This window comes from Lampetra planeri, chromosome 63 (genome assembly GCF_965212315.1).
Source record: "Lampetra planeri chromosome 63, kcLamPlan1.2.h2, whole genome shotgun sequence".
Taxonomy (NCBI): Eukaryota; Metazoa; Chordata; class Hyperoartia; order Petromyzontiformes; family Petromyzontidae; genus Lampetra; species Lampetra planeri.
In genome coordinates, this window is record NC_136169.1 from 4,133,165 (window position 1) to 4,203,931 (window position 70,767).

General features: G+C 52.3%; 3 protein-coding genes and 2 non-coding genes across 7 annotated transcripts in view; 2 read left to right on the forward strand and 3 right to left on the reverse strand.

Moving 5' to 3' along the window:
- INTS10 (integrator complex subunit 10) overlaps positions 1-4,333 on the reverse strand; it is a 15,320-nt gene extending 10,987 nt beyond the window's left edge. Inside the window, exons 1-6 of the mRNA XM_078619627.1 lie at positions 4,145-4,333; positions 3,446-3,513; positions 2,855-2,958; positions 2,157-2,296; positions 770-851; positions 295-435 (exon numbers count right to left, since the gene is read on the reverse strand). Coding sequence (XP_078475753.1) covers positions 295-435; positions 770-851; positions 2,157-2,296; positions 2,855-2,958; positions 3,446-3,513; positions 4,145-4,273 — 664 coding nt within the window. The 5' untranslated portion in view covers positions 4,274-4,333. The remainder of the gene's footprint in view (positions 1-294; positions 436-769; positions 852-2,156; positions 2,297-2,854; positions 2,959-3,445; positions 3,514-4,144) is intronic.
- A 1,831-nt stretch (positions 4,334-6,164) lies between these two features.
- Positions 6,165-29,039, forward strand: PNKP (polynucleotide kinase 3'-phosphatase). Its single transcript, XM_078619632.1, has 19 exons — positions 6,165-6,380; positions 10,074-10,202; positions 11,041-11,087; positions 11,347-11,568; positions 12,009-12,300; positions 13,717-13,820; positions 14,864-14,943; positions 15,732-15,789; positions 16,955-17,062; positions 17,674-17,745; positions 18,161-18,209; positions 19,452-19,522; positions 20,707-20,799; positions 21,237-21,333; positions 21,593-21,654; positions 21,918-22,027; positions 23,095-23,182; positions 23,749-23,810; positions 25,025-29,039. Exons 2-19 carry the CDS (start codon positions 10,076-10,078, stop codon positions 25,143-25,145), a joined length of 1,863 nt encoding a protein of 620 aa, XP_078475758.1. The 5' UTR covers positions 6,165-6,380; positions 10,074-10,075; the 3' UTR covers positions 25,146-29,039.
- Positions 29,040-33,620: 4,581 nt separating this feature from the next.
- Positions 33,621-33,692, reverse strand: TRNAE-UUC (transfer RNA glutamic acid (anticodon UUC)). The gene has a single exon. It is a non-coding gene; the product is annotated as a tRNA-Glu (tRNA).
- Positions 33,693-33,819: 127 nt separating this feature from the next.
- TRNAE-UUC (transfer RNA glutamic acid (anticodon UUC)) lies at positions 33,820-33,891 on the forward strand. The gene has a single exon. It is a non-coding gene; the product is annotated as a tRNA-Glu (tRNA).
- Positions 33,892-35,515: 1,624 nt separating this feature from the next.
- Positions 35,516-45,340, reverse strand: MTHFSD (methenyltetrahydrofolate synthetase domain containing). 3 transcript variants are annotated; one of them, XM_078619637.1, is made up of 8 exons: positions 44,930-45,340; positions 43,218-43,327; positions 40,879-40,992; positions 40,061-40,174; positions 39,580-39,670; positions 38,626-38,738; positions 37,504-37,629; positions 35,516-36,609 (listed from the first exon to the last, which is right to left on the reverse strand). In XM_078619637.1, exons 1-8 carry the CDS (start codon positions 44,973-44,975, stop codon positions 36,235-36,237), a joined length of 1,089 nt encoding a protein of 362 aa, XP_078475763.1. In that variant the 5' UTR covers positions 44,976-45,340; the 3' UTR covers positions 35,516-36,234. The 3 variants fall into 3 exon arrangements, with proteins under 3 accessions (XP_078475763.1, XP_078475764.1, XP_078475762.1); XM_078619638.1 differs by lacking the exon at positions 40,879-40,992 and adding an exon at positions 40,671-40,784 and having other exon boundaries at positions 44,912-45,336; XM_078619636.1 differs by lacking the exon at positions 40,879-40,992 and adding an exon at positions 40,671-40,784 and having other exon boundaries at positions 44,930-45,334.
- Positions 45,341-70,767: the final 25,427 nt, after the last annotated feature.

The following is a 70,767-nucleotide window of genomic DNA, read 5'->3' on the forward strand; positions in this document are numbered from 1 at the left end:
GCAGCGGTAGTAGTAATATCAACCTCATCATCAGCATCAATGGAATCGCTATCGTCACAAGAACTAACGTTCACATCGTCACTAGCAGCAGGCAGCTTCCCGACAACGATGGCCGGTGGTCGAGACGCATGACAGAGTGGCAGGCAAAGGAAGGGGAAGGCACTTGACAGCTGTGTGGGTACGTCCACCACGGAGATGGAGCGACGAACTCGACTCAACGGATTGCCGCATCGCAAGAATCGCGACGGCTCGGGGAGGCATTCGTCCAGCAGTGGGTAGACCGTGGCTGCTTACCGGGGTGCGGGGAGTCGCCCAGGTTGGTGCGCGTCGTGGTGGTGATGTAGAACTCTGCTGCCTTGAGCAGGTACTTGTAGAGCAGCGGGCGAGGGAGGCACACGTCCGGGTTGCCCAAGATCACGGGCAACAGCTCGCACACTGCACGCGGCAAAAACAACAACAAGTTGAGCGAACTCCAGCGTGGACCGCAAGTCACTTGAAAGAGATCTCGTGAGTGGGTCTGTGATGTTCCGCCTCCACGAGCCCCTTTTGTCGAACACACGCACAGGCCGACGCATCCAAGAATCGGGAGTCTTTGATCTCGACCGGAGGTGTCGGGACGAGCCACCAAGCTCCCTTTCACAGATGCCCACCGCCTACCCTCCACGAGACTCCCCAACGGAGACTCTAATCCGGGGACCCGCCGCGGAGAGCGCAAACCGAATAAAGTTCGGGAAAAATGAGAAATGTAGAAAATGTTGACGGCGGTTACCGAAGAGCTTTCGGAAACAGCCGGTGGGCGAGTTTTGCCCTTCCTGCTTCTCGGAGTCCAGCAGCGTCTCGGCGAGTTTCACCTGGAGGCACAAAGACAAGACAAAGATTCCCCGTGTAGACTTAACAGACTGTCGGGGCAAGTGCTGTTAGCGAGCAGCACCTATGAATGCTGGCACGGCACACGAGGGGGTGGGTGGCCAACACCACGCCCGGCCGCCTTTGTCTCCCCAGTGGCGATGTTTACACATCGCACCAGGTACTCATTTGAGGCTGAGTCGACCGAAGGGAGGCCCAGGATCGGTTCAGATAATCGTCACCGGTGTTGTTTATTATCCTAACCCTCCACATTGGACACCCATAGACTCGCACAAACACCCATAGACTCGCACAGAGACCCATAGACTCAGGCAGAGACACAAACTCACGAAGAGACCCATAGACTCGGGCAGAGTCACATAGACTCACACAGAGACCCATAGACTCAGGCAGAGGCCCATAGACTCTAGAATTTTAAACGATTTTGTATGCCCCGTGTAGTGTTCTATATTCACTACTCCCACCCCTACAGTATCGCTAGAAATGTTATGGCTTGCGAACCTCTTCCACCGTTTCAATTCAACTCGGTGTTTATTTGCTACGAGGAAAATCCCACATAGCCAGTTACCCAGCTAGTTTCGGTAGCAACAGCCCGCAGCAGCCACTAACAATAACAACAGAGTTACTGTTGGGGTGCAGAGGAGCCCAGCCAGTAGCCAGCCAGGAAACTCGAGGGATAGAATATTTTCCGTAGCAGTATGACTGATAATTGGACTCTTCTTCAGGAGGGTGCTGCCAAGATTTCGCAGCCGGGGGGCGAGAGTTTGCTACGAGCAATCTGCGGTGTTCACTTTTTCAATTTTGGCAAATGTGGATTCGTGACGCCCGGCACACGATGACCTGCTCCTGCCAACGACATCACGGGATCTCTACCGTACACCGTCGCAGTATTTTCTGGGATTAATACAGCCGTCATGTTAGTCTGGGCCACCTGCCGTATTACCGCTTGCGTGGCATTCAGCTTCCCGATGGCTGGGTGGTGGCCAACCCTTTATTTGTGTAGAACTTCTTTCGCACCTTACGTAGTGAACCGTGCAAATTGGAGGTGTGGGGTAAATCAATAAGTACATATACTATGTAAATGTACGTATGTAACAAAGCCAGGCGGCCGGGCGTGGTGCTGGCCACCCACCCCCTCGTGTGCCACAGCGCCACCCTTCACAGGTGCTGCTACTCGCTAACAGCACTTGCCCCAACAGGCTGTTGAGGCTATACGGGGGGAGGAGGATCTTTGTCTCTGTATGCAACGAGCCCCCTCCGGAGCGATCGGCGCCGCCGCCGAGACTGACCCCGTGCTGCACGACGGCGTCGGGGAAGCGTCGCAGCAGCAGCATCACCGCTTCGGCCTGCTGCAGCGCGCCGTACTGCTGCTCCGCCGACTTGTACAGCACGTCGCACTGCACGGGGGCGGGCAGGCACTCGAACACACCTGCCCGGAGCGCGCACACGACACGGCCATTATCTAGCCACTGCTGCATGAAGGCCGCGTCACACTGGTGCCATTAGACACTCAAAACACGGCTGCTCACAGCGCTAATACAAGAGCCATGTTACATTCACTGCTCCTCCGCCGACTGTGAGTGCATGTTGCACTCCTGGTACTGCTACTGCTGTTGCTACTGCTGCTGTCACCAGCGCTGTTGATGTTGCTGCCGATGGCGATGTCGATTCTGATACTGCTGCCGATGCAGCTGCTACTACTGCTGTTACCACTGTTGCTGCTGCTACTCCTGCTGTTACCACTGTTGCTGCTGCTACTCCTGCTGTTACCACTGCTTCTCCCAACTGCCACTGGTGTTGTTGCCTTGCTACTCATACTGCCGCTGCTACCACTGCTGCATAGTCCGCCCCTGGGAACCGTCCACGCTGATGCCAACCACGGTGGAATCTGTGAATGATGACTCCCAGGAGCTGCTGCTGCTGCCTGTGTTGATGCAGCGGTGTGCCGAGTGGCTGTGCGCGTGTGACGAGCAGTGCGTGAACTCACAGCGCAGGAACTGTGTTTGAGCGTCGGGATTTTCCGCACGCAGAGCGGAGGTGATGCAGTTGATTTCTCTCCACAGTGGAGGCTTTTCTGGGAACTGCACAAACCTGCAAAGACAAAGATGCACCGGATAGCCTTATAAAGTCTGTGGGGTCAAGTGCTGTTTAGCGAGCACCTAAGAAGGCCGGCAAGGCACACGAAGGGGTGGGTGGCCAGCACCACGCCCGGCCGCCTTTGTCTCTCGTGGCGATGTTTACACACTGCACCAGGTACTCATTTGAGGCCGAGTCGACCTAGGGGAGACCCAGGACTGGTTTAGATAATCATCACAACTCGGGTCGCCGCTGCACTACTGCGACCCTAAACCCCACAAACTCACTCACTCACACTCTGCACGGACAGGGATCATATAAACTCCAAATATACAGCAGGCATCGACTTCCTGTGCACCAGGCGAGGTAGTCAACATCTCCCAGCCACCGTGATGATGATGAGAGAGACATTATAGAGCAGCAGGCGTCAGAGTCAGGATGTGACCCACGACCTCCTGTGCACCAGGCGAGGTAGTCAACATCTCCTACCCACCGTACTCACATCTCGCACAGCAGCCGCGCCGCGTCCGTCGCTCGCTGAGCATTCTTCTCCAGAAGATACATTTCAAACTAGAGGTGGGGGGATGGGGAGCGTGGTGGTGGGGGGGGGTAAGGCCACAAAACAGCAAGTAGGTTACTAACCGAGGCTTATTTTCCTCACTAAATATTTCAATGGATCGCTGCGAACCTGGAGGTGGTGGCACGTGAGCACGTGGCAGAGCCCACGGTGAGATACTGGATGTGGTGTGTCCGGGTAATGGACTGGAGTCAGAATATTTATTTATTTACACTGCACGAGGAATCCGATGAGCAATAAAGCTCTTTAGTTTCTCACAGATGTCCAGTAGGGGGCACGGGTTCCAGAACGTCCCAACAACAAACAATACAAACATGTAACAGCAGTGCCGCAGCGTACAAGCAAGATAAACAAATCACCAAAACATCAACAAACACGACCCAGGCCAAGCGCACCGTGCACACAACACCCGCCGCAGCTCTCAGGACGAACACGGCCCAATGAGCGACTTAGCTCGCGGCTGACTCGGTAACTGACTGAACGAATGAGTGAAGTCGTGAACGACAGAGCGGGCGAGCGAGCGAGTGAATGAATGAATGGAGGCCTGCGTGTCAACACTGCGGCAAGGCCTGCCCTCCCCCTGAGCTCTCTCTATCTCTCTCTCGCTGCCCCCCCGCCCCGCACCTGAATGGCGAAGTCCCCGGGGTAGATGGTTCTCGCCGTTAGCAGCCACGCCTTGGCCGCCCACGGGTCGCGGCCCGCGAGGCCGTGCGCCTTGCGCACCACGAAGTCGAGCTCAGGGGCCGCCGCCATCCTCGATACCACTCCGCTCTTGACCCCCCACCCCTCCTCCTCCTCTTTGACGTGATGACGTCACCGCGTCGTCGGCTTGCCCCTGCGCGGTGACGTCACCGCGTCGTCGGCTTGTCCTCGGCCGGCCCTGCGCGGTGACGTCACCGCGTCGTCGGCCGCCCGACGCGTTGACGCCACCACGCTCAAAACGTCGTGACGTTGTCCCCCCCCCCTGGCAACGCGACGGCGCGGTGACGTCATTGCGATTGTCAACTCACTAAAGTAATGTACCCAATGACGTCATGGCTGCCCTCGCGTTGTTTGCTAAACGTCGTGACGCCCCCGCGCGATTATCAACCTCCCGACTCTTCATCAACCTCCCATTAAATATTTTGAACGCAGAGCGATGACGTCACTAAAAGGGAATTTAATATCAACACATTCCTGCGGAAGGAGCTGGTAGGAACGTTGGGTTGCTCGGTCAATGGCCAGGGTCAACGGCGGCGTGGTGTATTCCGCAAATATGCCCGACTGTGAGGGCGGGCACAAGCCGGCGTGAGTAGGTTAAACGTTGAGTTTTATAAGGGCACCACGGGGTGACCAGCCCCTCCCCTCCCCACCCAGCCGCACCCCCCACCCAGCCCCACCCCTCCCCACCCAGCCCCTCCCCACACACCCCTCCCCACCCAGACCCTCCCCACCCTCCCCACCCAGCCCCTCCCCACCCAGCCCCTCCCCACCCAGCCCCACCCCTCTCACTCCTCACCCAGCCCCTCCCCACCCTCCCCTCTCCACCCAGCCCCACCCCTCCCATTTCTGGATCCACGACGGACGGACGGACACAATAATCCCCTGTGGGCTGGTGTAACCAGGAGGTTCCTACCAGTATTATTAATAATATAAAACGCCCAACTGTTATCTGTGGATGAATATGATGAACGCCTTCCGTCGTTTTCCTGCAGGGGGCGCTGCAAACCTCCACGTGCCCCCTGCATGAACGACGGAGGGGCGCAGGGACAGACGATCGATCACGTTGGAATCGATCAGCAGACAGCGGCGGTCTTCTGGCACGACCAACAGCTCCGTGTCGCCTTATCTCGACCCCACAATCCCAAACAGGTGGAAGTGGGCATCGAACGGAGCCCCCAGCAAGGACGAGGGACAATCACACGAAATGTCGTCTTCAATGAAGTCTTCCAGATGTAAAATGATATTTGTATCTAAACAACTTTCTCTATCTGTCTATGATGAATGCGAGGTTGTTGGGGGCAGATTTCCCTCTTTATCGCCTGAAGATGATGATTGCTTGTGTTGCGATCGAAACGCCGTGATTTTGATTTTTGTTATTTTTTTCTATATCCGTGGATTTACCGAAAGACCCAAAGAATTTCGATTTAAAGCTTTCGTGACTGCAGGGATTCATCTTCTTGGTTCTTTCGGTAAAGTCACGTAGAAGGGAAGTAATAAAATAATAAAAATAAAACATAATATTTTATTACGTTTTATTTTTATTATGTTTTATTTTCATTATTATAAAATAATAACAATAATAAAAATAAAACATAATATTTTATTATGTTTTATTTTTATTATTTTATTACTTCCCTTTTACGTGACTTTACCGAAAGAACCAAGAAGATGGACCCAAAGAATATTCAGATTTTGGTTGATGCCGTTACTAATACGGTCTATGAAATCCAGTGTAAACAATGCCCCCGTGCGTATACGTTGTACGGAATCCGTCCCGCGCGTCATCGCCTTTTCCATTGCGAGGCGCGCTGCGACGATGCAACTTTTCAATAAGTAAAATGCCCCTGGGGCCCCTTTGACGCGCTGGTGGGAGGGGGGTGACCGCGGCGCCGTTGAAGGCTGCGCCCCGAGGGCATCTTGCGTCTCCAAATGTCTCCGTCCTCTGTCGTGTCTGAGCGCAGAGTGTAGGGGGAGGTTGAATCGAGGAGGCTTCAACGTTTGGTGTGGAGGGAGCTCTGTTGTTGATTTGTTGTTTATTGCTGTTGTTCTGTTGTCGTTATAATAGCGATTTAAATATAATTTAGCGGCATCCAAGTGCACGCTTTTGAGCCGTTCGTCCGCCGGCCTGCAAGTTGGAATCGATCAACTTTGAAGCGCGGTGAGATGTCCGTTCCCGTGTGGTGCGAGTGACGGTGGTGGTGGTGATGATGATGATGGTGGTGATGGGGGTGATGATGGTGGTGATGATGGTGGTGATGGTGATGATGATAATGGTGGTGGTGATGATTGGGGTAGTGATGATGGTGGTGGTGATGATGATGATGGGGGTGATGGTGATGATGGGGGTGATGGTGATGATGGGGGTGATGGTGATGATGATGGGGGTGATGATGATGATGGTGGTGGTGGTGAGGATGGGGGTGATGATGATGGGGGTGATGATGATGGGGGTGGTGATGTTGGTGGTGGTGGTGGTGATGATAGTGATGATGATGGTGGTGATGGTGGTGGTTATGATGATGATGGGGGTGGTTATGATGATGATGGGGGTGATGATGATGATGGTTATGATGATGGTTATGATGATGATGGGGGTGATGATGGTTATGATGATGGGGGTGGTGATGGTTATGATGATGGGGGTGGTGATGATGGTTATGATGATGGGGGTGGTGATGATGGTTATGTAGATGGGGGTGGTGATGATGGTTATGATGATGGGGTTGATGATGATGATGGGGGTGATGATGGTGGGGGTGATGATGATGGTGGGGGTGATGATGATGATGGGGGTGATGATGATGGGGGTGATGATGATGGGGGTGATGATGATGGGGGTGATGATGATGGGGTGATGATGATGGTAGTGGTTGATGATTATGGGGGTGATGATGGTAGTGGTGGTTGATGATTATGGGGGTGATGATGGTAGTGGTTGATGATTATGGGGGTGATGATGGTAGTGGTGGTTGATGATTATGGGGGTGATGATGGTAGTGGTTGATGATTATGGGGGTGATGATGGTAGTGGTGGTTGATGAGTATGGGGGTGATGATGGTAGTGGTTGATGATTATGGGGGTGATGATGGTAGTGGTGGTTGATGATTATGGGGGTGATGATGGTAGTGGTTGATGATTATGGGGGTGATGATGGTAGTGGTGGTTGATGAGTATGGGGGTGATGATGGTAGTGGTTGATGATGATGGGGGTGATGATGGTAGTGGTGGTTGATGATTATGGGGGTGATGATGGTAGTGGTTGATGATTATGGGGGTGATGATGGTAGTGGTGGTTGATGAGTATGGGGGTGATGATGGTAGTGGTTGATGATTATGGGGGTGATGATGGTAGTGGTGGTTGATGATTATGGGGGTGATGATGGTAGTGGTTGATGATTATGGGGGTGATGATGGTAGTGGTGGTTGATGAGTATGGGGGTGATGATGGTAGTGGTTGATGATGATGGGGGTGATGATGGTAGTGGTGGTTGATGATTATGGGGGTGATGATGGTAGTGGTTGATGATTATGGGGGTGATGATGGTAGTGGTGGTTGATGAGTATGGGGGTGATGATGGTAGTGGTTGATGATGATGGGGGTGATGATGGTAGTGGTTGATGATTATGGGGGTGATGATGGTAGTGGTGGTTGATGATTATGGGGGTGATAATGGTTATAATGATGATGACGGTGGTGATGATGATGGGGGTGATGATGGTGGTTGATGATGATGGTTCACTGTTGTCCGTGTGCTAGCGACTGTTTGCAAGGCCTCCGCCTCGGTCGGCTCGGCCTTAAATGCGAACTTGCCGCGGTGTATAAAACCTTCGGCATTGGGGAGACAAAGGCGGCCGGGCGTGGTGCCAGTGCCACTGCCACCCAGCCCAGGGCGCCGTGCCGGCCTTGAATCTGTGCTCGCACACAGCACTTACGATCTTAGGATGCCGCTTGAGCTACTGCGCACACACAGATTGAAAACTCGTTTCTTCAGTAGACTCAACACTGCCCATAGACTAACACTACCCATAGACTCAACACTACCCATAGACTCAACACTGCCCATAGACTCAACACTGCCCATAGACTAACACTACCCATAGACTAACACTGCCCATAGACTCAACACTACCCATAGACTAACACTACCCATAGACTCAACACTGCCCATAGACTAACACTACCCATAGACTAACACTGCCCATAGACTCAACACTACCCATAGACTAACACTACCCATAGACTAGCACTGCCCATAGACTCAACACTACCCATAGACTAACACTGCCCATAGACTCAACACTACCCATAGACTAACACTACCCATAGACTAACACTGCCCATAGACTAACACTACCCATAGACTAACACTGCCCATAGACTAACACTACCCATAGACTAACACTACCCATAGACTAACACTACCCATAGACTAACACTACCCATAGACTAACACTACCCATAGACTAACACTACCCATAGACTCAACACTGCCCATAGACTAACACTACCCATAGACTAACACTGCCCATAGACTCAACACTGCCCATAGACTAACACTACCCATAGACTCAACACTGCCCATAGACTAACACTACCCATAGACTAACACTGCCCATAGACTAACACTACCCATAGACTCAACACTGCCCATAGACTAACACTACCCATAGACTCAACACTGCCCATAGACTAACACTACCCATAGACTCAACACTGCCCATAGACTAACACTACCCATAGACTCAACACTGCCCATAGACTAACACTACCCATAGACTCAACACTGCCCATAGACTAACACTGCCCATAGACTCAACACTGCCCATAGACTCAACACTGCCCATAGACTAACACTACCCATAGACTCAACACTGCCCATAGACTCAACACTACCCATAGACTCAACACTACCCATAGACTAACACTACCCATAGACTAACACTACCCATAGACTAACACTACCCATAGACTAACACTACCCATAGACTAACACTGCCCATAGACTAACACTGCCCATAGACTAACACTACCCATAGACTAGCACTGCCCATAGACTAACACTACCCATAGACTAACACTACCCATAGACTCAACACTGCACCATAGACTCAACTCTACCCATAGACTAACACTACCCATAGACTAACACTACCCATATACTCAACACTACCCATATACTCAACACTACCCATAGACTCAACACTACCCATAGACTCAACACTACCCATAGACTCAACACTACCCATAGACTAACACTACCCATAGACTAACACTACCCATATACTCAACACTACCCATAGACTAACACTACCCATAGACTCAACACTACCCATAGACTCAACACTACCCATAGACTAACACTACCCATAGACTCAACACTACCCATAGACTAACACTACCCATAGACTCAACACTACCCATAGACTCAACACTACCCATAGACTAACACTACCCATAGACTAACACTACCCATAGACTCAACACTACCCATAGACTAACACTACCCATAGACTCAACACTACCCATAGACTCAACACTACCCATAGACTAACACTACCCATAGACTAACACTACCCATAGATTAAACACTGTCCATAGACTCAACACTACCCATAGACTAAACACTGTCCATAGACTCAACACTACCCATAGACTCAACACTACCCATATACTCAACACTGTCCATAGACTCAACACTACCCATAGACTCAACACTACCCATAGACTAACACTACCCATAGACTCAACACTGTCCATAGACTCAACACTACCCATAGACTCAGCACTTGCCCCATCAGTCTGTGAAGGCTACGCGGTGGGGGATCTTTGTCTTTGTGTTTCTTCCACAGCAATGGAGTGCTTATTCGTGAGTAAGGAGGGCAGGCACACTCCCGTATCCCTCCCCGACGGGAAATCGATTCTCCTGGGCAGAGGAACAAACACGAAAATCACCGACCGAAAATGCGCACGCCAACAGGGTGAGTTTTAAAAATGAACGGTTACTACCCCGCCTGCTGTAACCCGTCCGGTATCCCTGGATACCGTCGATTGCCCCCTGGAAGTACCGCACGGAACGTCAGAACGTCAGAATTTTTCAATGTACGATGCGTGTGAGGATGTGGAATACAAATATTTTGCATACAGTAGACTCTCGATTACCCACGTGCGATTAATCTGATCGCGTCCCTGAGATTTTTACGTAAATTAATAGTTGTGGATTTTCACTTAAGCCCAAATTTATCATCTAAAAACAGTTCTACATTGTTATTGTTGGAAGTGTTCATCACAAGTCACATGCTTAAACCGAACAAAAATGTTGCTCCGTTTAATCCGAAATCCATGTGATTGCCTCCACAGTACAGTAGTTGCCATATCATTACAACAGTGGGTGGAGTTTGATTGATGTTTATTGGCGTGGTTCTGCTGCTGTCATCCACTCAGTGGGCCGAGTCTTCTGCGCATCATCGATCGGCCGATCATTAGTATTGGTTCTAAATCGAAATTGTCAGTTGTGCTTCATTTTGAGTGATTTATCCGATTGTTTATTTTGCGGGTTTTAATTTACGAAAACCGTGCGATGCCAGCGAGAAATTTAAGCTTGTCGTTTTAACTTTAAATCAGAAACTGGATATTATACGTGAATTAAAATATGTAATTTATACCAATATTAGTGTTTTTTGGCATAGAGATCTGCGGAAAATGTATATATTTTTTGTATTATCTGCGATTTTGAATTATACGCAGCTGTCTTCCTCTCTGTCATTAGCACGGATTTCCGATCGATGGCTGTGTTTTTTTGTTGTTGTTTGTGTGCAGTGGAGCTTATTGCTGACTACGGTTCCAAGACTGTGGTGGTGAAAAGGGTGAGACCCGGATTGCTGCAAAGTTATTTGCGATCATGATCACCATCACTGTCAGTGGGAACAGTAACAGCCTCATCAGCAGCAGCATTAGCAGCTGCATCGGTAAAACGGTAACATTTCCGTCATTAAAGCGGTGCTGTGATATACCGTTCGAGTTAAACTCCACGATAATCTCCTTGCCCGATTTCTATTTTGTTATTCTACGCGACGGAGGAGACGGGCGACGTCTCTCTCTCTTCCTCTCTCTCTGCACCCGCAGCTGGGGGTCAACCCCACGTGGGTGAGCGGCACGGAGCTCCAAGTGGGCGAGTCCGTGCGGCTCGCGGACGGTGGCGTCGTGCTCATGGTGAACGAGCGATACCCCTACAGCGTGATGTTCGGCGGGAGCGGCGGCGGTGGCGGCGGCGGCCAGAAAACCGCCTCCTCTCACTCGGCCTCCAAGCCTGGCGGCCGATCTGAGTCCCCGCGCAAAACCATTAAGGTGTGAGCCTTAGAATAAAACCCGCACTCGTCATGACCACCTTTCCGCCCGGACACTGCCTCCATCCTCCGATTGACACGGTTGGCTACGTACGGCGCGAAAGAAGTTCAGCATACATACATACATGCATACATTTTGCTTAAAAGGCATACATACATGCATACATTATTCTTTAAAAGCCTCCATACATGCATAAATTCTGCTTTAAAAGCATACGTACATGCAATGCATTTTCAAACTAGATGATTTAAAAGTGCGCCAGTGGCTTCCTAATATCGGAACGAAGAGCGTTCCAGATGGCCGCAGAAGCGTGTCTGAAAGCGTCGCAATTGCAAATCTCATTTCACTGCTGCCAAAATCACCGTGGCCACATGTTTTATATATTTGACGCAAACGTATCGGGCGATTGCCTGCCTGCCTGCCTGCCGCGTGCGGCGCAGGACTTCTTCCCGAGCAAGGCGCCCAAGCGGTCGTCTGACGACCCGAAATCTGGCGACGCGAAGAGGACGCGCGTGGAGGAGTCGTTGGAGGGCAACGGGGAACGGAGCGAGCGCGACTCGGGGGGCGAGGAGGAGGAGGACGAGGAGGAGGTGGCGGAGAAGTTGAGGAGCCTCCGTGACATCGCTCAGGGTTCAAAGGTCACGGCGACGATGACGGCAGCAACGGCATCGTCGTCGTCGTCGTCATCGTCGTCGTCATCGTCAAACGCTGTGGCGCTACCCGGCGGGAGAGGTGGGAAATCCGTCATCGTCCTGGAAGAAGTGCACCTCAGAATCAGAATATTTATTTTATACTACAGATGTCCGGTAGGGGCACGGGGTTAGAACGCTACAACAACAAACACAACACAGCAACACGATAGGAGGGCAAAGTATCGGAAAGGTCAACAAATCACTTCCAAATAAAACTCAAATATTTTTTATCTTACCAGGGTAAGGCCTCACTGAGTTATTCGCTTCTTTTTCAGAAGCGACTTGGCTACCACAAACGACAGCTCAACGAAGTGGCTTATCTGGTGCTACAAAATCATTTGAATAAACGCGTGTTGTTTGGCATCGGCTCGCATCTGACCGTCTCTCGCGCTAAGGGAGTAGACAACTGACGGACAGGGGAGAATGCGTCATGCGTTGCTGGAAAGGAATTCTGAACGACAGCACCCAAGGGAGCTTGCTTGCTGCCCCCCACTCGGCACAGGATCAAAGCACGGCTCTCCGTATACGCCTCTTGTGCACGCTGCGCCAACGCCACTTTGCGCGTGCGTTGCCCTCTGATTTTGTCCAGAACAGAGGTTGAAAGTGTGGCCCGACTAACAAAAAAAGGTCGAAACGGTGTGTGCGGAAGGGGCTGCCACGCTTTCAGTTCCGTTGAATTGGTGGTCGATACAAGGCTGAGAGCATTGCGCACGCAACGCGGTGGTCACATGGCACACCGCTGAGTGCCGTTACTTCCGGTTTGGATCAACAGCGGCTGTAGCTAAGGTTCCCGTTGTGTTGTTAATGCACAGCTGTCAACCTATTTGGTTCACCCCGTATCCTTGTACAGGGAAATGTAGTTTTCGGGTCCAAACGGCGTACAGCCGTTCAATACGGGCAAAATATTAAAATGTGTTATCTATTTGTTTGTGTTTCTCCCTTGTGATGGGACTTTCTAAGATGAACGTTGAGATTTTTTAGGGGCACGGGGTCACCAATAAGATAATATTTATTTTTCCTGGTCTCTTGAGTTTTTACGTGTTTAATCAAAGTAAAGGTGACTTGTTTTGGGTGTGTGTTGTTATAAGTGTGTGTGTGTGTTTATGGAGAGCGGTAGTGTATCGGTTAGCGCTACGCTGCGCTATGAACCCTGCGACCCGAGTTCCATTCCTGCTCGTGGCCAACAGCGGTGACTATTATCTGAACCGGTTCTGGGCATCTCCTAGGTCGACTCAGCCTCAAATGAGTACCTGGTGCGGTGTGTAATCATCGCCACTAGGGAGACAAAGGCGGCCGGGCGTGGTGTTGGCCACCCACCCCCTCGTGTGCCGTGCCCGCCTTCATAGGTGCCACTCGCTAACAGCACTTGCCCCAACAGTCTGTTAAGGCTATACGGGGGATTTGTATCTTTGTGTTCATAAGCGTGCACGTTCGTGTAACGTGTTGGTGAATGCAGCGGATTCCGCACTTGGCTCTCCGTCCGCGTGCACTCGCGACCGCTGGGAGAAGGAGGGAAACCTCCTGCTCTTCACCGCAAAGGGGGTCCGTGCGTCAGCTAAGGTGAGCGGCGATTCATTACGGCCGCGTCGGAGACACTGATGCGATCCAGCGCCGCTACGAACCCCGGGGTCAGTAGCACGCATCAGTTGCCGGCCCGTGATTATACCGGGTTCTCGAGGGGAAACCTGTCGACGATCCCAGCCCAGTCACCATTCACTTGTGTGGAGACTGGTGTTTACAGAGATCCATGGAACCCCAGAGGGACCTGTAGACTCGTACAGAATGAGTTACGATTAAACTGGGTTCTCCAGTAGAGTAAGTTGACCTGAGCCTGATCACCACGACCTTATGTGGAGGCTTGCATGCTTACAAAGAGACCTGTAGACTCACACATAGAGCCTTATCGATTCACACAGGCTGAGGTATGATTGATGGGGTCAGCCCTGCCACCAATTACTTATGTAGAGACCCATGTACACCCACAGAGAGACCCACTGAGAGACCCATAGACTCACAAGCTTTCGTGACTGCAGGGATTCATCTTCTTGGTTCTTTCGGTAAAGTCCCGTAGAAGGAAAATAATAAAATAATGAAAATAAAACATCATAAAATAATTCTCACAACGTTTCGGCCACAACGCAAGCAGCCGTCTTCAGGTGGAGAACAGGTCTGTCGACGCTGTCTTCTCACATAGAGACCCATACACCCACAGAGACACCCATACACCCTCTGAGACACCCACAGACCAAGAGAGACCCATAGATGTTCATAGAGACCCATAGCCTCACAGAGAGACCCACAGACTCGCATTGAGGCCCATAGACCCACAGAAAAACCCAGAGACTCAGATAGACTCACATTGAGACCCACGGAGAGACCCACAGAGAGACCCACAGACTCACATTGAGACCCACAGACCCACAGAGAGATCCATACACTCGCATAGAGGCTCACCGATTCACGTAGGCCGAGTTGTGATTAAACCGGCTTCTCCAGTGTAGCGAGTTGATGGCCTCAGGCCAGTCACAAATGTCTCCACACAACAAACAGCTCATCACGCGAGATTGCGTTTGTGGCTTATTGTGGATTCCCTCTGTGCTCAGGTTGCCGGCTTCGACATTGATTCAACCATCATCACCACCAAATCCGGACGCGTTTTCGCAACCGGGCCCGATGACTGGAAGTGAGAAATATCATCGTGACGCTTTGTCAAAATTTTTTTATTTCTTTTCGGAAGGTAACCCCTCCAGAGTTGATGTTATCCTTCATCACCATGGTCACCGAATTTCAGCCACGTGTGATGAAACCGGGTGCTCAAATGTAGTGAGTTGTACGTATGTTACAGTGGGCCCTCGGTTAACGATATTAATTGGTTGCACGAAAACCATTGTCAATTGAAATTATCATTAATCGAATATAGGAGATACGCGTGAAAGTGCTTAATTTTAACTTAGACAATGGGAAGTTGATATTTTCCACCCTAAAAGCATAGCTTGCAATATTTAAACACGCAATTATAATGAATACACGTTATAAGAACTTGTTTAAGCGTTAATGATCTTACTTCACTTTTAAGCAAAAGTATTCAAGAGAACTGTTTCCTTAAGCAACGCACATCAAACGTTGAAAGCTAGCGGCCAGTTGCTCTCCAAGCGCTCATAAAAGAGTGAGTTGCTGATGTCTGCCGAGTCCACTTAAGGGTTCTACGGCCGAAATTGGCCGGTCCGCGTGATATCGCAAACGTATCGTTAATCGAAAATGAATCATTAATCGAAAATGTCTCGTTAATCAAGACAATGGGACCCCTATGGGAAATTATTATTCTGCTGCTGGCCACACTTAATCAGTGCTCCCCAAACTCCACTTGACTCCCCCAAGTCTGTGTGGCTCTACGGGGAATATTTGTGTTGTTTGTTGTACGTGTGAATGTCTGCGTGCGTCTTACGTGCGTGTGCGTGTGTGTGTGTGCAGGATCTTGTACCCCGAGGTGCCCAAGAAGCTCAAACACCTCTTGGAAGAGGGCTACAAGGTACAGGCTCAAGGGGGCGGCACGTGGCCATCGGTAGCCCATTCCCTCCACCCCACCTCCCACCCCCCACCCCCACCTTGTTTCGAATTGAGCGGCCGCCCCGATCGTTATCGCGATGTGTCACGACCGTGGTAAGTACCGCGGCAGCGGACATTAAAAAGATGACCCCCGGACGTCTTTTGCTGTGGCAAGGCCACCATCGTGCGTGTTGGCATGTCTGGCGTGTTGGCGTGTTGGCGTGCTGGCGTGACCGGCGTGTCGGCGTGTCACCACGTCCGGCATGTCAGCGTGTCGCCTTGTCCGGCATTTTGGCCTGTCGGCGTGTCCAGCGTGTTGCCATGTCCGGCGTGCCGTCATGTTCGGCGTGTCGGCGGAGGGTGGAGGGCGGGAGGGGGTCCAATTTTGTGCCGAATTCCAAAATGATACCGTGACTATGTCGGGATGATACACACGGCAGGCAATTATTTCCCAACCGTGGCTCATTTTAATGCCCCACGTCACTCTTGCAAATGAGACTCCCATTCCTGGTCTCACATATTCTCACCTAACAAAGTTACCGTGTACGTATGTTGAACTTCTTTCGCACCGTACGTAGCCGACTGTGCTCATCGGAGGAGTGGATGTGTTCTCGTAGACTGAGCGGTGGTGGTGACCCACAGAGTTTCAAGGTCATAGACCTTGGGAGATGGGGGGGTCATAGACCTTGAAACTTGATCTTGAAAGATGCATGTCGCAAATACGTTTGCACCTACAGCCCCATTGTCAATCCACTTCTGGATGAGGGCCTCCCGACACCGTGCGGGTCGTGGAGATTGATTATTCGAGCATGTTTCACGACGTAGAGGCACAGAATTAGGCGGTCGCCCTCCAGCATTGGAGGAGCGACGCTCGCAACAGTGAGCGGAGCGGTGGGCGACTAAAACGCAGCACATTAGCACGGTAGGGGGGGCAGCTGGTGCATCTGCCAGTCATCTCAGTCGGTCAACCCGTGGCACCTGGGTTTGTCCCGTGACCTTTCAGCATCAGGCCTTCCACTTCACGCAATGCCATCAAAGTGCCCTGTAACACTCAGCCTAACCTAGCTTGTCACAATCTCCGTGGTGACATCACCGCCACTTAGTGGTGAATTGTGGTTGTTGTCTGCCTGTGTGTGTGTGTGTGTCAGGTGGTGTTTTTCACCAATCAGATGGGAATTGCTCGCGGGAAACTGAGAGCTGATGAGTTTCAGGCCAAAGTGGAGTCAATTATAGTCACTCTGGGTCTGCCAGTTCAGGTGAGGCTTGCATCATCAACATCATCCACATCATCAACATCATCATCAGCATCAACAGCATCATCATTAGCATCATCAGCATCATCATCAGCATCATCAGCATGATCATCATCATTAGCATCATCAACATCATCAACATCATCAGCATCATCAACATCATCATCAGCATCAACAGCATCATCAGCACCAGCATCATCAGCATGATCAGCATCATCAACAGCAGCATTATCAGTCAAATCTATGATCACTGTAATCAATATCATAAAAATAATCAAATTTTCACTCATAAAGTGCTTAAATGCCTCCGCGTCACATCCCATCTCAAACATTTGAAAAGGACTCCCGGTGTCAGTTGTCCCTGTGCGGCACAAAGTCTCTGAGCACCGGCCTGCAAGGTGGCCAATCGTCTGCCAGTAGGGGGCAAGAATTACTACTCTGTACGTATTCCCAATTACAGGTAATTTAAGACAAAGGCAGCCGGGCGTGGTGCTGGCCACTCACCCGTTTGTGTGCCGTGCCGGCCTTCATAGGGGCTCGTGAATAGCACTTGCCCCAGCGGTCTGTGGCTACACCACGGGGCGGTGGGGATCTTTGTCATTGTCTCTTTGCAGGTGTTCGTGGCGAGTGGACCTGGCTTGATTCGCAAGCCCATGCTGGGCATGTGGCACCACCTGATCCAGAAAGTGAGTGGGAACGCGTTCATTCCGTCCGCGTCTCCGTCCATCCGCTGTCTCCATCAAGCAGCGGATTTCATTTAGTTTCCCATTTACGTAATCCCCCAGGACATCCTCGCCGAATCCGAAGACCCCTTTTCGCAAAAGGTGTCCCGCCAAGTTTTCGCAGTCGGGGGAGCGTGCGACAGCGATTGAGTAATTTGCGGCATTGAGTTTTTAAATATACGTAAAATTTTGGACCGTGACGTGATCGGCGGGCCAATCGATGGCCCCGGCTCCTCCCTTCCCCGATCGGCGTCGCGGCAACTCGTGGCGTCCGCTGCCGGCGAAGCGGACGACGCCACGTGGTGTTGCCGCGGTCGCCATTAGCGCCCTTGCAGGCAGAATGGCGACGCAGTTCTTCCGTCCTCTCGTCCCCTCGTAGGCCAACGACGGAATCGAAGTCGACATCGGCAAGAGCCTGTACGTCGGAGGTGAGTGCGTGCGGAGGAGCCGCGGTTTGCCGCGGCGGGGTGTCTCCCACATGGGTTTCCCGGTTTGAGTCTGGCGGCCGCCCCGGTTAATGCCACGGGTAGTGCATACCTGTCATAAATCTCAACGTTCATCCTACAAAGTCCCATCACAAGGGAGAAACACAAACAAATAGACTTTTAATTTTTGTTGCCCGCATTGAAACGGCTGTACGCCGTATGGACCTGAAAACTCGATTCCCCTGTACAAGAATACGGGGTGAACCCTATGGGTTGACAGCCATGGGTAGTGGCCGTCGACGGTAACGATACCGCCGCACGAGCGGGCGGCCCACGAACATCACGTGACGTCACTCGCTTAAAGAGGCGAGGCCCTTGCGTCATCGGCAGGGAAAAATTTTGATCCCTCAGAGCCCGGCCCCTCGGTGGCCAATTTGTATAAAAGGCAGAGAGCCAGAGAGCTCGAGGCAGTGTTGGGGAGCCGAAGAGCGAAGAGCCAGTAAAGACTGAAGACCGGCCAGATAGATCCTGGAACTGCTCTGACCCGATGTCCTTCTCAGGGCCGGGTCTGTCTGGCTGGGTGTCGTGACCTGCGCCTTGGCTGGGCCAGGTCAGGTAGCCTCCCCTAGCGCCTTTAACGGAGGACCTGGGAGCATAAATAGTTAGGCAGATAGCCTAGGGGTGTATCCCAGTCTAGTACGGGTGAAGGGGCCGTTACCCCTTCTCAGCGTTACCCTGTTGAGTTATTATAAATAGTGCTGCCTCGACTACACCGTCTCTGTCGTTCGTGAACCCACTACAAATGCAACATTCGTCAATACCGCTGTGAAGTGTGGCCTTATAAGGGAAAGTTTTCAGTCAGATGTTTCGGGCAATGGCCCTTCTCCATGGCGCATAATCTTGCTGCTCCGATTATATTGTTTGTGCGCATCCACCGCCATTCGAACACTCCGCCAAAATGTCGACGCCACCCCCGCGTCAGGGCGACGTCGCACCCCCCCCACCCCCACGCGTGAAACAACTTAACACAACGTGAACAATCGGTGACCGTGGGACCAAAAAATATCGGACATCGTCCTTGAAAAATGGAACGGACAGCAAGCCGAAACGTTACGTTCAAAATCGTTTTTTCCCGACGGTCGTCCCTGGCGCATCGCTACCGTGGCAATTGTCCGCCCCCCCCCCCCCCATGCGTCCGCCCCCCCCCCCCCCCCCCATGCGTCCGCCCTTGTCCCGTGTTCGCAGATGCCGCAGGTCGCCCGGCAAACTGGGCCCCCGGAAAGAAGAAGAAGGACTTCTCCTGCAGCGATCGCCTGGTGAGGAATCGGCACGGGGCGCACCGCAGCCGGCTCGGCGTTCGCGACGATAACGACGCACACCCCACCCCCCCCTCATGCCGTGACGGTCCCAACATCGGTAGCGTGGCGAGCCGTCGCAGTGGGGAGGGCCGCGGGTTTGTTCAGGGAAGCGTCGCCGAGTCACGCTGGCGAGGAGTTCAATGATAGCTCGACGAAGTGGCTCATCGCGTGGAAATGTATCGCGGCCAAATACAGGTAAGACTCTCGATTAATCCGCGTGCGGTTTATCCGATGTCGAATTTACCGCGCGCCGGAGATTTTTACGTAAATAACGCGTGGATGTTTCTCTTAAGCCCAAATTAATAATATAAAATATAAAAACAGTTCTACGTTGTTATTCTTTGAAGTGTTCATTACAAGTCAAACGGTGCTCATACCGAACAAATATGTTCCTCCCGTTAATCCGAAATCCACGCGATCGCCCCTACAGTACAGTAGTTGCCATATCTTTACTACAGTGGGCGGAGTTTGATTGGCATTGTTTGGCGTGGCTCTGCTGCTGTCATCCACTCAGTGGGCCGAGTCTTCTGAAGGGCGGGAGCAGGAAAGTGTTACTATCGCTGAGCACGCGCATCATCGATCGATCGGTCGATCGGTAGTATTGGTTCTATATCTAAGGAGTAACAATCGAGTGATTTATCCCATCATTTAATTTGTGAGTTTTCATTTATGAAAGCTGTGCGATGCCAGAGAAACTTTAACATAATTTATACCTGTACTAGTGGTTTTTGCCAATTAGATCCATGGAAATTTTTTTTTTGTTTTGGGTTATCTGCTGTTTTGAATGATCCGCGGCCGTCCTCCCCGTCATTAGCGCGGATAATCCAGAGCCTACCACACACTACACGCGTGACGTTGATTCTAAATGTGGAGGGAAAAACCGGAGCAGCCGGAGAAAAATCCACACGGCCATGGGGAGAGAGAGACACGCAAACTCTAAATATACAGCAGCAGGCGTCAGGGTCGGGGTCGAACCCACGACCTCCTGTACACCAGGCGAGATAGTCAACATTTAGCCACCGTGACAGCCATACGGCACAAACACAAAGTTGGATACCGTTTCACAACCCAGTGGGTGCGTGTGGCCTTCGTTCCTTGACTACTACTACTACTATCATCACCGCCTTTGTCGTTTTTGTAAGTTTGCTCTCAACGTGGGCCTCCCGTTCCACACTCCGGAGGAGATCTTCCTGGGATGGAAGACGGCACCGTACAGCCTGCCCGACTTCGACCCTGTGAGTCCGACCGCCAAAATAACAAAGACGCACATTTGTAACGCAGCAGCAGCAGCAGCAGGCGCGATAAACGCACGGACAGAGCGTGAAGGCAGCCACAACCGGCGTGACCAACAATTATTGCCCAAGCTCTGTGGCCCTATGCTGGATGTTTCACCAACTCCTTTAATGCCGGTGATGCTGGTAATGCTGATGACTCCCTCCCTCCCTGCTTACCCAACGCACAGCGAGTTCCATCTCTCAGCTGTTCCTCCCAGCCAGTGATGCTGCCGATGCTGCTGCCGATGCTGCCGATGCTGTAGATGACAATGGGGATTCTGCTGCCGATGTTGTTCATATTACTGCTGCGGCTGATGCTGCCAAGGCTGCTACTGCTGCTGATGATCATGCTGACGATGATGCTGATGTCCTCCTCTGCCCCCCGCCCCCTTACCCAGCGCATGGTGAGCCCCAGCTCCCCTCTGTTCCTCCCGGCCACGGCCACGCTTTGCCGCGAGGAGCCGGAGGTGGTGGTGGCGGTGGGATTCCCCGCAGGTGAGACGATGACGAAGCGGATTTGCAACTCCCAGAATCCCGTGTTGACGGCCGCCACCGATCGTCACGTTCGCTTCCCGTTGCCAGCGCCGAGCCGGCGTGGCGAGGCTGCCGCTGCCACTGCCGATCGTCATCACGCGGCAAACAAATCATCGTCCTCGAATCATGATCGCCCGCCTCCTGTTGTTGTCGTCGTCACTGCTGTCATCGTCGCTGTCTCTCCGTGCGGGTAAAGTCGTGCGCGTGTTTGTCGTTGCAGCTGGGAAGTCGACGTTCTTCAAGGAGCACATGGTGTCCAAGGGCTACAGCTACGTGAACAGGGTACGGTGGTGATGATGACGACGATGATGGGCCTCCCCTTGGTCGACTCGGCCTCAAATGAGTTCCCGGTGCTGTGCGTAGTTAACATGGCGGCTGAGGAGAGACAAAGGCGGCCGGGTGTGATGCTGGCCACTCACCCCCTCGTGCGCCGTGCCGGCTTCCTAGGCGCTGCTACTCGCGAACAGCACTTGCCCCGACAGTCTGTTAAGGCTATGCGGCGGGGGGGATCTTCGTCTTTGTCTCTCTGTCGCCTGCTGTGCAAGGACACGCTGGGGAACTGGCAGAAGTGTGTGGCGGCGTGCGAGGAGGCCCTGCGTGGTGGACATGGGGTCGTGGTGGACAACACCAACCTGGAGGTGGACGCGCGGAAAAGGTGCCGCCCCCCCCCCCCCCTCGTCACTCAACGGCATCGGCTACAGCTGCCACTGCTACCACCGCTCTCTGCTGCGCGTCGTTATTATTATTAACATCGTCATCATTGCGCTTGTTTGCCTGGGAGAGCCTCGTCCAGTCTCACGTACGCCAGCATGTGTGGTCTTCTCGGCCACGGTCATGCCCTCCCTTCTTTACGCGAAACGTGGATCCTTCCTAATGGAACATCTTCGTCAGCTAGAAACATTTAGGCTGGTCTGCCTACGATCCATCCTGGGTTTAACCAGACTGGATTGTGTGAGGAGCTCACAAATCCTTGAAAGATCTGGGCAAAGTCCCATCGGTGAGCTCCTCCGGCAGGCAAGGCTGCGTTGGCTGGGTCATGTAGCCCGCATGCCCAGCCACCACATGCCTAAACAGCTTTTGTTCGGCCGGATCGAGGGGGCTTAACGGGTGCGGCACGGGCTAGAGAAGAGATGGAGGGATGCGGTACAGGAAGATGTGGAGCTGAGTGGACTTGCCGATGACTGGTACCAGCGGTGTCAAGATCGGACTCTGTGGAGGAGGCTCGTGAAGGACGCTATTGGGCAGTTGGAGGCAGCCCCCCTCCAACAACAACGGAGGGCGGAGGAGTGACGCTCACAACAACGAGCGGAGCGCCGGGTGGCTAAAGCACAGCAAGTTGGCACAGTAGGGGGCACAGGTGGTGCATCAAACAGTCATCTCGGTCATCTCAGTCGACCCGTGGCACCTGGGTCTGCCTCGTGACCTCCTGCCAGCGGGCGTTCGACACTTCACGTGGCCTCAAGGTGCACATGGCCTGGCACAAGCGTCATGGTGACGTCACCGCCACTTAGTGGCGAATTGCGGTTGTTGTATTGTGTAGTGATAGTATTACTCTGTGGGTCTGTGTGTAGGTACGTGGATTGTGTAGTGATAGTATTACTCTGTGGGTTTGTGTGTTGTGTAGTGATAGTATTACTCTGTGGGGCTGTGTGTGTGTTGTGTAGTGATAGTATTACTCTGTGTGTGTGTAGTGAGAGTATTACTCTGTGGGTCTGTGTGTAGGTACGTGGATTGTGCACGGAAGGCTGGCGTTCCTTGCCGTTGCTTTCTGTTCACAACGACCTTCGAACACGCGATGCACAATAACCGGGTGAGTCTCCCAGTCGTCCACGCACTCACTCATACACTCGCCACCTCGCTCGCTCGCTCAAACCCCCCTGAACCATACAGTGTATCCTTAACAGACCGTTGGGGCAAGTGCTGTTAGCGAGCACCTTTGAAGACCAGCATGCCACACGAGGGGTGGGTGGCCAGCATCTCGCCAGGCCGCCTTTGTCTCCCTAGTGGCGATGTTTACACTAGCTACTCATTTGAGGCTGAGTCGACCTAGGGGAGGCCCAGAACTGGTTCAGTGGTGTTAGTGGCCGTGAGCGGGAATCGAACTCGGATCGCCGGGTTCGTAGCGCAGCGCGCCAACCGCTGCACCACCACTCTCCAATTGGGATCACACAGAGCAGCAGGAGCAGCAACAATATCGTTCCGCTACTGCTGCCAAAACCTGGCAGGACCCTCCTGCCAAACAGTCTTGAGACTCGAGTACGGCTTTGCTGGGTGAACCAGGGCAACAACAACAACGATAACAACAACAATAACAACAACAATAACAACGTGTGGTGTCTCGCCGTCTCTGTGTCTCCTTCGTCGTGGCTCGGGCAGTTCCGTGAGGCCGTGGGCAAAGAGCACGTGCCGGTCAACGTGATGGTGATGAACGCCAGCAGGTTTGTCTCCCCCGCACGCCGTCATCATCGGCGTCGTCATCGTCGTGATCATCATCATAATCGCCGTCGTCATCATCATGATCATCGCCGTCGTCATCATCGTGATCGTCGTCGTCGTCATCATTGTGATCATCATTATCGCCATCGTCATCATCGTTGTCGTCATTGCCATTGTCCAATCACCATCTACCCGCTGCTGGGTGCATCAGCTCCGACTGTGGCGAAAGGAGGGGGGGGTGGGTACGATAGCCCTCGTGACGATGGTCCAGTGCGAGCCGACCTTGAGCCCGAAGTTGATTTATCATTAACAAAAAGAAAACGGCGGTAAAAAGTATTGGCTTTAGCCTCTCTGTCAATAAAACAGGAGTTGTGTTCAGATGTTCAAGTTCATGTATTAGGTATAGCCCTGTGAGCCATTCGGCTCTTGAATCGGGTGCAACCGCAACAAACAAAAAACAAAAACATGAACAAGAAAACATCTTAAAGTGAATATGTGACTGAGTGCAAACAGAAATCCAAGAAAAGACAGCAAAATATTGCAGAAAAAGCACCGTACACCAACCCTGTGCAAAAATTGCAGTGAGATGCAAGTCAAACAACAACAACCATAAGACAACTTAGATTCAGTCTTACTCCGTACTACAACAAACAAACAAGGCCAAACCACCAAATACAAACCTTTCGCAATGAATCAAATCTGCATTAACCAAACGCAGTGCTTGTGGTAAACATGCAAACAAAAACTTGTTCTAATAATCTATGCATTGTCTTTGAAACCGATTGGCCTACACGAGTGACAGCCTTCTTTAGGGCTTAGTCTCACCAGTGTCTGGTGTAGGCCAATCAGTTTCAAAGACCATGCACACGTTATAATCAGAGCAAGTTTGTTTTTATGTTCACCACCACATGTACCGTGCGTGGTTAATGCAGTACCTGATTCCTTGCAAAGGGTATCAATTTGGCGTTTGAACATCTCAACACACAACCTGTTGTATTGCCAGACAAGGGTCAAACAACCTATTCTTACTTTTAATACTAGAGGCCTCGGCCACACGCGCACCTCCCGTTCCGCACACCGCCACCATCGCCAATTTAATAATTTCCGGGCACATCTTTTGTACGTTTGGTGACGAGCGTTTCACGGCGCCCCCAAGCGTCGCGTACACCGCGTGACTTTCCTTTTGTGTCCTCTGCTGCCCGCGGGCCCTTTGCAGGAACAAGTACGTCCCGCCCACGGCGGACGAAGGCTTCAGTGAAATTGTCCGCATCAACTTTGTGCCCAATTTCACCGACCCGGAGCTCGGCGCGCTCTACCGCCAGTTCTCCGAGGGTTAGGCCCAGTGAGAGCAAGCGGGGCTCTCGGCTGCCCGGACCACGGCGGCCGCTGCCCGGTGACGGTGGGGAGTGACGGGGGGGGCGGCAGTGGTAATTTAGTAAGTGAACGCTGTCGATGAAAATTATGAGCTTGTCTTAAATTCCGGTGGCAACGGTGGCAACGTGTGAACGAGAATCGTGGGCAATGTCTACGATTAACCAGTACCATCACCACCATCATAACAACCAACACCATCATCACTACCACTATTGTCACCACCACTATCATTGTCACCGTCACCGCTATCATCACCACCAACATCATCATCACCATCATTACCAACATCACCACCATTACCACCAACACCATCATCATTACCACTACCGTCACCACTACCATCATCGTCACCATCACCACTGGCATCACCACCACCACCATCGACCCACCAGAGATTACAGCTTGACTGTGACGAGACAATTAACGAGTCTGAACGAAAGATAATTCCGTAGCCTAATCATTAAATAACTATAAGTTTTTTATTACATGTTTGACTGCTGTAGTCAACAAGGACTAAGAGAATAACTCCATGAGGTACACCGACTGAGACTCGACGGCTCGACTGTGCCATCGACTGGGCTGTTACGATGACTGAAATAACAAACGCCGATGAGGCTTTGAACAGGTAAGTGCGTTGAGCGATCATGAAGTGAATCGACAGCCCCTTCGGCTTTCAGGCGCTCCGAATTCTTTCTGGCAGCGATCACGTAATGATTATGCAATCGTCACGCACGTCCGCGTGCTGCCGTCGACGCCAATCCGCTGCTGGATGAAGGCCGTGCCGTGCCGTGCCGTGCCGTGCCGTGAACTCACCAGGACTGTGTAGGCCTCACCGGGGGGGACGTTTGATATCCCCGGAGGGGAGAGTGCTGGAAGAAGATGGTTTCTAGACTCTTGGAAGACATTTGGGGCAAAGTACGTACGCATGTGTGTTGAACTTCTTTCGCACCGTACGTAGTCAACCGCGCTAATCGGAGGTGCCGGGGGGAAGGGCAGCAAACTAAACGCACAAAACTGTTCTAAAGATGCGAGTTTGTCAATCGAGATGATGGCTCCGGTGGCATCTTGATATCGGAAGGAAGAGCGTTCCAGACGGACGCACAAGCGCATCTGAAAGCGCCGCGCGACGCGATGATCACCGTCTCTGTTCGATGGCCGAACTAAAAGCCGGTGCTTCTGCAAGGATGAGCGGAGTTGGCGTGATGATGGTTCATGTTCCTTGTTAATCGGAGGTGCGGGAAATTGTGAAATGGACAAAAACAAATTGCGTTTCGTGTCATAAAGCTCTCAGCCTTATCCAGACCACCAGCTGAAAAGAACTGAATGTTTGGTCATTTTGTCGGTAAGATCACCGACTCGGCGAGTTGAGAAGGTGAGGCCAGTCCCAACGGGGGTGGGGGCTGTGATACGGAGACACAGCCGATGACCGTTTTCACCTCCCGTTAAGACTTCATGAGTAGAGGCACAGTCATCAATGAAAAAAACAATAATTGGCTTTAACCCTTTCTGGAAATAAAGCAGAAGGTGTTAAGATGTCCAAACAACAAATAGATAACTCCTGCAAGGCATCAAGTCTGCATTAACCGCACGTGCTTATGGCAAGACACGCTCCATCACCAAACAGACACCTGGTCTAACACTGCTGGTGAGACTAGGCCATCAAGAAGGCCGTCTCTGGCGTAGGCCAATCGGTTTCAAAGACAACGATCAGATACCTTGCAATCGGTGTTTGGTGTGTGCACATCTTAACACCTGATACAGTACAGGGACTCCTCCACTTACGAACATTAAACGTACGAACTTTCAGAGTTATGTAGTTGCCCGTTCGGACCAAGAGTCGTAAGTTCAACCGCCGCGCAATAGATGGCGGTAGTGGCATCTACGTCTGCAGAACGTGAAGAACCAGCGGCATCTACAGGAGATCGTACAACTTTTAAAGGCATTCCCCGTGTTTGAGTGTACACGCCATACGACGTGTTTGGAATCGATGGGAGTAAAGTTGGGACTTAAGAATAAATCGACTTACGAACAGAACCTCTGGAACCTGCCTCGTTCGTAAGGAGAGGAGTCCCTGTGCTGGCAGAAAGGCCCCGGAGACACGGTGATCGGTGTTCACTGCTGCCATGATTCCTCCGGTGGAGCCCGGTGTATAGAGAGGCCTTTGCACTGTGGTGGGAGGCAGGGGACCCCGTTAGCCATGGGCTTCAGGTGACAATTGCCGTTTGTCCAGGACGAAGAGAACCCATAACAGCAGTAAAGTCTCTTTGCATCCGGCCTGCATGAGTGCCACGGTGGCTAGGAGATGTTGACTACCTCGCCTGGTATACGGGAGGTCGTGGGTTCGGTCCCGACCGTGACGATGCCTGCTGTATATTTGGAGTTTGTGTGTCTCTCTCCGTGAGCGCGTGGGTTTTCCTCCGGATCCTCCAGTTTTTCCCTCCACGTTTTTAGAATCAACATCACGTGTGTTAAAGCATTTGGCTGCTGCTGTAAATTTCCACGTGGCGATCAGCCGCCGCTTCGTTGAGCTATGATTTGTGGGAGCCAGGTCACTTGTGAACAAGTATAACCCGTAAAAACAAAGTTTTTCACTATAAATCCTTTATACGCGTGGCGGCTAGAGTCCTCTCGTCTTCTGCTTGAGATGGCTGCCACTTATGGGTCAGATGATTGCATGGCACCATTAAGCAATTGGTAATTAAATATAACATTAATTGTCACGCACAACGAGTCTGTGTGGAAAATGTCAGCTCGATTGGATCACGGGAAGTGGGTTAAAAACGACCGTAAGATTTGCACGGTCGTAAGCAAGCAAGCAAGCGCGCAAGTGAACTTAATATAAAGTATTTAAAAAGAGCTAAATAGCTCAGTGGGCCTTACCCGCTAAAATAAAAATAGTTTAGAAGTTGTGATTCTGTTATGGGTTCTCTTTGTCTGTTGCAGATTCGAATTGAAATAGTCACAGGCAAGAGGAAAGTTGTTTTTTTTGTGAGCCCAGACCTCGCTAGGTATGTCACTTGCCGATACCACCTGATGGGCTTCTTTTCAGCGGTTCCAATTTCTGTACGTGGCCAAATAACGGCGAGTTATGCGGTTAACCGCGTGGAATTGGCGGGTTTCACCAGAATTGTCTCGGCGTGCGTCAATAAATGGGCACGACTGAAGTTGTCCTGTCTCGGTTGGTACCGACGTCTGCTCCGGCCCAGGGATTACTTCCTCGCTCCGGGACCTGGGCTTGCAAGTCCCTCTCGAGACAGATTATCGTGACTCGGCGAGGCCTTCACAGCTAACAGCGCGATGACAAGTCCTGCGTGTCTGCTGTTTCTGCTCATTCGCGCAACAAACGCACGCTTGAATAGAGGCTTGAGAAAACAGCAGCAGCAGCAGCAGCGATATATCCACTGCTGGATGAAGGCCGTGGTCTCGCGGTGCAAAGCGGTTGAAGCTTATCGAGTGGGTTCGGTTTTCTCGCTTCTCACCTGTGCGTCGTCATCTACGTTGAGCTCACAGCCTCAAGCGGCTATTAAGATGTGCACTAGTGGCATTCTTGAACGTGTTTCATCGTCAGCCACGGTCAATCCACTGCTGGATGAAGGCCTCCGCAAGCTACCGCCACCCTTTTTAACGGTCCTTGCGACGTAGTGATCCACCTGACGCCGGCTGATTCCATCGCTCCACCTCCTCGATTGACGTCCCTATGTGTATCTGGATTACAAAACATTAACAAAAACGTCGTGGTATATTGAATCGATAAGGCTTTTGTTCGGCTGACACATGTCCATGAAGTACAAACAACAAGAACCGGGACACAAAAACTAAATATGAATGACAATAAAAGCTGCACTCCGATCCTGTTATCGCTGCCCCCCGCTGTCATTGATTTGAAGTTGGGCGCCTGTATCGGCCTGCGTGGCGCGTGGGACCCACCGATTCCACACTCGGCTGCCATGCTACTTGCGTTGTGGCCGAAACGTCCTGAGAATTGCTTTTTATTACGTTTAATATTTTTATTATTTTATTATTTCCCTTCTACGTGACTTTACCGAAAGAACCAAGACGATGAATCCCTGCAGTCACGAAAGCTTTAAATCGAAATGCTTCTCATTCTCAAGTTCAGCTGTTGCCCGGGGACAGCGACCGGACAACACGGTCGAGCGTGGAGCAGGGGACGACTTTTACCGGACACCGGGTGGCGGACAGGAGAAGGCCGGCCCTTCTGTCCGCGAACAGGAGAAGGCCGGCCCTTCTCCTGTCTGCCGGCCCGTCTCCTGTCTGCCCTCCTCACGTCACCATCGTGATCCTCATCACCCGGTGTCCGGTAAAAGTCGTCCCCCGCTCCACGCTCGACCGCGAGCTTCTCAACGTCTCCCTCGCGTCCCTCATCCCGAGCCTCGGGCTGGCGCAGGGGGTCGCCAAATGCGTGTCTCAGGGGCCGCGTGGAACACCTCTCGCACTTTCGTCGGGTTCGGGACCAGAGCATGGACGAATTGTCAAGGCAGAGCCTTTGATTTAGCTCGCACGTTTGTTTTGGCAGGCGAAAAATGTGCATTGCAAATAACTGCAGTAAATATTAAAACGTGCATTGCAAATAACTACAGTAAATATATAACACATGCGTGCGAAACCTAAATAAACATAAAAGAAAAATAAACAAGAATAAAAATTAATAAACAAAAAGAAAAAAGAAACAAAATTATACCTTAAAATATTTTTTTGGTGTAAGTGGACGATGAATATGTTGGTGATAAGTACAGTGTTAATAACATCTGAATAAACACAAATACAAGAGATGCTGCTCACTGAACGACTTCTGTTCAAAGACTGAACGAATAAGACGCCGCGTGGCGCGGGCGTCGTGGAAGGTTTGGGGATGAAATCGGACGAAAGAGTAAAAGCCGCGTGGACGAAATTTGAAATGTGGTTGGGGTTGAGAGCGGCCGAAAGAGCGAAGGGACGAAAGTTTCAGTTTGCATGTATTAGGTATAGCCCTGTGAGCCATTCGGCTCTTGACTCGGGTGCAACCGCAACAAACAAAAACATGAACAAGGAAACATCTTAAAGTGACGACGCGCAAACAGCAAAATCCAGGAAAAAACAGAAAAATGTTCTAGATTTGAAGCTTTCGTGACTGCAAGGATTCATACTCTTAGGTTTTTTCGGTAAAGTCACGTAGGTAAAAAATAAAATTAAAAGTTAATAAAAGTAATAATGGAAATAAAAATAAAATAAATCACGACGTTTCGGAGGCAACATAAGTGATTTATTATTTTATTTCCATGATTACTTTTATTAACTTTTAATTTCATGTTTTACCTACGTGACTTTACCGAAAAAGCCTAAGAGTGGAGAAAAATATTCCAGAAAAAGCACCGCATATCAACGCCGTGTGCAAAAAATCCCAGTGGGATGCAAGTCAAACAATAACAACCATAAGGCAATGTAGATTCAAGTTATCGGTCTAACTGTACGACAACACACAAATATGGCTCAACCAAAACGTTTTCGAACTCACCAGAATGAAGCAATGAAAGCCACGTAGCAGTGAACGTCGAGTGGGCGACAGTCAACGAGTCGATGCCCACCACCCTTCCTCGTCTTCACCGGTGACCCGGTGCAAACGACTGGAGTCTGACGAGCACCGACGCACCGGGGACCCCCCCAAGTTCAATTCCTCGGCCGTGGCTGCGACGGAGCGATGTGCAAAACGGGTCCCGGTCGTCCGCCCACCCGCCAGTTGTTTTTGAACTTCTTTTGCACCGTACGTAGCCAGGCGTGCTAATCGCAGGTGCGGTGTACGTACGCACAGCTGTGCACCCGTACGGTTCAGCCCGTATTCTTGTGCAGGGAAATCGAGTTGTCAGGGCCATGCGGCGGACAGCCGTTTCAGTACGGGCACAAATATAAAACATTTGTCTTTTTGTGTTTCTCCCTTGTGATGGGACTTTGTAGGATGAACGTTGAGATGTGTAAGGGGCACGGAGTGACCAGTAAGGTGTGAGTTTGTGTGTAACAAGGTAGGGCACTGATAAGGGTTGACAGTTAAATTTCGATTTAAAGCTTTCGTGACTGCAGGGATTCATCTTCTTGGTTCTTTCGGTAAAGTCACGTAGAAGGGAAGTAATAAAATAATAAAAATAAAACATAATAAAATCAAATAATTCTCACGACGTTTCGGCTACAACGCAAGCAGCCGTCTTCTTCACCTGGAGGTTTTCTTCATCTGAAGACGTCTGCTTGCGTTGTAGCCGAAACGTCGTGAGAATTATTTGATTTTATTATGTTTTATTTTTATTATTTTATTACTTCCCTTCTACGTGACTTTACCGAAAGAACCAAGAAGAAGGGTTGACAGGTTTGTAGTAGTGTATAGTGTAGTGTGTAGTCGTGTAGTGTATAGTAGTGTAGTGTTTAGTGTAGTGTATAGTGTAGTGTATAGTAGTGTAGTGTGTAGTCTTTCCGATTTAAAGCTTTCGTGACTGCAGGGATTCATCTTCTTGGTTCTTTCGGTAAAGTCACGTAGAAGGGAAGTGTTTTATTTTTATTATTTTATTACTTCCCTTCTACGTGACTTTACCGAAAGAACCAAGAAGATAGTGTGTAGTCGTGTAGTGTATAGTAGTGTAGTGTATAGTAGTGTAGTGTGTAGTAGTGTAGTGTATAGTAGTGTAGTGTATAGTAGTGTAGTGTATAGTAGTGTAGTATATAGTAGTGTAGTGTGTAGTAGTGTAGTGTATAGTAGTGTAGTGTATAGTAGTGTAGTGTATAGTAGTGTAGTATATAGTAGTGTAGTGTATAGTGTAGTGTATAGTAGTGTAGTGTATAGTAGTGTATAGTGTAGTGTATAATGTAGTGTATAGTAGTGTAGTGTATAGTAGTGTAGTGTATAGTGTAGTGTATAGTGTAGTGTGTAGTGTAGTGTATAGTGTAGTGTATAGTGTAGTGTATAGTGTAGTGTATAGTAGTGTAGTGTATAGTGTAGTGTATAGTAGTGTAGTGTATAGTAGTGTAGTGTATAGTGTAGTGTATAGTGTAGTGTATAGTAGTGTAGTGTATAGTGTAGTGTATAGTAGTGTAGTGTATAGTAGTGTAATGTATAGTAGTGTAGTGTATAGTAGTGTAGTGTATAGTAGTGTAGTGTATAGTGTAGTGTATAGTAGTGTAGTGTATAGTAGTGTAGTGTATAGTGTAGTGTATAGTAGTGTAGTGTATAGTAGTGTAGTGTATAGTGTAGTGTATAGTAGTGTAGTGTATAGTAGTGTAGTGTATAGTGTAGTGTATAGTAGTGTAGTGTATAGTAGTGTAGTGTATAGTGTAGTGTATAGTAGTGTATAGTGTAGTGTATAGTGTAGTGTATAGTAGTGTAGTGTATAGTGTAGTGTATAGTAGTGTAGTGTATAGTAGTGTAGTGTATAGTGTAGTGTATAGTAGTGTAGTGTATAGTGTAGTGTATAGTAGTGTAGTGTATAGTAGTGTAGTGTATAGTGTAGTGTATAGTAGTGTAGTGTATAGTGTAGTGTATAGTAGTGTAGTGTATAGTGACTTTGTCGGATGCAGGTTGAGATGTGTAAGGGGCACGGGGTGACCACTAAGGTCTCAATGGGTGTGTAACAAGGTAAGGGCACTGATAAGGGGTTGACAGCTCAGCGTACGATGTGGAACTTCTTTAGCACCGTACGAAGCCAATCGGAGGTGTGGTGGAATGGCAAACAACTGAACATAAAAATCGATTCTCAAGAAATTTGTTTTAAATGTATAACCCCACCCCCCCGTGTCCTTCCCCCATTCACTAATCCGCACTGACCAGCGTGGTGAAGTATGGTCTAGCAACCCCCATGAGGCCTCCAACCAGCAGTGGGTTTGACAAAAGGGGCTAGATTTAGATTTAAAGCTTTCGTGACTGCAGGGATTCATCTTCTTGGTTCTTTCGGTAAAGTCACGTAGAAGGGAAGTAATAAAATAATAAAAAGAAAAATAATAAAATAATTATGTTATTATAAAATAATAAAAATAAAACATACTAAAATAATTATTTTATTATGTTGTATTTTTTATTATATAATAAAATAATTATTTTATAAGAAAATAATTATTTTGTTATGTTTTATTTTTATTATTTTATTACTTCACTTCGACGTGACTTTACCGAAAGAACCAAGAAGAAAAAAAGGGGCTAGAATTTGTATTGATACTGCAGGAGGAATCCGATGATCTCTAAAGCTCTTTATCACAGATTTCCAGTCGGGCCACGGGATAATAACGTTACAAAATCAATATATTCCGGTTCAAGGTGATGATCGTTACATGGACTGTACACACTGAACAACTGTAACACGTTGGCTGGCGTATGCCACACATTTCCCCTTAACACATGTGGCGCAGTAGAAACCATTGGTTTAAAAAAAATATATATAAACAAAATTACCGAGTAAAAATAATCATTCCCATACCGGGAATTGAACCCGGGCCGCCTGGGTGAAAACCAGGAATCCTAACCACTAGACCATATGGGAAATCCGTAGGCTATCGGCTTTGCACGGGTCTCTTAGTGCACTAGCATGTCGTGGGTAAACAAATTAATCCGCCCGTCCAGCCGGTTGTGACATTAAGTATGAAACGCGACGCTTTCGTGAGCAGAGCTCCCATATGGTCTAGTGGTTAGGATTCCTGGTTTTCACCCAGGCGGCCCGGGTTCAATTCCCGGTATGGGAAAGATTTTTTTTTATTCTGATACATGAGGGTTTATTTTGAGCTTAAATCGCATAAATTGTGTCACGGAAACAGAACATGCCAAATCGTTACTAATTCAGCACACCGGCGTGTTGGAGAATAAACTCACATTTACAATTCGAGTCCAACGTTAACTTTTTATACGTTTGGTGTTATTTATTTTAACAGGTAAGGCCCTCCCCAACTGAGCTAAAAAGTTATTTTTTTAGAAGCGACCTGTCTACCACAAATGAGCGCGCAATGAAGTGGCTTATCATGTGCAAATGTAAAGCAGCTATATACCCCACACGCGTGTTTCTACATGCGGAGGGAAAAACCCGGAGGACCCGGAGAAACATTCACGTGACCACAGGGAGAGAGACACGCAAACTCCCAATACACAGCAGCAGGCGTCAGACCAGGGATTGAACCCACGACCTCCTGCATACCAGACGAGGTAGTTAACATCTCCTAGCCACCGCGGCACCCTACTGGAGAAGCCTTGAAGAACAGAAGAAAATGGAGTGAAGCCCTTCGCCCAACACTAAACAAAATCGGTATTTGCCCGCTTCGCTCAGACTCCCGGAACTGACCTGTACCACCACGGCTGATCCGACTGCACCACTTCTCAATGCCCTGCAACAATCTCTCACACCTACTGCTGGGCACCATTTGATCAACTCATTTATTCAGAACTGCTTTTTTGCGTTTAGTTTGTCTGTCCCCCGAACCTCCAATCAGTACGGTTGGCTACGTTCCCATGACGTACGCGTACATCAGTTTTTCTTCTGGTTTCATTCCGATGACGTACACGTAAATAAAATAACTTTAAATTTCGATTTAAAGCTTTCGTGACTGCAGGCATTCATCTTCTTGGTTCTTTCGGTAAAGTCACGCAGAAGGGAAGTAATAAAATAATAAAAATAAAACTTAATAAAATAATTCTCATTATTTTATTATTTCCCTTCTACGTGACTTTACCGAAAGAACCAAGAAGATAAAATAACGTAGAAGGAAAATAATAAAATAATAAAAATAAAACATAATAAAATAATTCTCACGACGTTTCGGCCACAACGCAAGCAGCCGTCGTCGTGAGAATTATTTTATTATGTTTTATTTTTATTATTTTATTATTTCCCTTCTACGTGGCTTTACCAAAAGAACCAAGAAGATGAATCCCTGCAGTCACGAAAGCTTTAAATCGAAAGATAAAATAACTTTATCGGTAGCGAGGCTCCCACAAGGCCACCCGGGAGGGCTGCACGTGCCACAGTTTGTCCCCAGCTCTGGGAGAGCACGGCGGTCGTGTCGCGACAGTTCTCTGCGGTGAGTAACGACGCCGTTAACAACGACGGTGCCGCTTACTGCGCCTCTCTAAATAAAATTTACGCCGAGTCGCTCGCACGCTCCGGCGATGAACGGGGACACAGCACCCGCCCGTCACTTGCAGACGTCTCGGACCGGGTGAGGGTTCAGGAAGAGCCACGCTTCGCATTTTCACTAAATGGGCCTAAAACACGGAGGGTCGGCTTGGCGATTTGCCCCACAACTTGGGGACGTGTTGACAACATCGACGACAACAACAACATCGACAACAACCAAAAGGATAATTTGGCAATAAAAATCGGAAAACAAAGTTTTATTTCTGTACAAAGGGAACCACGCACAGGCCGGCTTTGAACACACTTCACGTGCTGTACGCAGCACAGTGTTATTATCTGAATATTAATAACATATCGTCCCGTGTCAAGCGATTGCCAAAGGCCCCCACAGTCATGCAGGCAGTGCCGCTGCGGGGCCCGTGGCATACGCTACGAGGAGTGCCAGAGCAGACATCAACTCGCCACTGACGCTAGCTATATTTTATTACCCAGAATGCTTTACAAGTGCACAGTGTATGTAGGCACACGTGCGTGCATGATGTTGTAGACAATGACACCGGCTGAGTGTGCAGGGGTGAGATGCATCGTGAGACCACGGGGCACAAGGCCCACGGGCCACTGGCGGCAGCTCCTGGTGGCCTTTAGTGCGGCCCTGACCTGCGACCCCCGCCCCCCCGACAATTCACAAATGGTGAAAACACCCCCCCCCCCCACCATCGTCGTCATCATCCACTCGTTGCTGATCGCTGCTTTCAGGATCCGGTTCATCAGGGCTTCGCTTCAGCCGGATCTTGCCGGGTCAGCGACCCCCTTAAAATATTTCCACGCCCGGCACACCACGTCAAGTGTACACCTCCCGCGGTGGGCTGCAGCACGACGAGTCACGGCTCCACCGACTCGAGTCTACCAGCGACGCCGAACATTTTGGGTGAGAAATGAAAGCCCCGAGGTTACCGGAAGGTTACATCCCGTCGCCCCCACCACCACCCCGGCCCCTCGCCGGATCCGGCACGGCGCAACCACTTCCTCCTCCACCAATCGGCTGCCTCGCCCATCCTCCTCCTCCTCTTCCCCGGTGGTGTCTCCCGTCCCCACGCCGCCCCCTTGCCGAAACGGAACCGGCCCGGCGCACGCGGGTCGCTGCCGCTGTCCCGGCAGAGCCGACGCCGACGGTTTCTCGGTGGAGAGAAGCGGAAGGACCGTCCGGAGGTCCGGCAGAGGCTGCGGCGCGGTGAAGGCTGGGAGCGTCCCTCAGCGACACGTCCAGGCCCAGCCTCTCTTCCCGAGCCCGCAGAGTGTTCAGGATGGGGATCCGGGCCAGAAGCTCGCGGTCGATCTTCGCACCATTGAGAGGATCGACACAAGCCACGGTGGCGGGACGTTCACTACCTCGTCTGGTACGCAGGAGGTCGTGCGTTCGATCTCGACTCTGACGCCTGCTGCTGTATATTTGGAGTGTGCGTCTCTCTGTCTCTCCGTGGTCGCCTGTATAGCAGGCCACCGTGATGGTGATGAGAGAGAGACGCAGGCTCCAAATATACAGCAGGCGTCAGGGTCGGGATGGAACCCACGACCTCCCGCATACCAGGCGAGGTAGTTAACATCTCGCCACCCTTAAACCCAGTGACGGCTCCTGCAAAATCTCTCAGGGGGGGCAAATGTCTGGATGATTGATAAGGATAAGGTCCACCCATGCAATGGATAAATTAACAGCTTAAGCATGTAAAGGCAACTTCACTTCTTTAATATTAATGAAAAATAAAGTGACTCTTACAATAAATCTTGTTTGTTTCTACTCACTATTAATACAATCCACTCAAGTTTCTTTTATTAAAGATTCCACTAGGTGGCGACAAATAATATTGTTGAATGCAACGTGCTTACGTATGATGACGTTAGCACGTATGATGACTTAAGCACGTTAGTGCGAGCCCTCCCGGAAGCCATAGAGAATGCATTGCAGCACCCGCCGTTCGAAAAAAAACATCTTTGAATGTAAGTCTATGGGAACACTCGGGGCGATTCTCAGCCGGAGAGAAATCGCCCAAAAAGAGGCGGTACTCCACAGAACGTGACATGACGCTGATTGGACTATATCCAGAGGCACAGTAACGGCTCGCAAAACTCTGTGGTTGAATGACATTGGTGGTGCGTCGCCCAATCGCCCTAATGAAGAAACCGCCCCTGCTTAAACCACATCGACACAAATATAAAGAAGTCGTCGGCTGACCTTGGACCAGATGATTGCACGAGGCTTGGGCGCGCTGCAGTTGGTTTTGATGACGCGCGTCGGGGTGAGGATGTAGTCAACCGTCAGGTCGTGAGTTTCCACCAGCTCTTCCGGGATGTCCACCACCTGCGTCACCGACGGCGACGGGAATGTTACCCGGTCCCCCCCCCCGCCCCGCCACCCCCGGGTTTATTCCAATCGTGCGTCACGCCACGAGATGGAATTCTGCTGCGGCCCTTACGTGTGACCGAGAATGGTCTGCGGAGCTACTTCTGAGTAGAGGTCGCAACCGGGTACCCGATACCCGTACCCTACCCGATACCCGGCTACCCGTACCCAGCCGGGTACGGGTACCCGTTTGCGACCCTGGTGCGGCCGCGTACCGGTACGGGTAGGCCGTGAGTCACTGGTGGGTCACCGTTTGTCACTCATTTCCCAACGTCTTGTCTCTTCTCACGATTCAAGTTCCTAGAATCAACCCACCCGCGCCTGCAACATGGCTTCATCTCAGAGGTCGCAATCAGGTACCCGATACCCGTACCCTATTTGTACCCGGCCGGGTACGGGTACGGGTACCCGTTTGCGACCCTGGTGCGGCCGGGTACGGGTAAGGAATCAAAACCCGTCTGCGACCTCTGCTTCTGAGGTTGTTTCAAGTTCCACTGCTAGAGGAGATGCACTTCCCTACCCGCCCTGCTGCAGAGTAACATTCACCGCACGAACGCTCAACAGACTTTCACTCCCAGAGCTGGAGTTTGCCTCGTGTGCCGTGCCGGCCTTCATTGCTGATCGCAAACAGAACTGGCCCAGAAATGTCTGTTTTGACTACATGGGGGAGCTTTGCCTTGTTTGTGCATCTTGTTGTGTGTATGTTGAACTGCTTTCGCACCGTACGTAGCCAATCATGCTCATGGGAGGTGCGGTGTTGAGTCTATGGGCAGCAGTGTTAGTCTGTGTGCAGTCTGTATGTTGAACTTCTTTCGCACCGTACGTAGCCAACCGTGCCAATCGGAGGTGCGGGGGAAAGGAACAACAAACACTAAACACAAAAATCAGTTCTAAAGAAACGAGTGTCTTCCAAAGATGTACACGTGTGCGTGCGTGCGTGTGCGCGTGTAGGACCTGGCAGTCGTGAACGCAGGTCACCACCACCGTGGCGTCATCCACAGCGCCCGTGCACGCCATCATGGCGAACTCCATGTCCGCAAAGCCCTCGCCCTTCCCGATGCGCCATCCTGCGGGCACACGCGGCGGACCGGAACCGATTGCCCTTCGCGTATTCTACAGGTGCAATTCGCAGTCGATTCTAGACTCACGCAGCCGTATGGGGTCGTCTCCCTGGCAGCCGATTGGCCGCCCGTGGGAGTGATGACGTCGCCCCTAGCAACCGCTGTGTTTGCCGACGACCCAGGAGGACACCCGCATCTCCCTTGACATCCTCTCCGTTCTCTCTCTCGCATCATTTCGGATCTTGCTACAATCACAGCTTTCCGCATTTTACGGGGAACTTCTGTACTTGGGGGTGGGGGGGGGGGCCCACGAACAGAAGGAGACCCCGAGGCCTACGGTTGCTAGGGGCGACGTCATCACTCCGACGGCGGCCAATCGGCTGCTGGGGAAGACGGCTGAGTGACTCTAGGAACTAAACGCAAAAAGTCTGCAGAACACGTCAAGGGGAATCGGTCCTCGGACTGACCAGCCGTGACCCCGAAATCGTGACAACCGCCGCTGACTTCCCTACTAAGTGGCGCTCATTTTTATCGACGCCGGAGAGAAGTTGGTCCGAATCGACCGCCAAACCAGGATACGAACCAATCGTGAAAAACGTACAAAACTCCCTGCGAGCCGCTCCCACCCAGCAGCGGATCGAGACGGAGGCCGCTGCTGCCTGCGGGGCGTGTGAGGTACGAGCCAGAGGTCGCAAACGGGTTTTGATTCCTTACCCGTACCCGGCCGCACCAGGGTCGCAAACGGGTACCCGTACCCGTACCCGACTGGGTACGGGTAGCCGGGTATCGGGTAGGGTACGGGTATCGGGTACCCGGTTGCGACCTCTGGTACACGCCCGGCTCTTACCTCTCTCGGACACGGCGACGGAGCCGACCACCACGAGGTCCACGCGCACGCCGGCGTCCAGCCCGAGCGGCACGCTGAACTCCCGCACGCCCTGCCAGGGGTCGAAGGTCGCAGGTCGCAAGTGGGAGCGGGGGGCAAAGGGTCAGGGTCAGGGCACCGTGGAAGGAGAGGAGGGGCGTACTCGTGCAAACCACCGCAACGCAAACTGCGGTGGTCACCCTCTCCCAGCAGCGGCGGCGGTGGCGGCTTTTGGGCTCGGCCGTCGAACAAAGACGGTGGTCGCCGCATCGTCGCGCGGCGCTTTCAGATGCGCTTCTGCGGCCGTCTGGAAGGCGCTCTTCCTTCCGATATTAAGGACGCCACCTGAGCTATGCACTTTTAAATCATGCTGCTGCTGTCTGCTGCTGCCTGCTGCTGCCTGCTGCTGCTGCTGCCTGCTGCTGCTGCCTGGTTGGTCAGTGCGCAAGCGCCGGCTCCGTGCCTGCGAGGTGGCACACCGGTGCAGGTCGGCCTTGGAGGCACCAGCGGGCGGAACGATCCGGTTGAACAGCCCGGATCGGAGTCTCGGTGTGGGAACCAGCAGGGTCTTCCGTGCCTGGGGAAAGGCGGAGGGAAGAAGGCGGAACGAGTATTGAGTTTAATTTGATATTTATTTATTTTATTTTACCAGGTGAGGCCAACTGAGCTCCGTATCTCTTTTTCAGAAGTGACCTGGCCGCAAATAACAGCTCAACGAAGTTGCTCATCATCATGTGGACATTTATAGCAGCCAAATACTCTAAGCGCGTGTTTTATAATGTGGAGGGAAAACCCAGAGGACCCAGAGAACACACAAACTCAAATTACACAGCAGGAGTCAGGGTCGGGATCGAACCCACAAGCTCCTGCACACCAGGCGAGGTAGTCAACATCTCCTAGCCACCGTGATGATGATGAGAGAGACACGCAAACTCCAAATACACAGCAGGTGTCAGGGTCGGGATCGAACCCACGACCTCCTGTGTATCAGGCGAGGTAGTCAACATCTCCTAGCCACCGCGGCGCCCCCTCTACACCGAGTTGTCCACCCCCAGTGTGGGTCGCTGCGTTACCTCCAGGGCGGCGAGTCGGACGCCCTCTAGCGGCTTATCGGGGTCCACCTTAACGGCGCTGGTCGCTGCGAAAGCTGCGAGGTCTCCGATCCTCCCCGCGGCGCGGTACGAACCCTGCGCCGTGGGAGGGGTAGTGGGGGGGCGGTGGGCGAGGTGGGCGGTGGGGTTGGTGGGGACGACAGAGACGCGAGACGTTCTTCGCACTCACTTCCAGGGCGAGGTAGCGCGCGCCCTCCTGCGGCTTGTCCGGGTTCACCTTCACTGTGGTCGCCGTGGAAAACTGCGGGAGGAGGCCGAGACGCGCCGAGGCGCCGGTCGACCCCTGGCACGAGAGGTCACCGGCGGGCGGTGCGGCCACCGTCGTTGGCTCGTTTGAGCCGGGGAGACATCGGCCAGAAAGATCACGTGGCGTGTCCACGGAGGTGTCGCGAATGCGATCGGAACGTTTATTTATCCTGGAGGAATCCGATGAGCTATGAAGCTCTTTGTTGACGGAAGTCCAGTTAGGGGCACGGCGTCGGAACGTTACAACACCAAACAATGCGAAAAATTATAGTTTATGAAAGGTAAGCAAATCACTACAAATAAATACGTAGACTTGATAAAGTAGAACGTTCAAATATTATAAGTACACCAATTCCCAAGCTTGGGCAAGGCAGCAAAACAACAGCCGGTTATCAACTTTAGAGTGAAACATTCCGTATATATGGGCCGTGTGAGTCTATGGGCAATGTTGAGTCTATGGGTAGTGTTGAGTCTATGGGCTGTGTTGAGTCTATGGGTAGTGTTGAGTCTATAGGCAGTATTGAGTCTATGGGTAGTGTTAGTCTATGGGTAGTGTTGAGTCTATGGGTAGTGTTGAGTCTATGGGCGGTGTTAGTGTATGGGTAGTGTTAGTCTATGGGTAGTGTTAGTCTATGGGTAGTGTTAGTCTACGGGTAGTGTTGAGTCTATGGGTAGTGTTAGTCTATGGGTAGTGTTAGTCTATGGGTAGTGTTAGTCTATGGGTAGTGTTGAGTCTATGGGTAGTGTTGAGTCTATGGGTAGTGTTAGTCTATGGGTAGTGTTAGTCTACGGGTAGTGTTAGTCTATGGGTAGTGTTAGTCTATGGGTAGTGTTGAGTCTATGGGTAGTGTTGAGTCTATGGGTAGTGTTGAGTCTATGGGTAGTGTTAGTCTATGGGTAGTGTTAGTCTATGGGTAGTGTTAGTCTACGGGTAGTGTTGAGTCTATGGGTAGTGTTAGTCTATGGGTAGTGTTAGTCTATGGGTAGTGTTAGTCTATGGGTAGTGTTGAGTCTATGGGCAGTGTTGAGTCTATGGGTAGTGTTGAGTCTATGGGTAGTGTTAGTCTATGGGTAGTGTTAGTCTATGGGTAGTGTTAGTCTATGGGTAGTGTTAGTCTATGGGTAGTGTTGAGTCTATGGGTAGTGTTGAGTCTATGGGTAGTGTTGAGTCTATGGGTAGTGTTGAGTCTATGGGTAGTGTTAGTCTATGGGTAGTGTTAGTCTATGGGTAGTGTTGAGTCTATGGGTAGTGTTGAGTCTATGGGTAGTGTTAGTCTATGGGTAGTGTTAGTCTATGGGTAGTGTTGAGTCTATGGGTAGTGTTGAGTCTATGGGTAGTGTTAGTCTATGGGTAGTGTTAGTCTATGGGTAGTGTTGAGTCTATGGGTAGTGTTGAGTCTATGGGCAGTGTTGAGTCTATGGGTAGTGTTGAGTCTATGGGTAGTGTTGAGTCTATGGGTAGTGTTGAGTCTATGGGTAGTGTTGAGTCTATGGGTAGTGTTGAGTCTATGGGTAGTGTTGAGTCTATGGGCAGTGTTGAGTCTATGGGTAGTGTTGAGTCTATGGGTAGTGTTGAGTCTATGGGTAGTGTTGAGTCTATGGGCAGTGTTGAGTCTATGGGTAGTGTTGAGTCTATGGGTAGTGTTGAGTCTATGGGTAGTGTTGAGTCTATGGGCAGTGTTGAGTCTATGGGCAGTGTTGAGTCTATGGGCAGTGTTGAGTCTATGGGTAGTGTTGAGTCTATGGGTAGTGTTGAGTCTATGGGTAGTGTTGAGTCTATGGGTAGTGTTGAGTCTATGGGCAGTGTTGAGTCTATGGGTAGTGTTGAGTCTATGGGTAGTGTTGAGTCTATGGGTAGTGTTGAGTCTATGGGCAGTGTCCTCTGGTCTAACACTGTTTGAGACGAGGCTCAAAAGAAAGCTGTCTCTGGTGTGGACCAATCAGTTTCAAAGACAATGCATTTATTATCAGAGTGTGTTTTTTGTTTGCATTCTGACCACAAGTATTGTGGTTAATGCAGACATGATTCCTTGTAAAAGGTTTCAGTTTGGTGTTTTAACATCTGTTTTGTTGCCAGAAAAAAGGAGAAAACCTATTCTCAAATTTTGGTACTGGCAGAGGAGGTCCCATGATGTAATTATTGACCTATTTATTTACCTATTTATTGACCTATTTTTGAAACCGCTGCTTCCACGGGGACTCCAATCCCTGGGGGGTCAGAGCAGAGTTGGTGCCGGGTGCGGGGCTGAGCGGGCGACGCACCTTGAAGTTTGGAATCCTGTGGTGCACGGGCCTGGGGAAGTTCGCCAGGTCGTGAAGCTCCATGTAGTCCCACACCGTCTGGCGGATGTCCCACTTGGAGGTCCCCAATGCTGGCGACACGGAGGAAGGTTGACGGTGGGTGGGAGTTGAGAAACGTACAGGCGACACAACTCAATTTAGATCTCTCCATATTCTTAGGTTTTTTCGGTAAAGTCACGTAGGTAAAAAAATAAAAATTAATGAAAGTAAAATAAAATTAAAATAAAAATCACGACGTTTCGTAAGCAACACAAGCTTCCGTCTTCAGGTGGAACCGTCACAGCACGATAGCTGTAATTAATTTAAATGTTTTACCTACGTGACTTTACCGGAAAAAACCTAAGAATATGAATCCTTGCAGTCACAAAAGCTTCAAATCCAAAATTAGATCTCTCCACTCCATCACTCTGACCCCTCTCTAGCTATTGGCGAAACGTCGCCTATTTTTACTTTTCCATTTTAAGATCATAAACTTCTTTATTTCTTAATTTTACCGGTTAAGCGCCCGCTGAGCTATATGGAGCTCTTGTTCGGAAGCGGCCTGGCCACGTATGATTGCTCAACTAAGTGGCGGCTTATCGTCATGTGGAAATGCGTCGACGCTAAATGCTCTAAAAGCGTGACGTTGATTCTAAAAGTGGAGAGGAAAAAACTGGAGGACCCGGAGAAAAACCACAGGCAGAGAGACAAGCAGACTCCAAATATACAGCAGCAGCAGCAGGCGTCAGAGTCAGGATTAAATCCACGACCTCCTGTATACCAGGCGAGGTAGTCAACATCTCCTAGCCACCGTGATGATGAGAGTGAGAGACACGCAGACTCCACATATACAGCAGCAGCAGGCGTCAGAGCCAGGGTTGAACCCACGACCTCCTGTGTACCAGGCGAGGGAGTTAACATCCCCTAGCCACCGTGATGATAATGAGAGAGACACGCAGACTCCAAACATACAGCAGCAGCAGGCGTCAGAGCCAGGGTTGAACCCACGACCTCCTGTATACCAGGCGAGGTAGTCAACATCCCCTAGCCACCGTGATGATGATGAGAGAGACACGCAAACTCCACATACAGCAGCAGCAGGCGTCAGAGCCAGGATTGAACCCACGACCTCCTGTACACCAGGCGAGGGAGTTAACATCTCTCCACTCCATCTCTCTGGCATCTCCCTATCGCCGAAACGCCGTCTATTCTACTATCACTTTTAATTACACACACGAGGTACACACTGTGGCACTGGTGAACGTACTGACAGCAGCAGCAGCAGCATCGTCAGGTCACCGAGTGAGATTAGATGCCCCTGGATGCGGCAGAAGCCGTGGCGCTCGCCCGGGCAGAGGTGCGGGGGGGGGACGTGTTCACCAATCATCAGGCGCGTGCGGCGTGCCAAGCGCGTCGTATTTGTGCCGTGTCGGTAAAGTTGCACACAGATGCCGGATTGTAAGACGCACCTCACTCACGCCGGATTATAAGACGCACCTCACACACACCGGATTATAAGACGCACCTCACACACACACACCGGATTATAAGACGCACCTCACACACCGGATTAGAAGACGTACCCTCACACACACCGGATTATAAGACGCACCTTCACACACCGGATTATAAGACGCACCCTCACACACCGGATTATAAGACGCACACACACACACCTCCGCGTTAGACTTTACCGGTGGGAACAGCGACTCCGCGCCGATGATTGTCCGTAGAATTCATAGCGGCAGCGACGACGGGCGAACGTTGAGCTAAAGCTGCTGTTACGAGACGATCACAAATCGCACTAAAAGTTGCGTAAAGTTAAACACTTAAGTGGATGGATGTGCATTGGTTTAGATTCCTCCGTGGCCGCGCGCCGATTCCTGAATCGATTCGCGGTGGATGTGGATTATTATATCCGTGGAGGGGTGAGTGGTGAGGACGACTTCATCCAGAAGTGGGTTGACCATGGCCCGATGATGACGAGGGCGTGGAATCTACGGTGGAGCGAGTTTCGCAGGATCCACAGCGAACGCGTGTCGCCAAGACGGGAATCGATTAATGTAAACAATAGAATCACCTACATTTCGATTCGCGTGTTTAACATTGAAAATCGATTTGGTTGTTGAACTATGGAATCGATTCACCCCGCTGTTCTATTTATAACTCAGGCGCGTGGCTACTACGGTGGCTGATGCAGATCAAAGTGCTCGATTTTAAAATGTTAATACATAAGATTTACACATTCCCCAATTTACTAGTTTATAAAGGGCTGTCTTCGCCAGGCAAAAGTTAAAAAAATATATAATAATTAACCTGATGTGATTTTTTTGTTACAATTTGTATCTACGTTGAGGGCAACTTAACAACCATCGCTACATTTTGTATTTTTCCGCAAAAAACCCACCACAATAATTGTTGGCTATTTAATTCAACTTCTCACAATCCTCACTCCCACAAGCTAAATCTCACATTCCTCACTCTGTGCGCTTCACCCTCCAAAAGCTTTCCGACGCACGGGAATCTTCCAGAGTTAATTCCGATTCGCGCCAATTGAAGGGCTGAGGGGTGTGGGACCATCCATAAATGACGTCACGCTATTTTGGACATTTTTTGACCCCCCCCCCCTCTTCGTCACACGACGTCACAAAAAGTCAGACACCCCCCCCCCCTCAAATATGACGTCACAAAGCTCTGCCCCACTCCCCCCCAAAAAATAAAACATGCTTCAAATCGCTTTAAACTATTGTCATTGCAGTGCATATTTAATGTGGTGCTCCACTCTGATGTTGTAAGAGAAAACATTTATTAAAAGTCTTTTTAATTACGCAGAACGTGTTGTCTATATTTATTTAAAGTTGCGCATTTTGATGTGACGTCACATTTCTCAAACCCCCCTCTCCTCGTCACACATCGTCACAAATGTCTGACCCCCCCCCCCCCGCCGCCTAGGTACGTGACGTCATTTATGGACGGCCCCATTCCGTGTGTGGGGGTCGCTAGCCCCCGAGATCCCTCCCTCGATAATGCTAACGGCCGGGCTAGCATCATCAATCGCCCCCCCGCTGCTAGGTTCCTCACCCGTGGCGTGGGAACCATCGCCCGAGGATTCCCCTCCCCCGCGGGTCCGCGTAGCCGGCATGGCTAATTACCGAGTAGTATTCTGCCCCTCCCTACTACGATACCTCCCTGTCCTAATCGCGCGCCTGCAACCCACACGGAGCGAACGTACGCACGCCCACACACACACACGCCGCTCCGCGCACTCCAACTCAACTCGCGTTATGATCGCGCACCTGTATCGCACACGGGGTGGTCGCACGCACACACACGCCGCTCCCCACGCGACACCCACTCTTGCGCCGCTCTTTTAGCTACGTGACTTTACCGAAAAAACCTAAGAACATAGCCCTGTGAGCCATGTGGCTCTTGACTCGGGTGCAACCGCAACAAACAAAACATGAACAGAGAACATCTTAAAGCTACGACGCTCAACAGAAACATCTTGGAGAAACCAGCAAATCTTCCAGAAAAAAACTACCGTGTTACAACGCTGTGTGCAAAAATCTCAGTGTGATGCAAGTCAAACAATAACAACCATAAGACATGTTATTGGTTCTTTCGGTAAAGTCACGTAGAAGGGAAATAATACAAATAAAACAATCAAATTCTCACGACGTTTCGACTGCAACACAAGAACATTTCAAAAAGTGGCGTTTTTTTTCAAATTTTCTTCCTGTGGGTTTCACACCTGGTGATGATTGCTTGTGTTGCAGTCGAAACGTCGTGAGAATTTGATTGTTTTATTTTTATTATTTTATTATTGCCCTTCTACGTGACTTTACCGAAAGAACCAAGAAGATGAATCCCTGCAGTCACGAAAGCTTTAAATCGAAACCACAAGACAATTTAGATTCAAGCTATCAGGCCAACTCCGCACTTGCATCTCTCCCACAACCCATGACACCACCAGAGTATGAGTTGGTTTCTACATCCCTCAAGCCCAGATGTCGCAAACGGGTTCTGATTCTTTACCCGTACCCGTACCCGGCCGCACCAGGGTCGCAAATGGGTACCCGTTCCCTACCCGTACCCGTACCCTACCCGAAATGAGTGACAAACGGACAAACGGTGACTCACCAGTGACTCACGGCCTACCCGCACCCGTAACTGGCCGCACCAGGGTCGCAAACGGGTAGCCGGGTATCGGGTAGGGTACGGGTATCGGGTACCCGGTTGTGACTCTGCTCAAGCCTCAAGCCGGTCATCGCGTGACTTTGTTCCATCTCCACACACCCGCCAGGCGCCGAGTGTCACTTTCGTATAATTGTATTGGGAGTGCGTCTTATAATCCGGTGTGCGAGGCAAGATTTTGTACAACTTTATACTGGTAGCAACCCACTGGTTCCACCAGCCCACAGGGGATTATTGTGTCCGTCCGTCGTGCAGGGAGGGGCTGGGTGGGGAGGGGCTGGGTGGGGAGGGGAGAGTGGGGAGTGGCTGGGTGGGGAGGGGCTGGGTGGAGAGGGTGGGGAGGGTGGGGCTGGGTGGGGAGGGAGGGGCTGGGTGGGGAGGGTGGGGAGGGGTGGGGCTGGATGGGGTGGGGTTGGTCACCCCGTGGTGCCCTTATAAAACTCAACGTTTCACCTACTCACGCCGGCTTGTGCCCGCCCTCACAGTCGGGCATATTTGCGGAATACACCACGCCGCCGTTGACCCTGGCCATTGACCGAGCAACCCGACGTTCCTACCAGCTCCCTCCGCAGGAATGTGTTTCATGTTTTTGTTTGTTGCGGTTGCACCCGATTCAAGAGCCGAATGGCTCACAGGGCTATTAATTGCAGTTGTTGCTCTGCATCAATGCAGAGCCGTGCGAAAGAAGACAAAGATAGCCCATGGCCAGAGCGATAGCCACTGAGTAGTGACAGGACATCGTGAGAAGTCGTCACGTTATTGTCGTACGCCGTAGCCACATGTACAGAGCACACATGTGCTCAAACTCACGGGCAAATCTCAATGGGCTCGTGGTCTGTACCATTACACCCATGGGGGGGATCCCTTGACCCGATGGTACCGCTATCAACTCGACGGGTCTAATCCCCCCTCGTGTTTAGCTCGCAATGGTACAGTCCCTTTCCGCTGTGTCCCCCCCCCCCGCATCTCTCTGCGAGGGTGATGTGGGGAGGAATCGATTCCGGGCCGGTGTCACTCGATTCCCAGAAATCGACTAGACTGCAGAAATGCAGCAATCAGTGGGTGCACTTCAACATGATCATGAATTCATGATCGCCGTCGTCAGCCGTGATCTCATCCTCTGCTGGATGCAGGCGGCCCACATCTCTCACGATCCTCGAGATGCAGCCACGCCAGCGCGAGCACGTGGACTGATTTTCGTTGCTCCATCTTCCCCGAGCTGCGGTGATCCATCTCCCCGCACCTCCGATTGGCACGGTTTGGCTACGTACGGTGCGAAAGAAGTTCAACACACGTACTGCACACAGACTAACACTGCCCATAGACTAACACTACCCATAGACTCAACACTACCCATAGACTCAACACTGCCCATAGACTCAACACTGCCCATAGACTCAACACTGCCCATAGACTCAACACTGCCCATAGACTCAACACTGCCCATAGACTCAACACTACCCATAGACTCAACACTGCCCATAGACTCAACACTGCCCATAGACTCAACACTGCCCATAGACTCAACACTACCCATAGACTCAACACTGCCCATAGACTCAACACTGCCCATAGACTCAACACTGCCCATAGACTCAACACTACCCATAGACTCAACACTGCCCATAGACTCAACACTGCCCATAGACTCAACACTGCCCATAGACTCAACACTGCCCATAGACTCAACACTGCCCATAGACTCAACACTGCCCATAGACTCAACACTGCCCATAGACTCAACACTACCCATAGACTCAACACTGCCCATAGACTCAACACTGCCCATAGACTCAACACTGCCCATAGACTCAACACTACCCATAGACTCAACACTGCCCATAGACTCAACACTGCCCATAGACTCAACACTGCCCATAGACTCAACACTGCCCATAGACTCAACACTACCCATAGACTCAACACTACCCATAGACTCAACACTGCCCATAGACTCAACACTGCCCATAGACTCAACACTGCCCATAGACTCAACACTACCCATAGACTCAACACTGCCCATAGACTCAACACTGCCCATAGACTCAACACTGCCCATAGACTCAACACTGCCCATAGACTCAACACTACCCATAGACTCAACACTACCCATAGACTCAACACTGCCCATAGACTCAACACTGCCCATAGACTCAACACTACCCATAGACTCAACACGACCCATAGACTCAACACTGCCCATAGACTCAACACAACCCATAGATTAACACTACCCATAGACTCAACACGACCCATAGACTCAACACTGCCCATAGACTCAACACTGCACCATAGACTCAACACTGCACCATAGACTCAACACTGCCCATAGACTCAACACTACCCATAGACTCAACACTGCACCATAGACTCAACACTGCCCATAGACTCAACACTGCCCATAGACTCAACACTGCCCATAGACTCAACACTGCACCATAGACTCAACACTGCCCATAGACTCAACACTGCACCATAGACTCAACACTGCACCATAGACTCAACACTGCCCATAGACTCAACACTACCCATAGACTCAACACTGCACCTCCGATCGGCATGCTTGGCTACGTACGGTGCGAAAGAAGTTCAACACGCCCCCTCACACAAACTCCATTTGCGACTACCCAGAATCAGACTGTGTCTTGAGATTGGAGGAATCCGCTGATTAGCTACTTGGAGCTGTCATTTGTGCCCAAGCCGCTTCTGAAAGATACGTTTAACAGCTCAGAGGACTTTACCTGGTAAGATTAAAATAAAACATAGTTTAGTTTAATTCGTATTTTTTCAAAGTGATTTGTTGACATTTCCTCTACGTCGCACTCAGATCGTGTGTGTTGTAACGTTTTGACTGGATGTATGTGTGTGGGGGGGAAGAGCTTCATAGCTCATCGGATTTCTCCAGCACCGCTACGAAACAACGATTCACATGGAATCAGCGCAATGATACAGGGAATCGATTCCATTTCCATGTTCGGAAACAAAATCGATTCCTCATCCCCCAACGCATCCCCCTCCCCCACACTGCACCGCCGAAGAGAAAACAAATCCCAGACCTCTTCTGAGTGCCTTGGGACGCCAATCAAAATCCCATCCCTCCTCCTCCTCTTTCTCCTCCTCCTCTACTCTCTCCTCTTTCTCTCCCCCCTCTCTCCCCCCTCTCTCCTCCACTCTCTCCACCCCCCCCTCTCCTCCCCCCCCCCTCCTCCTCTCTCCCCACTCTCTCCCCCCTCTCTCCTCTACCCCCCCCCTCTCCTCCTCTCTCTCCACTCTATCCACCCTCTCCACCCCCCCTCTCCTCCACTCTATCCACCCTCTCCACCCCCCCCCCCCTCTCTCCTCCCCCCCTCTCTCCTCCTCTCTCTCCACTCTCTCCCCCCCCCTCTCCTCTCTCCACCCTCTCTCTCCACCCTCTCTCTTCACCCCCCCTCTCCTCCCCCCTCTCTCTCCACCATCTCCACCCTCTCTCTCCACCCCCTCTCCTCCTCTCTCCCCACCCTCACCCCCTCTCCTCCTCTCTCTCCGCTATTCCCTTCCTCCACAATGCAGCAGCAGCAGCACGCACGAGACGGCCGCCTGCTTGGCTGGCGGCAGCCGATGCGGCGCTAGCGCGAGACTCTTTGTTGCCGGAGCGGCCCCGGGTCCCTCGGGCGCAGCGGTGGGGAGTTGGCTGATCGGATGAGCAGGCGAGCACCTCGGCAAGGCTCGTCGGGGACGTGATTGGTCCAGCAGCAGCATCAGCAGCAGCAGCTTCATCAGCAGCATCATCATCAGCAGCAGCATCATCACGAGCAGTATCATCATAAGCATCATCAGCACCAGCATCATCATCGTCAGCAGCAACATCATCATCACCGGCATCAGCACCGGCATCATCATCAGCAGCAGCAGCATCATCACCACGCTGGGTGCTGTCGTCCTCTGCGTCTGCAATGGATATCTTGGGCTTGTGACGCTGGATTCTGGAGCGTACGTTCGTCAAGTCCTCCACCCCCGTGTGTGTGATGTTGTTTGTTATTCGGCGTGGTGTTGTTGTTGTTGTTTGCGGGTCCGTCGCGACTTCTGATTGCATCGCCACCGTCACTATCGTGGTTACCAGCAGCAGCAACCATCATCACCATCATCGCTTGCATCATCATCAATGACAGCATCACGACCACCACCGTATTCTCTATCACCATCATCACCACTACCACCATCATCATCATCATCACCACCATTATCACCATCATCATCACCAGCCTCATCACCAGCCTCACCACCAGCCTTACCACCACAATCATCACCATCATCATCACCAGCCTCACTACCACCACAATCACCACCACCATCATCACCAGCCTCACTACCACCACCACCATCATCACCATCAGCTACGTAACGTAAGCAGCATCATCACCACCACAACCATCGTGAAAAGGATGATGGTGATGTTGGTGGTGATGATGATGATGATGGTCGTGATGATGTTGGTGGTGATGATGATGATGATGGTCGTGATGTTGGTGATGTTGATGATGATGTTGGTGATGTTGGTGGTGATGTTGGTGATGTTGATGATGATGTTGGTGATGTTGATGGTCATGTTGGTGGTGATGTTGCTGGTGATGATGATGTTGGTGATGATGATGTTTGTGATGTTGATGGGTGTTCTATCCCGCAGCGCGCCCGTGTTGTTGATGTTCCAGCTGGTTTTGCTTTGAGAAACCGTTGCAGGCAGAGAGGGAGGGAGACAGATTGAGAATCGTTATTTACTCTGCAGGAGAAATCCGATGAGCTATGAAGCTCTTCCCCTCCCCGCACTCACAGACGTCCAGTAAAAGAGACGCATGGAGGATGATGAGAGGAGGGGTGGGCACGCGTGGCACGCCGAGTGGACGACCACCTTGCCGCCTCTGTATATCCACTGCTGGATGAGGGACTGCCCACTCCTCCCCTCCGTTGCGGGTTGTTGATGGCCGGGGCGAGCGAGAGGTTGCACAGACGTGGGGAGCATAGGAGTACAGTACAACGAGATTTTGTGGGGAGCGGTGGCGTAGTGATTAGGTCCACGCTGCGCTACGAACCCGGCGGCCCGAGTTCGATTCCCGCTCACGGCCAACACCACCGGTGACGATTATCTGAGTCGGTCCTGGGCCTCCCTCTAGGTCGACTCAGCCTCACATGAGTACCTGGTGCGGTGTGTAGTAAACATCGTCACTGGGGAGACAAAGGCGGCCGGGCGTGGTGCTGGCCACCCACCCCCTCGTGTGCCGTTTTGGCCTTCATAGGTGCTGCTCGCTAACAGCACTTGCCCCTACAGCCCTGTTAAGGCTACACGGGGGAACTTTGTCTTTGTTGTCCTCAAAAGTTCTGTGCAGAATGGCCATTGCCCGAAACGTCGCCTATGATACCACGTACGGCTCTGCAGCGTTCGTAGTGACGGCTTTGTTGGGTTTGTCGTGAATCATTAAGCACAGGGTCCGTAGTGACCACGCGGGCAGCGTCACGCGCCCTGTCCAGGCTGCAGCCTGCTTAGCTGCGTTCCCTTCGGTCTCGATAATCGACGAGGCAAGGATGATCGATACTATTTAAACTATTTTTTTATATTTTACTAGGTGCGGCCCCAACTACTGAGCTGTGTGGTTCTTATGGAGGAACGACCTGGTCGTCATCACACGTTGTTAGCTCAACGAAGTTGGCTTTTCATCATCATCATCATCATCACGTGGGAGTGGACAGCAGTAGCCACATACTCCAAACGCGTGACGTTCATTCCGAATGTGGAGGGGAAAACCGGTGGACTCGGAGACAAATCCACGCGACCACGGAGAGAGACACGCAAACTCCACATATACAGCAGCAGCAGGCGTCAGGGCTGGGATCGAACCCACGACCTCCTGTACACCAGGCGAAGTAGTCAACATCTCATAGCCACCGTGATGATGATGAGAGAGACACGCAAACTCCACATATACAGCAGGCGTCAGGGCTGGGATCGAACCCACGACCTCCTGTACACCAGGCGAGGTAGTCAACATTTCACTTTCAACGCACAGCACGATTGAAGTTCTCATTATTCTAATGAGGCGAGTCAATACACTCCCGTTGACTTAAAACTATTACAACTATGTTATTTATGTTAGCAGGCAAGGTTAGAACAATGTGATTTATTATTATTATAACGAGAGCAGCATGGGAGGAGATTCCAGAGTGGAGGCTGTGCGTGGTGGGAGAAGGAAGAGGAGTGAGATGACCTCGTGTGGTAAGTGAGTGGTGAGTGTGTGGTGAGTGTGTGGTGAGTGGGTGGTGAGTGTGTGGTGAGTGTGTGGTGAGTGTGTGGTGAGTGGGTGGTGAGTGTGTGGTGAGTGTGTGGTGAGTGGGTGGTGAGTGGGTGGTGAGTGGGTGGTGAGTGAGTGGTGAGTGTGTGGTGAGTGTGTGGTGAGTGTGTGGTGAGTGGGTGGTGAGTGGGTGGTGAGTGTGTGGTGAGTGTGTGGTGAGCGGGTGGTGAGCGGGTGGTGAGTGTGTGGTGAGTGTGTGGTGAGTGGGTGGTGAGCGGGTGGTGAGTGTGTGGTGAGTGTGTGGGTGGGTGAGTGTGTTATGTGGCCTGCAGTGTGGTGAGTGGGTGGTGAGTGTGTGGTGAGTGGGCGGGTGAGTGTGTGATGAGTGGGTGGGTGAGTGGGTGAGTGTGTGGGTGGGTGTGTGTGTGTGGTGAGTGGGTGGGTGGGTGGGTGAGTGGGTGAGTGTGTTATTGTGGCCTGCAGTGTGGTGAGTGTGTTGCTATTTTGACCTGCAGTGTGGTGAGTGGGTGGGTGGGTGAGTGTGTTATTGTGACCTGCAGTGTGGTGAGTGGGTGGGTGAGTGTCTTGTTATGTAGCCCGCAGTGTGGTGAGTGGGTGTGTTATTGTGGCCTGCAGTGTGGTGAGTGAGTGGGTGAGTGTGTGGTGAGTGTGTGGGTGAGTGTCTTTGTGTCATCCTCCCTTAGCTCGACTCGTTCTCAAACGAGTACCTGGTGCGGTGTGTAAACATCGCCACTGGGGAGACAAAGGCGGCCGAGTGTGGGGTGCTGGCTACCCACCTCCTCGTGTGCCATGTCGGCCTTAATGGGTGCTACGAAAAGCACTGACCCCAACATTCTGTTAAAGGCTGTAGAGGGGATCTTTGTGTGAGTGAGTGGAGTTTGTATTCTCTCTCTCTCTGTTCTGCACGGCTCTCTTCCAGCTTCTCTGGCTTCCACCCATAGCGAAACCTCCCCCCCACCACATACAACGTAACCGGTATTAGCCAAAGCCATATGCCAATGCTGCAATGAAATGACACTGCAGCTTACTCCACTGGGATGACACGCAGCAGCGGCGACATCACCCCCCCCCCGACTCTGTAAAGCTGGCAGGACCCTCCTGAACAAGAGCCCCGAGACTCGGCGACGCTTTTCCTGGGTGAACCGAGCAGACTCACAAAAGCGTGCGCACGTGGAACTTCTTTCGCACCATACGCAGCCAACCGCGCTAATCGGAGGCGCGCGGGGGGATGATCAACTAAACTAAACGCACAAAGCAGCTCCATGGAAGTGAGTCTTCAATCTCGGTTTAAAAGAATGAAAAAAATAAAAAAATTAACTTCTTTAAATCTTTTTCGATTTAAAGCTTTCGTGACTGCAGGGATTCATCTTCTTGGTTCTTTCGGTAAAGTCACGTGGAAGGGAAATAATAAAATAATAAAAATTAAACATAAAATTTCGATTTAAAGCTTTCGTGACTGCAGGGATTCATCTCCTTGGTTCTTTCGGTAAAGTCGCGTGGAAGTGAAATAATAAAATAATAAAAATAAAACATAATAAAATAAATCTCTAAACGAATGTAACAAAGTTGTGAAAATCTCTTGCCCAGACAGGCAGCAAAGGTGCGGGACGAGCTCGAGATGGAGACGAGAGGAGAGGCGTGAAGGAGGAGGAGGAGAGTGACGTGAAGACAGCATCCCAGGAGATCTTTCTCCCAACAGCTGTTCCCTCACGAGTCTGCGTGCCACGGAACGCCATGTAAGGAGCTGTGTGTGTGTGTGGTCCGCCAACAATCCCTCTCCGCCCCCTCCTGCACCCCAACCCTCCCTCGCACCGCTGGACATCGACATCGTCGGCTTCATCATCGTTTTCATCGGCTTCATCGGCTTCATCATCGGCATAAGTGGCATCATCATCGGCTTCATAAGCCTCATCATCAGCTTCATCATAATCATTAGAAGAATCACCACTGTCATCATTCCAACCCAGCTTAAATATATACGATCCAAGCGTGGTGGTGTTTCATTCAGACGCTGTCTCCCCGACAGACCTGGTCTTTACCTGAGGACGGCTGCTTGCGTTGTGGCCGAAACGTCGTGAGAATTGTATTTTGTTATGTTTTATTTGTATTATTTTATTACTTCCCTTCTACGTGACTTTACCGAAAGAACCAAGAAGACACTGTCATCATCATAAGCATCATATTAATCATGTTGAGGCCGTGTGCCAGCGTTGAGGCTGGGGGTCAGTGTTGAGTCTGTGTGTCAGCGTTGAGGCTGGGGGTCAGTGTTGAGTCTGTGTGTCAGTGTTGAGTCTGTGGGTCAGTGTTGAGTCTCTGTGTGTCAGTGTTGAGGCTGTGTGTCAGTGTTGAGACTGTGTGTCAGTGTTGAGACTGTGTGTCAGTGTTGAGACTGTGTGTCAGTGTTGAGACTGTGTGTCAGTGCTGAGGCTGTGTGTCAGTGTTGAGGCTGTCAGTGTTGAGGCTGTGTGTCAGTGTTGAGGTTGTGTGTCAGTGTTGAGACTGGGGGTCAGTGTTGAGACTGTGTGTCAGTGTTGAGGCTGTGTGTCAGTGTTGAGGCTGTCATTGTTGAGACTGTGTGTCAGTGTTGAGGCTGTGTGTCAGTGTTGAGGCTGGGGGTCAGTGTTGAGACTGTGTGTCAGTGTTGAGGCTGTGTGTCAGTGTTGAGTCTCTGTGTGTCAGTGTTGAGGCTGTATGTCAGTGTTGAGACTGTGTGTCAGTGTTGAGTCTCTGTGTGTCAGTGTTGAGGCTGTGTGTCAGTGTTGAGACTGTGTGTCAGTGTTGAGTCTCTGTGTGTCAGTGTTGAGTCTCTGTGTGTCAGTGTTGAGACTGTGTGTCAGTGTTGAGGCTGTGTGTCAGTGTTGAGTCTCTGTGTGTCAGTGTTGAGGCTGTGTGTCAGTGTTGAGACTGTGTGTCAGTGTTGAGACTGTGTGTCAGTGTTGAGACTGTGTGTCAGTGTTGAGGCTGTGTGTCAGTGCTGAGGCTGTGTGTCAGTGTTGAGGTTGTGTGTCAGTGTTGAGACTGGGGGTCAGTGTTGAGACTGTGTGTCAGTGTTGAGGCTGTGTGTCAGTGTTGAGGCTGTCATTGTTGAGACTGTGTGTCAGTGTTGAGGCTGTGTGTCAGTGTTGAGGCTGGGGGTCAGTGTTGAGACTGTGTGTCAGTGTTGAGGCTGTGTGTCAGTGTTGAGTCTCTGTGTGTCAGTGTTGAGGCTGTGTGTCAGTGTTGAGACTGTGTGTCAGTGTTGAGTCTCTGTGTGTCAGTGTTGAGGCTGTGTGTCAGTGTTGAGACTGTGTGTCAGTGTTGAGTCTCTGTGTGTCAGTGTTGAGTCTCTGTGTGTCAGTGTTGAGACTGTGTGTCAGTGTTGAGGCTGTGTGTCAGTGTTGAGTCTCTGTGTGTCAGTGTTGAGGCTGTGTGTCAGTGTTGAGACTGTGTGTCAGTGTTGAGACTGTGTGTCAGTGTTGAGACTGTGTGTCAGTGTTGAGGCTGTGTGTCAGTGCTGAGGCTGTGTGTCAGTGTTGAGGCTCTCAGTGTTGAGGCTGTGTGTCAGTGTTGAGGTTGTGTGTCAGTGTTGAGACTGGGGGTCAGTGTTGAGACTGTGTGTCAGTGTTGAGACTGTGTCAGTGTTGAGGCTGTCATTGTTGAGACTGTGTGTCAGTGTTGAGGCTGGGGGTCAGTGTTGAGACTGTGTGTCAGTGTTGAGGCTGTGTGTCAGTGTTGAGGCTGTGTGTCAGTGTTGAGACTGTGTGTCAGTGTTGAGACTGTGTGTCAGTGTTGAGACTGTGTGTCAGTGTTGAGGCTGTGTGTCAGTGCTGAGGCTGTGTGTCAGTGTTGAGGCTCTCAGTGTTGAGGCTGTGTGTCAGTGTTGAGGTTGTGTGTCAGTGTTGAGACTGGGGGTCAGTGTTGAGACTGTGTGTCAGTGCTGAGGCTGTGTGTCAGTGTTGAGGTTGTGTGTCAGTGTTGAGACTGGGGGTCAGTGTTGAGACTGTGTGTCAGTGTTGAGGCTGTGTGTCAGTGTTGAGGCTGTCATTGTTGAGACTGTGTGTCAGTGTTGAGGCTGTGTGTCAGTGTTGAGGCTGGGGGTCAGTGTTGAGACTGTGTGTCAGTGTTGAGGCTGTGTGTCAGTGTTGAGTCTCTGTGTGTCAGTGTTGAGGCTGTGTGTCAGTGTTGAGACTGTGTGTCAGTGTTGAGTCTCTGTGTGTCAGTGTTGAGGCTGTGTGTCAGTGTTGAGACTGTGTGTCAGTGTTGAGTCTCTGTGTGTCAGTGTTGAGTCTCTGTGTGTCAGTGTTGAGACTGTGTGTCAGTGTTGAGGCTGTGTGTCAGTGTTGAGTCTCTGTGTGTCAGTGTTGAGGCTGTGTGTCAGTGTTGAGACTGTGTGTCAGTGTTGAGACTGTGTGTCAGTGTTGAGACTGTGTGTCAGTGTTGAGGCTGTGTGTCAGTGCTGAGGCTGTGTGTCAGTGTTGAGGCTCTCAGTGTTGAGGCTGTGTGTCAGTGTTGAGGTTGTGTGTCAGTGTTGAGACTGGGGGTCAGTGTTGAGACTGTGTGTCAGTGTTGAGACTGTGTCAGTGTTGAGGCTGTCATTGTTGAGACTGTGTGTCAGTGTTGAGGCTGGGGGTCAGTGTTGAGACTGTGTGTCAGTGTTGAGGCTGTGTGTCAGTGTTGAGGCTGGGGGTCAGTGTTGAGACTGTGTGTCAGTGTTGAGGCTGTGTGTCAGTGTTGAGACTGGGGGTCAGTGTTGAGACTGTGTGTCAGTGTTGAGACTGTGTCAGTGTTGAGGCTGTCATTGTTGAGACTGTGTGTCAGTGTTGAGGCTGGGGGTCAGTGTTGAGACTGTGTGTCAGTGTTGAGGCTGTGTGTCAGTGTTGAGGCTGGGGGTCAGTGTTGAGACTGTGTGTCAGTGTTGAGGCTGTGTGTCAGTGTTGAGTCTCTGTGTGTCAGTGTTGAGGCTGTGGGACACCAACGATGACTGGTACCAGTCCAAGTTGGACCTGTTCCTTTGACATCCTGTAAAAACACCCCATTCGTTCATTCACGAATATCATTCGCGTAGAAGCACCCCACCGTGCACACTCTCATTCCTTCATTCACCCGCCCCCCCCCCCATTCGTTCATGAATACAATTCATGTAAAAACCACCCTCACCACGCACCGACTCACTTCAACCATTCATTCATTCATTCGACCTCTCATTCATTCATTCATTCGACCTCTCATTCATTCATTCATTGATGTAGTTCACGTCCCGTGGCAAGATGCCACGCGCGTGTGTGCGCGTGTGTGTGCGTGTGTGTGCGTGTGTGCGCGTGTGTGTGCGTGTGTGCGCGTGTGTGTGTGCGTGTGTGTGTGTGTGCGCGTGCGTGTGTGTGCGTGTGTGTGTATGTGTGCGTGTGTCCGTGTGTGTGTGTGTGTGCGTGTGTGTGTGTGCGCGTGTGTGTGTGTGCGCGTGTGCGTGTGTGTGCGCGCGTGTGTGTGTGTGTGCGCGTGTGTGTGCGCGTGTGTGTGTGTGTTCCCTGGCTGGGTGTGGCGTTGGGCGGCTCCACCGCGGGATAAACGGCGACGTGAGAGATGATGGCGAGATGACAGCGGCCAGGCCGTGCCCCATTACCTGACTCGGTGTCGGGCAGAGGGGGTTATGGGAGTGAAAGGTGGCATCACGACGGTCACGTGTTGTGGCGGGTGACACTCTCGCTCTCCGTGTCAAGCCGATGGGTCCAGATGTGAGTCCATGGGTCCAGATGTGAGTCCATGGGTCTCGATGTGAGTCTATGGGTCTCGATGTGAGTCTATGGGTCTCGATGTGAGTCTATGGGTCTCGATGTGAGTCCATGGGTCTCGATGTGAGTCCATGGGTCTCGATGTGAGTCCATGGGTCTCGATGTGAGTCCATGGGTCTCGATGTGAGTCCATGGGTCTCGATGTGAGTCCATGGGTCTCGATGTGAGTCCATGGGTCTCGATGTGAGTCCATGGGTCTCGATGTGAGTCCATGGGTCTCGATGTGAGTCCATGGGTCTCGATGTGAGTCCATGGGCCTCGATGTGAGTCCATGGGTCTCGATGTGAGTCCATGGGTCTCGATGTGAGTCCATGGGTCTCGATGTGAGTCCATGGGTCTCGATGTGAGTCCATGGGTCTCGATGTGAGTCCATGGGTCTCGATGTGAGTCTATGGGTCTCGATGTGAGTCTATGGGTCTCGATGTGAGTCTATGGGTCTCGATGTGAGTCTATGGGTCTCGATGTGAGTCTATGGGTCTCGATGTGAGTCTATGGGTCTCGATGTGAGTCCATGGGTCTCGATGTGAGTCCATGGGTCTCGATGTGAGTCCATGGGTCTCGATGCGAGTCCATGGGTCTCGATGCGAGTCCATGGGTCTCGATGTGAGTCCATGGGTCTCGATGTGAGTCCATGGGTCTCGATGTGAGTCCATGGGTCCCGATGTGAGTTCATGGGTCTCGATGTGAGTCCATGGGTCTCGATGTGAGTCCATGGGTCTCGATGTGAGTCCATGGGTCTCGATGTGAGTCCATGGGTCTCGATGTGAGTCCATGGGTCTCGATGTGAGTCCATGGGTCTCGATGTGAGTCCATGGGTCTCGATGTGAGTCCATGGGTCTCGATGTGAGTCCATGGGTCCCGATGTGAGTCCATGGGTCTCGATGTGAGTCCATGGGTCTCGATGTGAGTCCATGGGTCTCGATGTGAGTCCATGGGTCCCGATGTGAGTCCATGGGTCCCGATGTGAGTACATGGGCCTCGATGTGAGTCTATGGGTCTCGATGTGAGTCTATGGGTCTCGATGTGAGTCCATGGGTCTCGATGTGAGTCCATGGGTCTCGATGTGAGACCATGGGTCTCGATGTGAGTCCATGGGTCTCAATGTGAGTCTATGGGTCTCAATGTGAGTCTATGGGTCTCGATGTGAGTCTATGGGTCTCGATGTGAGTCCATGGGTCTCGATGTGAGTCCATGGGTCTCGATGTGCGTCCATGGGTCTCGATGTGAGTCCATGGGTCTCGATGTGAGTCCATGGGTCTCGATGTGAGTCCATGGGTCTCGATATGAGTCCATGGGTCCCGATGTGAGTCCATGGGGGTCTGTGGGTCTGTGTGTAAGGCGATGTGATGGGATTTCTGCTTGAATCTAAGTGTGTTGAACTTCTTTCGCACCGTACGTAGCCAACCATGCTAATCAGAGGTGCAGTGGGGTAAAGGACAACAAACTAAACACTTAAATCAGTTCTACAGAAATTCGTTTTCAGTCTCTTTACGGGTATATTTACGTGACCGTTTGAGTCTCTGTATCTGCGGATATGTCTGTGAGTCCACGGGTATCTTTGTGAGTCTATTGGTTTTCATATAAGCCTGTGTAAAGGGCTTTGTGTGAGTTTAGGGGTCTCTATGCTGTTGAGCCAATGGGTCTCGGAATCTCGTACACACGTGCAGACGCACACGCACGCACACGCACGCACGCACACGTGCACGCACACACACGTGCAGATGTACACGCACACACGCACGCACACACACGTGCAGACGTACACACACACACACGCATACATACGCACGCACACGCACGCACACACACGTGCAGATGTACACACACACACGCACACACACGCACGCACACACACACACGCACGCACACACACGTGCAGACGTACACACACACACGAGGCCTGTAACTGGCAATGACTTCACCACCCCCATCCTGCCACTCTCCACCAAAAGACAAAGATCCCCCGTGTAGCCTCAACAGACTGTAGGGGCAAGTGCTGTTTGCGAGCAGCACCTATCCTACGAAGGCCGGCACGGCACACGAGGGGGTGGGTGGCCAGCACCAAACCCGGCCGCCTTTGTCTCCCCAGTGCTGAGGTTAACACACCGCACCAGGTACTCATTTGAGGCCGAGTCGACCTAGGGGAGGCCCAGGACAGATTCAGATCATCGTCACCGGTGTTGGTGGCCGTGAGCGGGAATCGAACCCGGGTCGCCAGGGTTCGTAGCGCCAGCGTAGCGCTAACCGCTGCGCCACCGCTCCCCACACAGACGCTCGCACACCAAGACAATCGCTGATCCCTGCAACTGCCTTATGACTTCAACCCCCCAAATCGTGCCACTCTCCCCCCCCCAGCACACCCACACACAGAGCCCCTGTTTAGTCTCAAGGCCACGATCAACCACAGCGGCTCCCAGGCTGTTGTCGCCAGCAACACGCTCGCCACGAACAACGCTCGCCACGAACAACGTCGCCACGAACAACGTCGCCACGAACAACGTCGCCACGAACAACGCTCGCCACGAACAACGTCGCCACGAACAACGTCGCCACGAACAACGTCGCCACGAACAACGTCGCCACGAACAACGCTCGCCACGAACAACGCTCGCCACGAACAACGTCGCCACGAACAACGTCGCCACGAACAACGCTCGCCACGAACAACGTCGCCACGAACAACGTCGCCACGAACAACGTCGCCACGAACAACGTCGCCACGAACAACGCTCGCCACGAACAACGCTCGCCACGAACAACGTCGCCACGAACAACGTCGCCACGAACAACGTCGCCACGAACAACGTCGCCACGAACAACGCTCGCCACGAACAACGTCGCCACGAACAACGTCGCCACGAACAACGTCGCCACGAACAACGTCGCCACGAACAACGTCGCCACGAACAACGTCGCCACGAACAACGTCGCCACGAACAACGCTCGCCACGAACAACGTCGCCACGAACAACGTCGCCACGAACAACGTCGCCACGAACAACGTCGCCACGAACAACGTCGCCACGAACAACGTCGCCACGAACAACGTCGCCACGAACAACGTCGCCACGAACAACGTCGCCACGAACAACGTCGCCACGAACAACGTCGGGCAACTCGGAGCGGTGTCGGCGTAGACAGAGAACTGGTTCGTGACGCGGTGCGCTGACCCTCTTGCAACACAAAAGACAAAGATCTGCCCCCGTGACACCCCAACATAGTCATGGGGCAAGTGCTGTTAGCGAGCAGCAGCTGTGAAGGCTGCCGGCACTGTGGCACACGAGGGGGTGGGTGGTCAGTAGTACGCCCGGCCGCCTTCGACTCCCCACACACCGCATCGGGTACTCATTTGAGGCCGAGTCGACCTAGGGGAGACCCAGGACCGGTTCAGATCATCGTCACCGGTGTTGGCCGTGAGCGGGAATCGAACTCGGGTCGCCAAGGTTCATAGCGCAGCGTAGCGCTAACCGCTGCACCACCGCTCCCCACTCCCACGCCCCGCCCTCTGCTCGCACTGTAGTGATGGCGGGAAATTTAACCGCGAGCCGCGTCGGGGTGGCGGGAAATGCCGGCTTGCGTCGACTGCTGCCGTCTTCCCGCGCAGCCCCTCCAGCTCCCAGCCGCGTGATCTCCTCCAACACGGCGGCCGCGGCGTAGAGCAGCTCCGCCAGGCGGGAGTGAGCCAGCCGAAGTCCCTCGGCCGACGCATCCCCCCCCTCCTGTCGTAGCGGCGCGGGTGTACTCGGCCCCGGCTGCTCCGATCCGACCTCGGCCATCTCTGGTGGTGATTCGGCCGCGGTGTCCTCCCTCTCCGACTCCCTGGTACGTGTCGTCCCTCGTGTGTCCATCTTTGGACGTTTTACTTCTGACACCAGATGTAGTAATTACTCAGGAGGCTTGACGACGGGATCGGAGGCACACTTATTTATTAACACAACTTGTATACAGTTAGCGAGTATACACAGGACCTAAGGGGTAACGTCCCCTTACTCGGCTAACAGGGAGACACAACATCTAAGCCCCGCTAACCTAAGCCCAAGTCCTCCACTAGGGAGCTAGGGGAGGCTACCTGTCCCAGCCCTGGTCAAGCTGGGATCCGACCCCCTGAGTTCCCAGACCTGCTCGTCAGTCTGGGCTCTCGGGGCCACGCCACCGGCTTGCCCTGGTCGGCCCTTATAAGGACAGCGAGCCAGGGGAGCTCCGGGGCCTATTCTAGCTGGTCTTCCGTCTTCGCTGGTTAAAGCTGATACCTCGACCTCGAGCCCTCCGGCTCACCCCCTCTTATAGTCCGCGGCCCCCCCGGGAGGGGCCCGTGGGGGATGCAGGTGCGGACGTCGGTGTGGCCACCTCCTATGTGTACGGCCCTAACCACGCCCCTTGTGTTTGTTTGCCATCCGCTCCCATACACAATTACACCTCTACACATACACACACACAGACACACACGTACACACAACAACAACAACCGCCATTCGCCACTAAGTGGTGGTGACGTCACCACGACGCTTGTGCCAGCCCAAGTGCACCCTGAGGCCATGTGAAGTGTCGAACGCCCGCTGGCAGGAGGTCACGGGGCAGACCCAGGTGCCACGGGTCGACTGACCGAGATGACCGAGATGACTGGCTGATGCACCACCTGTGCCCCCTACTGTGCCAACTTGCTGTGCTTTAGCCACCCGGCGCTCCGCTCGTTGTTGTGAGTGTCGCTCCTCCGCCCTCCGTTGTTGCTGGAGGGCGACTGCCTCCAACTGCCCAGTAGCGTCCTTCACGAGCCTCCTCCACTGAGGCCGATCTTGACACCGCTGGTACCAGTCATCGGCAAGTCCACTCAGCTCCACGTCCTCCTGTACCACATCACTCCATCTCTTCTCTAGCCCGTGCCGCGCCCGTTTAGCCCCCTCGATCCGGCCGAACAAAAGCTGTTTAGGCATGCGGTGGCTGGGCATGCGGTGGCTGGGCATGCGGGCTACATGACCCAGCCAACGCAGCCTTGCCTGCCGGAGGAGCTCACCGATGGGACTTTGCCCAGATCTTTCAAGGATTTGTGAGCTCCTCAAACAATCCAGCCTGGTTAAACCCAGGATGGATCGTAGGCAGGCCAGCCTAAATGTATCCAACATACATACAAAGATCAAAGATCCCCTGTAAAGCCTTAACAGACTGTAGGGGCAAGTGCTGTTAGCGAGCACCTATGAAGGCCGGAACGGTACACGAGGGGGTGGGTGGCCAGCACCACGCCCGACCGCCTTTGTTTCCCCAGTGGCGATGTTTACACACCGCACCAGGTACTCATTTAGGGCTGAGTCGACCTAGGGGAGGCCCGGGACCGGTTCAGATAATCGTCACTGGTGTTGGCCATGAGCGGGAATCGAACCCGGGTCGCCAGGGTCATAGCGCAGCGTAGCGCTAACCTCTACACTACCGCACATACACACACACATACACACACACATACACACACACATACACACACACATACACACACACATACACACACACGCAACTCCCATCCCGTCTGCGCTTGCGAGTTCCGTTATGTCACTGGTCTCTGGAGAATACGCCCTGCCCTGGAAAAAAAAACTTAGACAATCAGTGCGAGTTTCCACAAGCTGAGCAATACCACGTGTTAAGGGAGCCTGCGTGTGTGTCAGCGTGTCTGTTCACGTGTGTGTTCACGTGTGTGTTCACGTGTGTGTTCACGTGTGTGTTCACGTGTGTGTGTGTGTGTTCACGCGTGTGTGTGTGTTCACGCGTGTGTGTGTGTGTTCACGCGTGTGTGTGTGTGTTCACGCGTGTGTGTGTGTGTTCACGTGTGTATGTGTGTTCACGTGTGTGTGTGTGTTCACGCGTGTGTGTGTGTGTTCACGCGTGTGTGTGTGTGTTCACGCGTGTGTGTGTGTGTTCACGCGTGTGTGTGTGTGTTCACGCGTGTGTGTGTGTGTTCACGCGTGTGTGTGTGTGTTCACGCGTGTGTGTGTTCACGCGTGTGTGTGTGTTCACGCGTGTGTGTGTTCACGCGTGTGTGTTCACGCGTGTGTGTGTGTTCACGTGTGTGTGTGTGTTCACGTGTGTGCGTGTTCACGTGTGTGCGTGTTCACGTGTGTGCGTGCGTGTGTGCGTGTGTGCGCGTGTGTTCGTGTGTGCGCGTGTGTTCACGTGTGTGTCTGTTCACGTGTGTGTGTTCACGTGTGTGTGTTCACGTGTGTGTGTCTGTTTACGTGTGTGTGTTCACGTGTGTGTGTGTGTTCACGTGTGTGTGTGTGTTCACGTGTGTGTTCACGTGTGTGTGTGTGTTCACGTGTGTGTGTGTGTGTGCGCGCGTGTGGGTGTGTGTCTTGTTGCTTTGTGGTGGTGAGCGGTGGCGCAGTGGTGAGCGCGCCGCACGGCGAACCCGGTGACCCGAGTTCGGTTCCCGCTCGGTCCTGGGCCTCTTCTAGGTCGACTCGGCCTCAAATTCGCCACTGGGGAGACAAAGGCGGCCGGGTGGTGGTGCTGGCCACCCACCCCCTCGTGTGCCGTGCCAGCCTTCATAGGTGCTGCTACTCGCTAACAGCACTTGCCCCCAAAAGTCTGTTAAGGCTACACGGGGACCTTTGTCTTTGTTGTTGTTTTAGTCGTCGTGGTATTTTGGTTCATTAGTGTAGTGACTTGCCAATGAGTGGCAACAGCAAGTGTCAACATTGGCGTCTGTGGAGGAGGCTTGTGACACTACTGGGCAGTGCCAGCGTCGGTGCACTTTGAACCCCTACAACGGAGGGCATGAGGAGCGACGCTCACAACAACGAGCGGAGCGCCCCGGCGGATAAAACGCAGCGAGTTGGCACAGTGGGAGGCACAGGTGGTGCATCGGCCACTCATCTCAGTCAGTCGACCCGTGGCTCCTGCAGGGTCTGTACCTTAGCCTCCTGTCGGAGACCTTTACACACTTCACATCGCCTCCAAGTGCACCTAGCCTGGCACAAGCGCTGCATCACCGTGGATTAGTGACGAACGGCTTCTACTCAGACGCTGTCGTCCCGACAGACCTGTTCTTCACCTGAGGACGGCTGCTTGCGTTGTGGCCGAAACGTCGTGAGAATTATTTAATAATGTTTTATTTTTATTATTTTATTATTTCCCTTCTACGTGACTTTACCGAAAGAACCAAGAAGATGAATCCCTGCAGTCACGAAAGCTTTAAATCGAAATTTCTACTCTTGTTGTCGTGTGTAAGTACGCATGCACGTACTGCACGTGTGCCCGTGTGTGTAGGTGTGTGTCACTGTGGGGAGCGGTGGGGTAGTGGTTAGCGCTACGCTGCGCTACAAACCCGGCAACCCGGGTTCGATTCCCACTTGCGGCCCAACACCGGTGACGATTATCTGAACCGGTCTTGGGCTTTCCCTAGGTCGACTCGGCCTCAAATGAGTACCTGGTGCGGTGCGTAGTAAACATCCTCAATGGGGAGACAAAGGCGGCCGGGCGTGGTGCTGGCCACCCACCCCCTCGTGTGCCACAGTGCCGGCCTTCGTAGGCGCTGCTCGCTAACAGCACTTGCCCCGACAGTCTGTTAAGGCTACACGGGGGTCTGTGTCTTTGTCATTGTTTGTGCGTTCGTGCGTGCGACCCTTTGTCTATCCACGACTGGATGAGGACCTCGCCCCGAGCGGCGGGGGGCTTCACCAAACTTCGCCGTGCCGGTCGGCGCGCGCTCGCGAGCAGCCGGTGACTCGCCGCGCCGGGGATTCGAACTCGGGTCGGCGGGGGTCGTGGAGTGTGCGGCGCGCTCAGCCCGGATCGTTGTCGTCGTCGTCACCGTCGGTGTTGACCCCCGGCCCCAGGGCACATCCTCTGACAAGGGGGGGGGGGGTGGGGGTCACTTCCTCTGGACTGCTGTTTTAAGAGGTCACCCCCTTCGCCCTCTGTAGAGATGCCCCAAATTCCAGACCCGGGGGTGCACAAGTTAAACCAACGTTGTCTTAGTGCAGTAGCAGGTGCTGCTGTTGGCGGGGGGGGGGGAGAGGGGTGCAGGGGAGGGGGTGCAGGGGAGGGGGGTGCAGGGTGGGGGGTGCAGGGTGGGGGGTGCAGGGTGGGGGGCACTTGGAAGCGACTTGAGACTCAAACATCTCGCACAGTTTGTCCGGCCAGCCGGGCGCGGCGCTTTGCCGTACCACCGGCCTTCGTGTGAGCTCGCTCGTGGCACTCGCCCCGATTGCCTGCAACAGGCCTGGAATGCAGGAGGTCAGGGGTTCGATCCCAGACCCCTGACGTTCTGCTGCTGCTGTATATTTGGAGTCTGCCTATCTCTCTCTCCGTGGTCGCGTGGATTTTTCTCCGAGTCCTGGGGGTTTCTCCTCCACGTTTAGAAACGACGTCACGGCGCGCTCGGAGTGTTTGGCTGCTGTCACTTTCCACGTGGCCAAGCCGCTTCGCTGGGCTGTCATTCGTGATGGCCAAGCCGCTTCTGAGAAAGAGCGGCATAGCTCAATGGGTCTTACCTGGCAAAATACAAAGAGTTTTTTTTTTTATATTTCCGACACTTTGTGTTGTTGTTGTAACGTTCTGACCCCGTGCCCCTACTGGACATCTGTGAAAAAGAGCTTTTCAGCTCTTCGGATTCCTCCTGCTGCAGTGTCAACACACAGATGCTGATTCTAACAGCGCTTGCAATAACAGTCTGAGGCTACACATGGGTGCCGTGTGTGCCGTGCGTGCCTGTGAGGTAGGTTGTGTGTGCGCGTGTTTCTAGAGAGCGGTGGCATGGTGCTTAGCGCACTGCCACCCGAGTTTGATTCCCGCTTACGACCTATCATTGGCAAATATTTGAATCGGTCTGTGTTTAGAGTGCTTGACCCGCTTTCAAAGCGGCACAAGTTCAACTCCCAGCTTGGGATTCAACTCGGCAGCGGGTGTAGAAGCACCCGGCTCCCGCCGTGGGAATGTGGAATTTTGAGCGCCATCGGGGACTGGCGCCATCGCAACGCGAGCTCTGGGGTGGCCAGAGACTCGGTGACCTTTAACCTTCCGGGGCGGGCGAGGTGGCCGTTGTGAACCACGGGCCCTCTTGCGAACGCGGCGCTCTGGAGGAGCCGAGGGATCGGTGGGGCCACACGGCGGGCGGGCGGGCGGCGCGGCCCAGCAGGTTGGCGGTACAGCAAGCGGGATCGGCGATTCGTTTGCCGGTAACGTTTTGAAGGGTGGGGTGCTGCCTCCCCCCGTGGTCGTGGGGTCTCCTCGGGCCCTCCGCTTGCCTCCCACGGAACGACGGCATTGGCAGAGGTCGCAAACGGGTTTTGATTCCTTACCCGTAACCGTACCCGGCCGCACCAGGGTCGCAAACGGGTACCCGTACCCGGCCGTACCCGTACCCTAACCGTACCCGGCCGGGTACGGGTAGGGTACGGGTATCGGGTACCCGATTGCGACCTCTGGGATGAAGCCATGTTGCAGGCGCGGGTGGGTTGATTCTAGGAACTTGAATTGTGAGAAGACGTTGGGAAATGAGTGACAAACGGTGACTCGCCAGTGACTCACGGCCTGCCTACCCGTACCCGTACCCGGCCGCACCAGGGTCGCAAACGGGTACCCGTACCCGTACCCGGCCGGGTACGGGTAGCCGGGTATCGGGTAGGGTACGGGTATCGGGTACCCGGTTGCGACCTCTGCGGGATTGGCAGAAGGTCGCGACGCCGCAGAGCCCAGCCCGGTGTCGGCTCTCCTCTACCGCAGGATCGCCGCCTTCACGCCCGCTAACTCATCCGGTCTCGCAGGCTAAGCAGGGTTCGTGGAGCCCGGTGACTACCGTACTTAGTTGGGTGGCCACCACCACCACCCTTCACCCACCCACCACCACTCACCACCACCCACCACCACCCACCTACCACCACCCACCCACCTACCCTCCACCACCACCACCCACCCACTCTCCACCACCACCCACCCACCCACTCTCCACCACCCACCTACCCTCCACCACCACCACCCACCACCCTCCACCACCACCACCCACCCACTCTCCACCACCACCACCACCACCACCACCCACCTACCCTCTACCACCACCACCCACCCACTCTCCACCACCACCCACCTACCCTCCACCACCACCACCCACCCAGTCTCCACCACCACCATCACACACCCACCCTTCATCACCACCACGGCTTGCCAGGTGCTGTAGTCATGTCGGTGCGAGGCGGTGGCCGTGCTGGGTGTGTCTCCCCCTGGGCGACGGTCGGCGTTCTCCGGCTTGTCCGCTTTCCTCCCCACACACACCACACACACCACACCCCACACACTACACACACACCACACACACACACCACACACACCACACCCCACACACCCCACACACACACCACACACACCACACACACCCCACACACTACACACACACCACACACACTACACACACCCCACACACACTACACACACACACCACACACACCACACCCCACACACCCCACACACCACACACAGCACACACACCCCACACACACTACACACACACCACACACACCCCACACACACTACACACACACCACACACACCACACCCCACACACCCCACACACCACACACAGCACACACAGCACACACACCCCACACACACTACACACACCACACACACACACGACACACACACACCACACACACACTACACACACACTACACACACCCCACACACACTCCACACACACCCCACACCCCACATGCCCCCACACACCCCAAACACACCCCACACACACTACACACACACCCCACACACACATCCCACACACCACACACACCACACATCCCACACACACACCACACACCCCAAACACCCCCCACACACACTCCCCACACACACACCACACACACCCCCCACATACACACACCACAGTTTTACAAAAAATAGGAAAAAAAGTTTTGTATGTAGTTTTACTATAATTTGTATGATTGCAGTATCGTGATTTAATGTACCTCGCGAGAGACGTTGGCCGGGGGACCTGTGTCACTTCCCGGCAATTCTATAAATACAACGATGCCCAACCCGGGCGTTATCAGGGGCAATGAAATTTCATACCCCCCCCCTCACCCCCCCCCTCGCCCCCCCCTCACCCCCTCGCCCCCCCCCCTCGCCCACTCGCCCCCCCCCCTCGTCCGCTCATACCCCCCTCGCCCGCCCGCACCCCCTCTGCTCGCCCGCCCGCACCCCCTCTGCTCGCCCGCCCGCCCGCACCCCCCTCCCATGCGGGCGCACTGTGGGCGGGCGCTAGGAAGCCGTCAGCCGCCTCGGCGTGGGCCACGGAGAGGACAGCGAGCGACC

What these genes read in the sequence shown, in the direction of transcription:
- PNKP (XM_078619632.1), top strand. Translation starts at nt 10,076, where the DNA reads ATGGAGTGCTTATTCGTGAGTAAGGAGGGCAGGCACACTCCCGTATCC. An exon ending in CCCCGCGCAAAACCATTAAG is followed by an intron (nt 11,569 to 12,008) that starts GTGTGAGCCTTA and finishes CGTGCGGCGCAG; the next exon opens with GACTTCTTCCCGAGCAAGGC. An exon ending in GCTACAGCTACGTGAACAGG is followed by an intron (nt 21,655 to 21,917) that starts GTACGGTGGTGA and finishes CTGCTGTGCAAG; the next exon opens with GACACGCTGGGGAACTGGCA.
- MTHFSD (XM_078619637.1), bottom strand. Translation starts at nt 44,975, where the DNA reads ATGAATTCTACGGACAATCATCGGCGCGGAGTCGCTGTTCCCACCG. An exon ending in ACCGGTGTGCCACCTCGCAG is followed by an intron (nt 39,671 to 40,060) that starts GCACGGAGCCGG and finishes GACCCCTGGCAG; the next exon opens with GGCGTGCGGGAGTTCAGCGT. An exon ending in CGTCGCCGTGTCCGAGAGAG is followed by an intron (nt 38,739 to 39,579) that starts GTAAGAGCCGGG and finishes GTGTGCCCGCAG; the next exon opens with GATGGCGCATCGGGAAGGGC.